The sequence below is a fragment of the Bos indicus x Bos taurus genome, unplaced genomic scaffold (assembly GCF_003369695.1).
Source record: "Bos indicus x Bos taurus breed Angus x Brahman F1 hybrid unplaced genomic scaffold, Bos_hybrid_MaternalHap_v2.0 tig00000424_arrow_arrow_42359540_42516313, whole genome shotgun sequence".
Classification (NCBI taxonomy): Eukaryota; Metazoa; Chordata; class Mammalia; order Artiodactyla; family Bovidae; genus Bos; species Bos indicus x Bos taurus.
In genome coordinates this window covers 94-71,834 of record NW_020867215.1, presented here as the reverse complement: position 1 = coordinate 71,834, position 71,741 = coordinate 94, and the positions used below count along the sequence as shown (strand labels likewise).

The 71,741-nt window shown below is 47.2% G+C and overlaps 1 protein-coding gene across 3 annotated transcripts; it reads left to right on the top strand.

The window, feature by feature from the left end:
* Positions 1-32,958: 32,958 nt before the first annotated feature.
* LOC113888640 lies at positions 32,959-40,352 on the top strand. 3 transcript variants are annotated; one of them, XM_027535681.1, is made up of 3 exons: positions 32,959-36,887; positions 37,497-37,700; positions 40,312-40,352. In XM_027535681.1, the coding sequence occupies exon 1, from the start codon at positions 34,307-34,309 to the stop codon at positions 35,423-35,425; it is 1,119 nt and encodes a 372-aa protein (XP_027391482.1). In that variant the 5' UTR covers positions 32,959-34,306; the 3' UTR covers positions 35,426-36,887; positions 37,497-37,700; positions 40,312-40,352. The 3 variants fall into 3 exon arrangements, with proteins under 3 accessions (XP_027391482.1, XP_027391481.1, XP_027391483.1); XM_027535680.1 differs by having other exon boundaries at positions 32,959-37,400; XM_027535682.1 differs by lacking the exon at positions 40,312-40,352 and adding an exon at positions 37,874-38,837 and having other exon boundaries at positions 32,959-37,400.
* The last annotated feature ends 31,389 nt before the right edge of the window (positions 40,353-71,741 follow it).

The window sequence follows — 71,741 nt, the reverse complement described above, 5'->3', positions numbered from 1 at the left end:
GTATCCTTTACGTCACTGAGAGAAGCGAAGACTGCAGACCCTGAGGCAAAGCTCAGTGCTTCATCTTTCTCAGCAATTGTGAGAGCGCATATCGTCCTTCCACCATTTCTTTTTTTTAACTGATGCATAGTTGACATATCCCTTCATATTCATTTTGGATGAGCAACATTAAGACTCAATATCTGTATGTACTGTGAAATCATCACCATGATGAGTCCATCTCACGTCCATTGTCTCACATTGTTACATCTTGTGTGTGTGGTGAGGACTTTTTAGACCCACTCTTTTAGCAACTTTCAAATATACAAAATAATTTATAAAATAGTATCATTAGCTGTAGCTGCCATGCTGCACATGATGATCCCATGAGTGACTTTTCTGTAATTGGGAATTTGTGCCTGTTGACCACCTTCACCTACTTCCCACCCCCACAGCCCACCTTCTGCAAACACCAAGCTGTGCCCTGGATTGAGGACCTTCGTGCTTTGCTTTTTATTTTATATATTTATTTTTTTAAGATGCCACATGTAAGTGAGCTCACCCTTTTTCTGTGCACCTGTAGGACTAGTGCAGATCTTAGTAGGTCCTGGATCTGTTACCCTCTCAACATTCCATGTGGAATCTTGGGCTGCTGTGTAAGAATGATCATTCAGTGGATGGTAAACTCGGTAAGATGAGAATGTGATCTCCTCCCACCGCCTGTCATGAGGCAGATTCTCCCAGCCCTGGTGTGTGGCTCTGGGGCACTTCCACTCCACATCAGTAAAGTGTGTGGTCATTCAATAATCACTCTGTTTCCAACAATCGTGATAATGGACATCATGTTTGATAAACTCTTCATTAATTACAGCAACTGCTGTTTGGAAACACAAGTCCAGACTTGAATGTCTCCCTTTGAAATATCAAACATCTGGCAAGAAAACAACTCCCTAGGAGACTTTCCCCCAGATTTTAGTCACAGAGTCAGCAAACTATGAAAACTTCACATGTTCTATAGGCCTTTACAGAAGGTTGCTTTTACATTAATTAAACCACAGGAGTGGGTTTGAACCTGCCCTAATCCTAGATGATGCAGAGCTGACTTCTGTAACTCAGGAAACATTAATTATGCTCTTGGAATCTATGGACAGATAGGAATGAGAATTCACTCTTATAAAAAGCCGCAAACAAAGATCTTAACCCTTTCTCAAATTTTAATTGCAGGTATGGCTGGCAGAGTCTTGCCCCGTATATTTCCCATTTCAGAGATTGTTAAAAGCTTTTAATAAAGTGAAATTCCCATGGGGAGGACCCCTTGTGTTTCTAGAGTACAAGTTTCAACCTGATTGATTAGTCCCCCCAGAGGGACCTGGGGTGAGGGAATTAAATCCAGTTGATCATCAATCACTTTCCAGTGTCAGTATTTACTGGAAGATAAAGACTGCCATAAGTTACCTTCTCCGTTGTCCAAGCATGGCTAGTTCCTAGACCTTCAGAGATAACACTTGGTTCTTTGGCTACAGTGCTTTAGTACCCAGGAAACTGTGGCCAAGTGCATGACTATGTGATTTTGGTGGCTGTTCTCTGACCTGTGTAACTGGAGAAAGATCACAGAAATTATGCAGATTATTGTATGTGTGTACCAAGCAGCTGTCACTTTTAACTCTTTCATCCACAGCCTAATCTTGAATCTCAAGTTCAGTACAACGAATGTTCAACCAAATATCTAGAAGCAAATGGAACAGGCTGGGGGTAAGCCTAAAGATTAATACACGTCAGAGCTGATGTATGTTAGCGATTACCTCGTCCAGTCTCCAAATCCTCGGAAGATATGTGGCATCTCCAGATCATTGCAGAGCCAGGCCCCTTCCAGCACACCTCCGTCACTCATCCTTCAACCATCCATTCAACAGTGACCGAGAATCAACTCGTGTCAGGAGCCAAGAAAGAACCGTGAGCAAGACACAGCCCTGCCCTCACAGATGAGCAAACCACAGCCCTGCTGTCGCAGAGTTTTCAGCCCAGGAGGAGATTACATGAGAACTGACAATCTGATGAATGTTACAGAGGGTGAATGCAGGTGCTCTGGGAGCTGATGCAAGGGTTAGGGAAGACTCCTCTGAACAAGGAGTATTGGACATCAAGATGAAATGATGGGGAGCTGGTGGAACAGGGGTAGGGAGAAGAGCTCCCCAGGCAGGAGGAACAGCACATATAAAGCAATGACTCGGGGGAAACGTATGGTGCCAGGCACTAAAAGAAGTCCAGGGTGGTGGGGAGATTAGAGTGAGGAGGAACACTGGGGTCATTCATGGAAGGTCCTGGAATCTTGGTTCTGGTGATCTTTCAATAGAAACTCTTCAAGCCAGGAGGGAATGGAAAGACATACTTAAAGTGATGAAAGAAAATAACCTACAGCCCAGATTACTGTATCCAGCAAGGATCTCATTCAAATATGAAGGAGAAATCAAAAGCTTTACAGACAAGCAAAAGCTGAGAGAATTCAGCACCACCAAACCAGCTCTCCTACAAATACTAAAGGATATTCTCTAGACAGGAAACACAAAAAGGGTGTATAAACTCGAACCCAAAACAATAAAGTAAATGGCAACGGTATCATACTTATCAATAATTACCTTAAACGTAAATGGGTTGAATGCCCCAACCAAAAGACAAAGACTGGCTGAATGGATACAAAAACAAGACCCCTATATATGTTGTCTACAAGAGACCCACCTCAAAACAGGGGACACATACAGACTGAAAGTGAAGGGCTGGAAAAAGATATTCCATGCAAATAGAGACCAAAAGAAAGCAGGAGTAGCAATACTCATATCAGATAAAACAGACTTTAAAAGAAAGGCTGTGAAAAGAGACAAAGAAGGTCACTACATAATGATCAAAGGATCAATCCAAGAAGAAGATATAACAATTATAAATATATATGCACCCAATATAGGAGCACTGCAATATGTAAGACAAATGCTAACAAGTATGAAAGGGGAAATTAACAATAACACAATAATAGTGAGAGACTTTAATACCCCACTCACACCTATGGATAGATCAACTAAACAGAAAATTAACAAGGAAACACAAACTTTAAATGATACAATCGACCAGTTAGACCCAATTGACATCTATAGGACATCTCACCCCAAAACAATTAATTTCACCTTTTTCTCAAGTGCACACGGAACATTCTCCAGGATAGATCACATCCTGGGCCATAAATCTAGCCTTGGTAAATTCAAAAAAAAATTGAAATCATTCCAAGCATCTTTCCTGAGCACAATGCAGTAAGATTGGATCTCAATTACAGGAGAAAAACTATTAAAAATTCCAACATACGGAGGCTGAACAACACGCTGCTGAATAACCAACAAATCACAGAAGAAATCAAAAAAGAAATCAAAATTTGCATAGAAATGAATGAAAATGAAAACACAACAACCCAAAACCTGTGGGACACTGTAAAAGCAGTCCTAAGGGGAAAGTTCATAGCAATACAGGCATACCTCAAGAAACAAGAAAAAAGTCAAATAAATAACCTAACTCTACACCTAAGGAGAAGGCAATGGCACCCCACTCCAGTACTCTTGCCTGGCAAATCCCATGGATGGAGGAGCCTGGTAGGCTGCAGTCCATGGGGTTCCTAAGAGTCAGACACGACTGAGTGATGAGTGACTTCACTTTCACTTTCCACTTTCATGCATTGGAGAAGGAAATGGCAACCCACTCCAGTGTTCTTGCCTGGAGAATCCCATGGACAGAGAAGCCTGGTAGGCTGCAGTCCGTGGGGTCGCACAGAGTCAGACACGACTGAAGCGACTTGGCGGCGGCTACACCTAAAGCAACTAGAAAAGGAAGAAATGAAGAACCCCCGGGTTAGTAGAAGGAAAGAAATCTTTAAAATTAGGGCAGAAATAAATGCAAAAGAAACAAAAGAGACCATAGCAAAAATCAACAAAGCCAAAAGCTAGTTCTTTGAAAGGATAAATAAAATTGACAAACCATTAGCCAGACTCATCAAGAAACAAAGGGAGAAAAATCAAATCAATAAAATTAGAAATGAAAATGGAGCGAGCACAACAGACAACACAGAAATACAAAGGATCATAAGAGACGACTATCAGCAATTATAGGCTAATAAAATGGACAACGTGGAAGAAATGGACAAATTCTTAGAAAAGTACAACTTTCCAAAACTGGACCAGGAAGAAATAGAAAATCTTAACACAAGCACAGAAATTGAAACTGTAATCAGAAATCTTCCAGCAAACAAAAGCCCAGGTCCAGATGGCTTCACAGCTGAGTTCCACCAAAAATTTAGAGAAGAGCTAATACCTATCCTACTCAAACTCTTCCAGAAAATTGCAGAGGAAGGTAAACTTCCAAACTCATTCTATGAGGCCACCATCACCCTAATACCAAAACCTGACAAAGATGCCACAAAAAAAGAAAACTACAGGCCAATATCACTGATGAACATACAGGCAAAAATCCTTAACAAAATTCTAGCAATCAGAATCCAACAACACATTAAAAAGATCATACACCATGACCAAGTGGGCTTTATCCCAGGGATGCAAGGATTCTTCAATATCTGCAAATCAATCAATGTAATACACCACATTAACAAATTGAAAAATAAAAACCATATTATTATCTCAATAGATGCAGAGAAAGCCTTTGACAAAATTCAACATCCATTTATGATAAAAAAAAAAAAAAAAAAAACCTCTCCAGAAAGCAGGAATAGAAGGAACATACCTCAACATAATAAAAGCTATATATGACAAACCCACAGCAAACATTATCCTCAATGGTGAAAAACTGAAAGCATTTCCCCTAAAGTCAGGAACAAGACAAGGGTGCCCACTTTCACCATTACTATTCAACATAGTTTTAGAAGTTTTGTCCACAGCAATCAGAGCAGAAAAAATAAATAAATAAAAGGAATCCAAATTGGAAAAGAAGAAGTAAAACTCTCACTGTTTGCAGATGACATGATCCTCTACATAGAAAACCCTAAAGACTCCACCAGAAAATTACTAGAACTAATCAATGAATATAGTAAAGTTGCAGGATATAAAATCAACACACAGAAATCCCTTGCATTCCTATACACTAATAATGAGAAAATAGAAAGAGAAATTAAGGAAACAATTCCATTCACCATTGCAACGAAAAGAATAAAATACTTAGGAATATATCTACCTAAAGAAACTAAAGACCTATACATAGAAAACTAAAAAACACTGGTGAAAGAAATCAAAGAGGACACTAATAGATGGAGAAATATACCATGTTCATGGATTGGAAGAATCAATATAATGAAAATGAGTATACTACCCAAAGCAATTTATAGATTCAATGCAATCCCTATCAAGCTACCAACAGTATTCTTCACAGAGCTAGAACAAATAATTTCACAATTTGTGTGGAAATAAAAAAAACCTCGAATAGCCAAAGCAATCTTGAGAAAGAAGAATGGAACTGGAGGAATCATCCTGCCTGACTTCAGGCTGTACTACAAAGCCATGGTCATCAAGACAGTATGGTACTGGCACAAAGACAGAAATGTCGATCAATGGAACAAAATAGAAAGCCCAGAGATAAATCCACGCACCTATGGACACCTTATCTTTGACAAAGGAGGCAAGAATATACAAAGGATTAAAGACAATCTCTTTAACAAGTGGTGCTGGGAAAACTGGTCAACGACTTGTAAAAGAATGAAACTAGAACACTTTCTAACACCATACACAAAAATAAACTCAAAATGGATTAAAGATCTAAACGTAAGACCAGAAACTATTGGAGAAGGAAATGGAAACCCACTCCAGTGTTCTTGCCTGGAGAATCCCATGGACGGGGGAGCCTGGTGGGCTGCCATCTATGGGGTCACACAGAGTCGGACATGACTGAAGCGACTTAGCAGCAAAGGAGAACATAGGCAAAACACTCTCCGACATACATCACAGCAGGATCCTCTATGACCCACCTCCCAGAATATTGGAAATAAAAGCAAAAATAAACAAATGGGACCTAATTAAACGTAAAAGCTTCTGCACAACAAAGGAAACTATTAGCAAGGTGAAAAGACAGCCTTCAGAATGGGAGAAAATAATAGCAAGTGAAGCAACTGACAAACGACTAATCTCAAAAATATACAAGCAACTCCTACAGCTCAATTCCAAAAAAATAAATGACCCAATCAAAAAATGGGCCAAAGAACTAAATAGACATTTCTCCAAAGAAGACATACAGATGGCTAACAAACACATGAAAAGATGCTCAACATCATTCATTATCAGAGAAATGCAAATCAAAAACCACTATGAGGTACCATTTCATGCCAGTCAGAATGGCTGCGATCCAAAAGTCTACAAGCAATAAATGCTGGAGAGGGTGTGGAGAAAAGGGAACCCTCTTACACTGTTGGTGAGAATGCAAACTAGTACAGCCACTGTGGAGAACAGTGTGGAGATTCCTTAAAAAACTGGAAATAGAACTGCCTTATGACCCAGCAATCCCACTGCTGGGCATACACACTGAGGAAACCAGAATGGAAAGAGACACGTGTACCCCAATGTTCATCGCAGCACTGTTTAAAATAGCCAGGACATTGAAGCAACCTAGATGTCCATCAGCAGATGAATGGTAAAGAAAGCTGTGGTACATATACACAATGGAGTATTATTCAGCCATTAAAAAGAATACATTTGAATCAGTTCTAATGAGGTGGATGAAACTGGAGCTTATTATACAGAGTGAAGTAAGCCAGAAAGAAAAACACCAATACAGTATACTAACACATATATATGGAATTTAGAAAGATGGTAACAATAACCCTGTATAGGAGATAGCAAAAGAGACACTGATGTATAGAACAGTCTTTTGGACTCTGTGGGAGAGGGAGAGGGAGGTGGGATGATTTGGGAGAATGGCATTGAAACATGTATAATATCATATATGAAACGAGTCGTCAGTCCAGGTTCGATGCATGATACTGGATGTTTGGGGCTGGTGTACTGCATGACCCAGAGGGATGGTACGGGGAGGGAGTAGGGAGGAGGGCTCAGGATGGGGAACATGTTTATAACTGTGGCGGATTCATATTGATATATGGCAAAATCAGTACAATATTGTAAAATTAAAAAATAAAATTAAAAAAAAGGAAAGAAAAGAAATTTGTATAAATGTAGAAATCCCCTGTAATTTCCATAACATAGCGTTTACTTCTGGATTATTTTTATTAAAGAAAACAACTGGGTATAGTAGGAACACTGGGCTTCTGTTTAAAAGAATCTAGTAATGGTCAGGTCAGTCTTTAACCTTGTAGGTAGGTCTTAGGAATGAGACTCAGGCAAAAGCTTCCTGCCGCCTCCCCTCACTGAGAGTTGGTGACCGGTCAGCACTTCTGTCTGTGTTCTGCCCAGTGGGTGTCAAGGTCTGCAGGCTCCATGGGCCGATCTTCCACCTGGCTTGGCTCTCCTTGGCCATCCCAGATTCACAAGTGCCCATCTGGTACAGGGATCAAGAAGCTGATGTCATTACCTGCTGTGAGTCACAGCCCTGGGACCCTGGCTGATTTGCATTTGCTTCTGGTGACAAGGGCACCCGCCTGTCCCTGAACAGAGGAGCTGGCCATGCTGCCCTGGTCAGCTTCCTGCACAGACAGCCTCCTGTCACTTCACCTTGACTCTGCCTGTCCCTTTGCCTTATTGGGACGTCCTGCCTGTGACAGCCCCTGCTGCTCCTCACCCTGAATGAGGAAGTAGGTAAGTTCTTATGACCCTGAGAATCCCTGGGTGGTCAGTTATGTGGCCAGCCCTGGCCTTAGCACCCCAGGATGGTCCGCGACCTAGCCCACACTGCATTTGTTCTGCCTGAGAGACAGGACGAGAGGGCGGACTTGGAGTGGGTCCTGAAGGTATTTACTGAGTCAGAGATGCTAAGATCAGGCCTGGTTTTCCTGATGGGGAGTCTGAATCATCATTGAAAGTTGGCAACCTTCCCCAGCAGTCTGGGGGCTCAGGAAGCCCGGCCAGCCTGAGGGCCCTCTGCTGCCATGAGTGAGCCCACAGACAGCCGCTCTGGGGTCCATGGGCTGCTCTCCTCTTGGGGTTTTCTGGTGGTTTTGGTTCACTGCTCCCCTCACATCTCCTTGGACTATTCAGCACAAGTGATGTGTGCCTGTTCCCTGAGACACTAAACACACTGGGAATTCCTCAGTGACCTGAAGTTTTGTAAGCATCCTAAATATCTAACAGAATCAGGTACAGAATGTCAGAAGAAGAATGAAAATAAAGAGAAATGAAATGTCATTCTTTTTGGGTGTTTTTGCTGGACTCAGTCTTTTAAAAATTTAACTGATTGGTTGATTTCTTTTGGCTGCACCGGGCCGTCACTGCCGCACACCCGCTGTCTGCAGTGTGACCTGCAGAGGCTCCTCTACTGCAGCGCCTGGCTTCTCACTGTGGCGGCTTCCCTTGCTGTGGAGCACCCGCTCCAGGGTGCGCACACTTCAGTGGTCAGGGGGCACAGGCTTCGTTGCTCTGTGGCTTGTGAGATCTCCCCGACCAGAGATCAAACCTGTGTCCCCTGCATTGGCAAGTGGATTCTTAACCACTGCACGTCCAGGGAAGTCCCCGGACTCAATCTTTCGAAAGAACTGAATTTAGTTTCAGGAGGGAAGTATAGCAGTGCACACAAGGTCAATGGTGGTTGGGGGATCTTTAAGAACTACTCTAAAGGAAGTCCTAGGATGGCTGGAAAGAGCACTCATGGTGAAATAAATGAAACAAGAAGCCAGACCCAGAATTAGAGCTGCTGGGGACAGAATGGGGCGGTGCTGGGCCTCTGGGCACACTCTTCTCTTTCACATCAGCTGCTGCCCACAGACCTCATTTAGGAAAATAGCTCTCAGCAGGGGAGACTTGGCAGATGAGTTGGGGAGGGAACCCGAGGTTTCTCACCACACTGGGGACAGCTTCTCATTCTCCTGGGGCCACTAGGTCATCTGAGGTATTTATTTCAAAGACTGAACTTATGGCTGAGGCCTAAGCTCTCTTATGAAGACAAGAGAGTAGCTGGGACTTGTACTCAGAGGAAGCACACCCTTATGGGAAAATGGGAAATCTGGAGATGAGCAGGGTGAAATGAAACAAATGATCATATTTCTTATCTTTTTAGAAGATGGAGAGTGTCAACTAAATGTCAGAATATGTTTTGAGTGAGCACACAAATTTGTTCAATGAAGAAAGTAATTATTTTAATTTTCCTTCCTTAGAGATAAATACCTTCCTATACAAAAATTAAAAATAAAGAATGTTTCTGCCAATAATATTTAGTAGGACAGAAATCCATGTAGTATTTCACCATGACTCTGAAGGTGTCAACTAGATTTCACCCCAAAGTAAACTTCCTCTGCATTTGATGAGTGTGTCTGCCCTGTGGGACTGTGACACCCAACAGGGGACTCATGATGTATGTGCTCCTGCTTCTTTCCTGTGCAAGGGGGTTTAAGAGCTTATCTGTGTGACCAGAGTGCCTGACCTTCCACCAAGACATAACCCTTAAGGTTGTTTCACCTACCACTGAAAAGGTTCACAGTGGCTTGGCCACATATCTGAGGCCATGACAGAAGTAAGGTTAGGGCTCCAAAGCTGCCTGATTCCCACATGGGGAGGACTCAAGATGACTGAAGGCACTTGCATCCAGAGGGTCAGGGAAGGGCACAGCAGGAAGGGTGGGTACGACTTCAGTGGGTATCAGAGAACAAAGCCTGATGCATTTGATCAAGAATTAGTTATGGAAAAGATTGAGAGAGGCATTTGTTCTGTGGAGTCAAGATTCCCCAAATGATCACTGTGAGGGTTTCCTGGGATTTGATGTAAATCATAGGAATTGAATATTCATTAAATAACTCTGAATAAATAGGTCTAATCAGAGTATAACAGCTCATGACTTTTATTTTTTTTCTGTGTAAAATGGAAATATTACTATGTTATTTATGTGGGGAGTAGCCCATAGTGCTTTGATACCAGAGAGGAGGGTTCCCCATATCTCTGCATGCCCGTGGTTTGGTAGGAGGAGTCACGCTCAAGTGACTGGTTGGGGACTCATGCCTGGAGTATCTAGCAGGGCTTTAGAGGCTTGGATCTCATGACGGCTTTCTGTCTCCTCAGTTTTATCTGGTCAGTTTCAACCATCTTGCCTGAGGATGCAGAGGAGGACAGTGGTGGCTGAGTTCTTGACCTTGAAACAATGAGAGAGACTTGCTCTGGCTCCTGGTTTGATCTGTGTCTTGCCAAACCTTCCGGTTTCTCCTTTTGGCCTGGACCTTCTAACACCACCCAGGAAATACATCCACCACTCTGTTAGGCATATGGCAGCTCAGGGACTGATATGGAAACAACCTCTTTCTATCATTCACACCCACTTGTTACAGCATCTGTAAAGGTTGTGACTTTAGAGGACAGATGGGAGAGGTTTCTATTAAAAGAAAGAAAAATACAACCCTCAGGCTCACTAGCGAAAAATCCCCTGATTTACCATGTGAATGGCTACCATGGCCTCAGGTGTGTGGTGAGCATAGAGGATAGTGATGAGTGTGAAAGAAGTCTCCAAACCAGGAGAACAGGCATGTTGTCAGGTGAGCCCAGTATGACAGAAGCTGGGGCAGAGGTGGTGATGGGCAAGCAGGAGTAATGAGGGATTATTTACTTTTCCTAATTTTAAAAAGTATTAAGCTTTTATAGACTATATTTGAACATTTTGGTAGCTACAAAAAAGATAAATAAAATTTTTCACTACCTTCTTGACAATAACTCAGTTTCTCTCTGTTCTTAAACTTTGTTCAAGTTTGAAAATTGAATGCAATGTGTGTCGATTCTTATTTCTTAACGGTGACTGTGTATTGAGGAGAGAGGGTAGAGTGGACTGAATAAAGCACAGGGTGCTGGACAGCAAACTGCAGACTAGGGCGCCCCAAGCCCGCACTCCCCACGGTGAAGTCAGCAAAGCAACCAGGGTCTGCCAGCGCAGAGGGCCCGAGAAGCAGCAACAATGATCTCTTTTCTGCTCCCACCATTGCCAGCCCTAGCAGGAGTCCAGATTAGCTACTGGGGTGTGTGTGTGCCTCTATATTTGTGTGTGTGTGTGTGTGTGTGTGTGTAGTATTTCTTCCTGCCACATAAGTGAGCCTGGATGCTTCAAGTAAGCAATGGCTATGCCATGCAAACAGCACAGTGAAAAGGGTAGTGTCTTTGGGAGTTGAGTGTGCACACAGAGTTTGTATAATGGGTCCAGGTGCAAATTTCCAGTTGTTCCCGTGGTTCATACCTGTTTTGTGAGGGGGATCGTCTTCCCTTGGGATATCAGCTCAAAGCTTATGGAGAGAAGGACTGCACAGGTGTATGTTAGAGCCAGCAGCTCTGGGCATGGATGATTGGGCAAAACAAGTGAATTGCTAGAGGCTCCTGATGTGAAGGAAGAGACTGTGGACATAGGGATCCCAGGCCTGCAGAGTCAGAGTTCTGATTGCCTGCAGGGGCTGTGGGTGTTAGTGGAGCAGAGAGGTGCAGGGGCTGAGATGCCAGCTGCCTTCCCAAGACTATAGTAGGAGGGAGCAGAGAAGCACGTAGTGTGGCCCATCTTTGTTTCTGGCACATCTTTCTGTCCAGACACCAGGCTACAGGGAAGACTTGATTCTTGCTCTTTAAAAGTGCTTTAGCTATTCTAACTATTTTTCCACTCCATTTTTTAAAAAGATACATATATATATATATACCACTGGAAGTGCTAAAACTTTCTGTTTTCACTCGACAGTTTGCCATCGACATCTTTCCAAGTCAATACCTATGGATCTAACTCATTTAAACAACAGCAATAAACCAAAAAACAAATTGATAATCTTGTGTTATGTGAATGCACTGAAAATTTACTTAACTGGTCCCTTGCCGTGTTTTCTAAATATTCTGTTATTATGTAATGCTGATATCAACGTTCTTAATATACATGTAGTCGCTCAAATGTCACACACCCATTTCTTGTCCTCTGGCTTTGCTTGGTAAAGACTAAAAGACCAATTACATAGTCAAGTTTTCAGTCGTTTCCTTTACGGCTTCTGAGACTTGTATTTTTATACTTTAGTAACATCTCAACTCTGAAATTTGGAGAAGGAAATGGCAACCCACTCCAGTATTCTTGCCTGGAGAATCCCATGGACGGAGAAGCCTGGTAGGCTGCAGTCCATGGGGTCGCACAGAGTCGGACACGACAGAAGCGACTTAGCAGCAGCAGCAACTCTAAAATTACAGAATAAGATGTATTCCGTGCTTGCTTGCTTTCTGCTTTACTTTCGCTGTTTCAGCTCACAGTTCACACAGCCCAGCCCCCTGCAGAATCTCCCTTGCTCAGGTTGGCCTGCGGCCCTGCAGTCTCGCGGGGAGGGCCTCTCCGCCGCGGCCTCCCGCTCTCCGCCCGCCCTCGTCTGCCGCCTTGGCCGCTCCGCGACGCCGCGTCGCGCTGTCCCGAGCGGGGAGTCCCCTCCGAGGCAGAGGCCCCGGGCGAGCTCGGGCGTTAGGGCGGTCGGCGCCGCTGCGGCCTGCCGGCGACTCGTCCCGGGACACTCGAACCTGTTTTCGGGCGCCCCTGGCGGCCGATTTCAGAGCGTTCCTTTCCTTCGCCGACCTTCATAAGGGCTGCGACTCAGCCGGCGAAAACGGCGCAGAGCTCCAGAGGCCGGCAGCACTGGCGGCAATAACCCGGAGCTGCGGAGACCTGGGCACGCCTGCTCCTGTTGAAGATTGGATCTGCAGGTACTCGTGGCGTATCCTGGCGCCGCAACTGTAGTGGGTGGTTTGCTGCTTGCTCGGGTCGACCAGCATCTCCCCGCGTTCTTCCATCCGCGGGGTCTCGGAGCGAGCAGGGAAAACGTTTTCTGCGCTGGAGTGCCTGTGGCTCGGCGGCCAGGCTCATGGATCATCGTTGGGGGCGTTCGTCTACCATCCGCGGTCCTCTTGCTCCATGCTCTGGGGCTTAGCCAGCCCGACCGAGTCAGTGCGCGGAGAGCTCGTTGGCGGGCGCGCCTGGGCTCTGTCTCCGGGCCTGGACGCGTTCTGCTCCCGCTGGACTTGAACCGTCAGGCTTGCGTGGCGAGAACGGGCCGTATCTCTAGAACCTTGACGGCGATCCGAACGTTTCCTCCGACCGTGGGGCCGCCTGGGGTACCGATTGCGGCCTGAAAGTGATGGTGCCCTGAACGTTGTCCTGGGGCCACATTTTCCGGTTTTCCCGCCTCGGCTGGGAGTGGCCGTGTGTCTCCGACGGCGGACGTCTCAGGGTTCGGGCCGGCCATCCCTGGATCCCGGGCGTCCAACCCCGGAGTGGGGCCTGGCCCGACGCGCGGAACAAGGCGTCGCTGGGCTGCGCGCCCGGCCCTCCCCGCGGCACCGCTATTCCCGGGCTCGGATCTCCCGGCACCACGTCCTCGCCGCCTGGAGGCCCAGGTCCGCACCAGGGCCCGGGCGGCCGCTGTCGTGTCACCATGGTCTGCGATCGTCCGAGGCTGGGCTGCGTCTTCGCGGGGTTGCCTGTAGTCTCTTTTCACCTTGCGGACTCGGCATTTGTGTGGACCACACGCGGGTCCCTCGCCGCGGTGACAACAGGGAACGCGGCAGGCGAGCAAGGAGGTCGCCCGATGCGCGGTTCTAGTCCTGCCCGGGCTCGGTGGTCAGAGGCGCCCAACAAATTGAGACAAAGTGGCCGGGGCCGTGCGGTGAGGGTAGCAAGGAGACGCGAGCCTGGGGCGGTTTGTAGTCCTAAAAGAGCCACTGAACACGCGCTGAGGGGAGAGAAATGCAACCTGCGGCGAACTCGGAGGAAGCGACTGCGGAGTGGTGGTGCTCTGCTTTCTCCGCCCTGCGATCCGATTTTCTCCGCTGGTGTTCACGCTGTTTGGCTGGGGCTGGGCGGTCACCGCCGACAGGTCGACCAGATGGCCAGACAACTTTGGTGCTTTAAAATTTGTCATAGTGTGAATTTTGGTGGATGACAGATACTGAAATCCACATTGATGGAAATTACTATTATCCTTGTCACTCGACGTTACCATCATCCCACAAAATAGCTAACTGTTCAATTGAAGATGACCAAAGAGGAGTTTCAGTATGACCACTAAAAGCAGAGGAAACTCTCTACAACCCCTGAGGCCCTGTCCCATGCCCCGCAGCAACCATTCTGGAAATCCAGACCCCACCCAAACTTGGCAGCAATAGGCCTCAAGGTGCGGTCTTGGCCAGTGACTGATTAGAAACAAATCGGCGGGAATATGTTCCTCTAAGCAAGCCCCGTGGGCGCCCCTGTTCCTGTCACCCTGCCTCCAGCTTCCCTACATCACAAGCTCTGAGCAGGACGTGCCTTCCTGTTTTGCTACACTCTTAAGCGTACCCCTAGCCTCAGCCTAACGCAAGTGGTGCTGGCTGACCCCTTACAATGCAAATAGTAGCTGCTCAATGCACTTACTAATTTGTATTTTTAAATATTCATAAACCTGATAATGGAAGGATAATATTGAGTTAGGAACATGTGTGACATTGTTAACAATTTCCTTAGTATTCAGACATTAAATGTAGGGCTCCTTATAACGTTTCCATCCTAAAACTAAAGCTATTGAAGGAGGGGAGAGAAGCTCAAGAAGCAAGTGATATACAAATATATACATATATATAATTATTGGCTAATTTGCATGGTTGTATGGCAGAAACCAACACAAAATGGTAAAACAATTTCCACCAATTAAAAAAAATTTAAAAGAGTACGAAAGCTATTCGAATGCTTTTTGTATGCAAACATATTGCCACATTAATTTTTTCACTTTAGTAGGATTGTAAAATTGGAATGACAAGAGGTTTATTGACATCTTTAAAAAATTGCTTTCTAGAAACATCCATTTATGTATGTGTGTACTGCACACTGGCCTTCATTTAATTGCCATATTTTAAAAAAAAAGTTAATGTAGAACGAATTGGTTTTTTGCTGTGAGACCAATGTTTTATGTTTTTGTGTTTTTATTCGTTATGGAATCTCACCTGTGTGTCCTCAGATTGATATTCGATAAAGACTCAAAGGGATCATGAAGCAGTTGTGGAACTTCTTCTCTGAGTAGCTCCCTCCTCTTTGAAGCCCTGCCACAGAGATTATAGCCTCCGTGGCCTCCCAGCTCACCAGTGTTCTCAATTCATTTTTTGCTGGAATGTTTATGGTTCCTCTACCCTCAGCTGCAGCGTGAAAACCGCCTGAAGGCAGAGAGCTGCGGAGTCATCAGGTTGATGTGTGTGCTCACCTTCACTCGAGGAACCTAGCCCTGGAGCCTAACACCACCTGCTGTTCAGGGTCTGACAACAGTTGTTTCATATTTTGTTCAGCTTTCTAATTCCCTATAGTAGGTGAGGAAGTCTAGACACTGTTCCTCTTATCGTTGCAGGAAGGGGAACCCTTCCCAGGGCCCTAGAGTGGGCTCACACGTGCTGACAAAGCAAGAGACTTGATTGGGAAGGGCAGGCAGGAGGACAGCAGCAGGTCGAGGAAGCCCAGGGGACTTCTCGCCACATGACCTGCAGTCTCAGGTTTTATGGTGATGGGGTTGGTTTCCAGGTTGCCTCTGGCCAAGCATTCTGACTCAAGGTTCATTTCATGGATTTTGTTCAGCTTTCTAATTACCAGTAGTAGGTGAGGAAGTCCAGACACTCCTCCTTGTATTTAGAAGCAGAAATCACATTTCAAGAGAAAATTATACTTTTGAATCAACAGTTTAAAATCTAACCACACATTCCTTTGGAAGGAATGATGCTAAAGCTGAAACTCCAGTACTTTGGCCACCTTATGCGAAGAGTTGACTCATTGGAAAAGACTCTGATGCTGGGAGGGATTGGGTACAGGAGGAGAAGGGGATGACAGAGGATGAGATGGCTGGATAGCATCACCGACTCGATGGATGTGAGTTTGAGTGAACTCCAGGAGTTGGTGATGGACAGGGAGGCCTGGCATGCTACAATTCATGGGGTCGCAAAGAGTCAGACACAACTGAGCAACTGAACTGAACTTGAACTGATGAGATCAATGAATGCAATAATAACTGTAGATATGGAAAGAAGCAACAAGACGGAATATTCTCCTGGGCCAAAAGGCTAGTAAGACAGGTGTGGTCCTGAGACTTTTGCTACTTGCAAGGTCTGGTCTAGTAACAGCACACAATGGCCTGTCAATGGGCTCCTCATTAGACCTGGGACACGAGGGCCCTGAAATGCCCCCAAAGCATGGTCACATATGTGGTTATGAAGGGACCCTGCTGACTGGAAGTTGGCACTTGCCAGCTGTCTCTACAAAGATTACATCGTGACCACTGCAAGCTGCTGACCTTGAAAGGAGTTCACGGTGGAGATCAGAAATAAGGCACTCTGTGCTCTGGGAGAAACCCAGAAGAACCGGCCTTCAGAGAGTCAGATGTTTTCAGGTAAAGGTTTTTATGAGCCCAGCTTCTCACCTCTTCTTGCACCCAGAGAAACACTAATGTCACGACCCAATGTCTAGTCCTGGTTCTCCTGGCTAGCTCCTCGGGAGCTTTTCTGCTTCTCTCAATCTTTGGGCCATGTGTCTTTAACTTTCTTGTTAAGTTTGTTTCTTCTAGAATACAGCAAATCTCCAAGAGATAGTTTGACAAGAATTGCCGGGGTCCAGCCCCGGTGGATCCAGGGAATTCGAAGCAGAGATGGCGTCGGTGAGATCAGGAAACAACTGCTTAATTGAATGTTAATTAAGGATATAAAGAGTGGTGAAATAAGGATAGCTCAGAGAAGAAATTCAGTGAAGAAAAGAGGCTGAAATAAGGATAGCTCAGTGAGGAAATTCAGTGGAGAAAAGAGGCTGAATAATTCAGCCAGAAGGTGAGAGAAAGAACGACATGGGGTGACCAAGTTTCGGTGAACAAGGCCCGCACTTTATTTTCCAAAGTAGTTTTTATACCTTAAATTATGCATAGAGGATAATGGGGGAATGGGTAGAGTCATGCAGTAAGCCAGGCTTTCTTCCTGCAAACTTATCATATGCAAAAGTTTAGGTGATTTGCATCATCTTCTGGCCCGGAGGCCTGTTAACATTTTAAGGCCCTTTCTTCAGAAAACTTATTTTTCTCTAAAGGTGATTAATCAGGCGCCACCCTCCAAAAGCATTAAAGTTGCATTCCTATAGGGCAAAGGTGTGGTGGGCTACAACAAGAAAAAGAATTAACTCAAGGGTCCAAGGTTACAAACATTAAAGTTACTACTTACGCCAATTATATTAATCAATACACTGCCAAGGACACAGTAGGTAAGGGATATGGAGACTTAGCAGCAAACATTGGCCCAACAAGTGAAAAACCCTTCACCAACACAATTTCTAATCAATCTTTTAACTACTCAAAAGAATCTGTGTTTAGACAGTTTAGAACATCTCCTGCCTCTCACAGTTGGGAGGCTCTGAACAATCACATGTGGCCGGAAAAACCTATTCAGGCAGGCTAGAGGACTTCCAAAGGAGTTTGTAGGTTGAAACACTGTCACACCCAGGAATTATTAACTGGAGCTGTAAGCTAACTCTTTTTTCAGAGAGAGGTAGTGGGGGACAGCCCCCCGTAAAGTCAGAGGTGTAGGTGAAAGCACAAAGCAGAAAGTAGGCAGACTCTGGTTTTGGGGGTAGATGCTCGAGAATTTCCAGGGGGGCTCCTGAGGCTCGATCCCGCCTTTGTGTATGCCAAGCCTCCTTCCTCATGACCTTTGCCATGGGCGGAGCTCGCTCCCAGCAAAGAATATTCCCTGGCCAACACCCAGACGACGCAGAAACAAGCTGCCTTATCGTTCCATGGACTCTCATCTCCTTCCATAAATGCATCCTGGCAGAGAGCAGGCAAAGGGAACCTAGAGCCCCACGACGCCCCTGCAGCCTGAAGAAGCCAGAGTGGTCACCGCCCCTTTTCCCCTGAGACCGGGTTCCCAAATGCCTGAGAAGGGAAATAGGTAGATGGTTAGAAGTGAGCAGGGTATCAAAGAGGGCCAAAGAATTGGCCCTAAAAATAGAGGGAGGAAGGTGGAGACCCAAGGACGGAAGAGCAGAGAAAACCGAGGGGGAACGGAATACAGGAACGAGAACCAGACCCTGATCGTCCTTCCCTCCCCCATGGTGTAACTACTAACGGATTTCAGGTCCTCCTGAGCAGTATAACCTGTCTCCCCTCCTAGCCCATAGGGAGAAGGTCTTTGCTTTACTCTCCGCCCCACCCGCCCCCCTTCTCATCCAATCAGCAATGACCTGCAAGACCCCTATCCTGCTCCCTGTACCCTGGGTATAAAATTGGACTAAGGGCCCCTGTTCAAAGACGGTTCTCTCTTGAGCTGGCCCGCTGTTCTAATAGCGTCTCCCACGCTAATAAACTTTATTTCCCTCTCACTCTGTCTCATGTCAGGAAATTCTTTTCCAACCAGAGCCCAGACCACGACAATTTTCCTTACTGTTGTTACAAAACACTGATTAAATTTTCCTATCTAAAATAGGGATGTCTGATTTACTTACAGGGATGACTATAACTGACACAGGAAACCCCATGAGGCTATCAGGGGATTTCTCAGAAGAAAACTACAGACCAGGAGAGAGTAAAATGAATATTCAGAGGGTAGAGCAATAAAAATTGCCAACCAGGAAAACTCTATTCACCAAAGTTATCCTTCAAATATGAAGGGAAAATAAAGGCTTTCCTAAAGAAAAGCTGAGGGCGTTCATCACCACCAGACCTGCCTTGCAAAGAATGCTGAAGAAGTTCAAGCAGAATAAAAAAGACGCAAAGTAACACATGAACACAGACAAAAGTATATAACACACTAGGTAAGGTAAAAATGTATAGTCAAATTTAGTTAATTCCAATTACTTAGAGAATGGTATATTAACAACCTCAAGTATAAAGGCTCAAGGAAAGGATGACTGAAAGTAACTACAGCTAATACACCTTATCACCAAACACACAGCATCAGAGAGAACCGGAACCTCAGAACATTGCAGAGGAATAGTTAAATGGCGGAGCCACTTTATTGGCTAAAAAACTCAGGTTGCAATCAACACAAGACAAAGTGTTTTAGGTATAAAATTTTAATGTAAGCTCCATGGTAACCACAGTAAAAATCTAGAGTAGATGCAAGAAATATAGAAAGGGGAAACAATACCCCGATGAAAAGCCACCAATTTACAAAAGTAGGCAGAAACAAAGGGGAAAGGAATCAATGGAGACAAAAAAAAAAAAAAAAAACAGAAAGCAATCACTCAGATGCCAGGAGTCAGTTCTTACATATCAATACCCAGTCTAAATGCAAATAGAGTGGGTTCACCAATAAAAAGACACAGATGCTTAAAAAAAAAAAGACCCAACTCTATGCTGTCTACAAGAAACTCACTTCAGTTTAAGGATACACAAAAGCTCAAAGTGAGGGGATAGATGAAGGTATTTCACAGGAATGAAAACAGAAAGAAAGGGGGCATAGTAATTCTTATATCAGACAAAATAGACTTTAAGAAAAATGATAACAAACATCAAAGGAGGCCATTGTATGACAAAGGGTTTTGTATGACACACACACACACACACATACACACATACATATGCAAATATATAAAACCACATTGGATCACCTAAGTTATTTAAAGCAAATAATAACAGACCTATAGGAAAAAATAGACAACATTACAACAATGTAGAGGGTTTCAACATCTCACTCTTAGCAATGGATAGATCATCCAAACAGAAAATCAAGAATGACGTGTTGGAATTAAACCAAACTTGAGAACAAATTAAATTAAGAGACATATATAGAACATTCCACCCAGTGGAACCAGAATACACGTCTTCCCAGGTCTACACAAAACCTTCTCCCTGGACAGATAAGGTGATGGGCAGGACACTAGCACGTTTAGGCAGAGGCCGCTGTTGTTGCAGATGCTGTTGTCACTCAGTTGCGTCTGACTCTCTGAGACTCTGTCCATGGGATTTCCCAGGCAAGAGTCCTGGAGTGGGTTGCCATTTCCTTCTGGGGATCCTCCTGACCCAGGGATCAAACCCAAATCTCTTGCATTGGCAGGTGGATTTTTTACCATCTGAGCCACTACAGAAGCCCCTAAGAAGTATATATTACATATGGTACAAATAATTTTATTCCTTTAAAGACAGTGAAGTGCTGGCTTAAAAATTATGCACAACCTAAAAGTTGAGAGTTAGGTTTTCTTCAGCAGGAATTTTTAGGGTTTAAAACAGGGAGACAGCACCTCAAGAAAACCCGAGGGAACTGCTCTGAGGTGAGGGGGGAGCGAGGTTAGATAGAAGTTTTGCATAAAGGGCAAGTAGTCAGAACATCAAAGATTATTGTTAATTAAAAGAAAGCCAGATATCTCAAGTGAATGGATTCAACACTTTTCTGTGTGTGGGAAGATGCAAGAGGCTGGGCTCACTGAACTCATCCCTTTGATACGCATCTCAGCTGTTTGGGGACAGGATCCTGTGGTTTTGTTCTGGAAGGAATAGCAGTCTTTACTGATTTATTTATTTGGCTGTGCCAAGACTGGGCTGTGGCACGTGGGACATTTTAGTTGTGGCATGTGGGACCTAATTCCCTGACCCCCTGCGTTGGGGGCACAGTCTTAGTCTTGAAGTAGGATCTTATTTGCCCATCTAGGAAATGAACCCAGCTGCCAGTCCACCAGTGGCTAGAGGCTACAAGCGAAGTTCCTTGATTCTTACTCCATTTGAAAGCAAAAATGTTTCAAGGAGGCAAAAACTGCAGAACAAGTACAAAGATTTTTATATAGAGAAACAGCGCAACATATAGGAGAGCACTCAGAGAAATTATTTATTTATGTCAGAAGCATGACAGTAACACACACTGGGAGAGGAGCACGGGTGTCCTGAACGGGGAGTGCAGTAAGATCAGATCAGATCAGAACAGATCAGTCGCTCAGTCGTGTCCAACTCTGCGACCCCATGAATCGCAGCACGCCAGGCCTCCCTGTCCATCACCAGACCCATGTCCATCGAGTCAGTGATGCCATCCAGCCATCTCATCCTCTGTCGTCCCCTTCTCCTCTTGCCCCCAATCCCTCCCAGCATCAGAGTCTTTTCCAATGAGTCAACTCTTCGCATGAGGTGGCCAAAGTACTGGAGTTTCAGCTTTAGCATCATTCCTTCCAAAGAAATCCCAGGGCTGATCTCCTTCAGAATGGACTGGTTGGATCTCATTGCAGTAAGAAGCTGATTTAACACTTATATAGGAGTGTCCTTATATAAGGTCTTTGTTTACATTTGGCCAATTATTTTGTTTCTTTTCTCACACCAGTCTGGTCCTTCGCCCCTAAGATGCTTGTGCAAATTTCTGCTAATATGGATTCCACCACACAAGCCTGTAGGTGTATGTCCAAACTTATGGGATGGGACTCCCTTCCCTTTCTGACCCTCAACAAGCCTTCCTGCACATGTGTGCACAGAGAAGTCCTCCTTGACCTAAGGAGTGGGCACTGTATCTCTACTTCAGCAGAGCTCAGTGTTTGCCACTAGCTTTGTTCTTGGAGTGTCTGGGTGAGAGCAAAGCTTCAACTTTACTCCCCTTGGCAATCACCAGGTTTCCAGCCTGGGACCCATCTACATCCTACCGCATTTTCACATCTTGAGTTCCCTCGGGGCTCGCCATGGGACATAGCTGCAGTCTGAAGGCTGCCAGAGGGCAGATAGTCTTTCCCTCCTGAGTCCCCTCAGGGCTTCACCAGCTCACCTTTGGCTGGTGGCTGCAATCACTGATGACTGTGAGATCATTTGTTACTGATATGGCAGGAAATATTCCATTTCTCAATGGGAAAGCAAAAGTATATTAAGTTCTGATTCCTTAAAATATAAAACCTGTCGACTTAGCCACCATGAAGGATTTTAGCCCTTTTCTAGATATCAGGAGATACAAAAACTGGCCTTATAAACTTGACTCCTGAAAATATCTATCTGAAGACTGGTTCTACCACTTTTTCCCAGAGCACAGGGGGCTTCATTTCTGCTCTCCAGCCTGAACTCCTTTCAGGGGACGTTGAAAATCAGCAGCTGCAGCAGCACATTATTTGATCCTTGTAGAGGTGGAAGGCAAGTGACCATTGCAAGTGCCAGTTTGCGGTTGACAAACCTAACATAGCGCGCTTTAATACATCTCTGCTTTACCTTTTCAGTATTTTCTCGACTACGTCCATGTGATATCTATGTCAGCTACAAATTGGCACTTGTGACGAGCATTGGCCAGAGACTCACCTGCAACAGGGGATTTGCCAGCTGCCTCAGCGGAGATTGACCCCTGTGCTGCTGAAGCTGCCGACAGTCAACCTCCGCTGAGGGGAATTCAGGGTGGAGAGCCAGGCACTCTGCTCCAGGGAAACTGCTGGAACAGGTCTTTTAGATAGTCAGATATTTTCAGGAACTGATTTCTTGATCCCAACTCTTACATTTCTTCATATCTAGAAAATCACTAATTCCCTTCATGGTGACATCAGCTCCTCGTGACCAGCAGAAAACCTTTTGTAAAATAAGTGCTTGATTGCATTGAACTCCCCATTCACCAAAATCCTATATATTGACCTCCCCCCACTGCCTCTTTGGAGCAGTCTCTCAGAGTTATCTGAAGTGCCGTCTCCTGGGCTCAGTCCTCATTTTCCCCAAATAAAATGTAGCTTGGCAACTATCACATCGTGTGTATCTCCAGCTTTCTCAATGAGCTCTCTAGTCTTTCCCATTCCGTTGCTTTCCTCTATTTCTTTGCATTGTTCAGTTAAGAAGCTTTTCATATATCTCCTTTCTATTCTTTGGAACTCTGCATTCAGATGGGTAAATCTTTCCTTTTCTCTTTTGCTTTCACTTCTCTTCTTTTCTCAGCTCTTTGTACGGCCTCCTCTGACAACCATTTCTTTCTTTTGGGGATGATTTTGGTCACTGCCTCCTGTAAAATTTTATGAACTTCCATCCATAGTTCTTTAGACACTCTATCAGACCTAAATCCCTTGAATTTATTTGTCACCTCCACTGTATAACCATAGTGATTTGATTACATCATACTTGAATGTCCTAATGATTTTCCCTACTTTCTTCAATTTAAGTTTGCATTTTGCAATAATGAGCTCATTATCTGAGCCATAGTTAACTCCTGGTCTTGTTTTTGCTGACTGTATAGAGCTTTTCCATCTTTGGATGCAAAGAATATAACCAATCTGATTTTGGTATTGACCATCTGATGATGTCCATATGTAGTCATCTCTTGAGTTGTTGGAAGAGGGTGTTTGCTATGACCAGCATGTTCTCTTGGCAAAACTCTGTTAGCTTTTGCCCTGCTTCATTTTGTATTCCAAGACCAAACCTGCCTGTTACTCCAGGTATCTCTTGACTTCCTACTTTTGCATTCCAGTCACTACAAACAAATCTAGTGGAGGTGATTGAACTCCAACTGAGCTATTGCAAATCCTAAAAGATGATGCTGTGAAAGTGCTGCACTTAATATGCTCCACAAATTTGGAAAACTCAACAGTGGCCACAGGACTAGAAAAAGTCAGTTTTCATTCCAATCCCAAAGTAGGGCAATGCCAAAGAATGTTCAAACTACTGCACAATGGCACTTATTTCACATACTAGCAAAGTAATGCTCAAAATTCTCCAAGCCAGGCTCAACAGTATGTGAATCAAGAACTTCCAGATATTCAAGCTGGATTTAGAAAAGGCAGAGAAACCAGAGATCAAATTCCCAACATCCGTTGGATCATAGAAAAAGCAAGAGAGTTCCAGAAAGACATCTACTTCTGCTTTCTTGACTATGCTAAAGGTTTAGACTGTGTGGATCACAACAAACTGTGGAAAATTCTTCAAGATATGGGAATACCAGATCACATTACCTGCCTCCTGAGAAACCTGTATGCAGGTCAAGAAGCAATAGTTAGAACATGAAATGGAACCAACTGACTGGTTCAAAATTGGGAAAGGAGTATGTCAAGGCTGTATATTGTCACTCTGCTTATTTAACTTATATGCAGAATACATCATGCAAAATGCTGGGCTGGACGAATCACAAGCTGGAATCAAGATTGCCGGGAGAAATATCAACAACCTCAGATGTGCAGATGACACCACCCTTATGGCAGAAAGCAAAGAGGAACAAAAGAGTCTCTTGATGAAGGTAAAAGAGGAGAGTGGAAAATCTGGCTTAAAGCTCAACATTAAAAAAAAAAAAAAATGAAGATCATGGCATCTTCACTTCATGGCAAATAGAATGGAAAACAAACACAGTAACAGACTTTATTTTCTTGGTTTCCAAAATCACTGTAGTTTGTTGACTGCAGCCATGAAATTACCAGATGCTTGCTCCTTAGAAGAAAAGCTAGGATGAACCTAGACAGCATATTAAAAAGCAGAGAAATTTTGCTTACAAAGGTCCATATAGTCAAAACTGTGGTTTTCCCAGTAGTCGTGTATGGATGTGAGAGTTGGACAATAAAAAAGACTGAGCAAAAAGAATTGATGCCTTCGAACTGTTGTGCTGGAGGAGACTCTTGAGAGTCTCCTGGACAGCAAGGACATAAAACCAGTCAATCTGACAGGAAATCAACCCGGAATATTTACTGGAAGGACTGATGCTAAAATTGAACCTCCAATGCTTTGGCCACCTGATGCAAAGAGCTGACTCATTAGAAAAGACCTTGATGCTGGGAAAGACTGAGGGCAGGAGGAGAAGGGGATGACGGAGGATGAGACAGTTGGATGGCATCACCAACTCAATGGACATAAGTTTGAGCAAACTTTGGAAGATGTCGAAGGACAGAGAGTCTGTACTTCAGTCCATAGGGTCACAAAAGAGTCAGACACGACTGAGCGACTGAACAACAACCCCTATGATGAAAAGAACGTTGTGTGTGTGTGTGTGTGTGTGTGTGTGTGTTAATTCTAGAAGGTCTTGTTCTCTGGCATTAGTGGTTGGAGCATAGACTTGAATTATTTTGATGCTGAATGGTTTGCCTTGGAAATGAACCGAGATCTTTCTGTCATTTTTGAGATTGCACCCAAGTACTGCATTTCAGACTCTTTTGTTGACTTTGAGGACTACTCCATCTCTTCTAAGGGATTCTTGCCCATGGTAATAAATATAATGGTCATCTGGATTAAATTCATCCATTCCCATCCATTTTAGTTCACTGATTAAAATGTCGATGTTCACTCTTGCCATCTCCTGTTTGATCACTTCCAATGTACCTTGATTCATGGACCTAACATTACAGGTTCCTAAGCAATATCGTTCTTTACAGCATCCGACTTTACTTTCACCACGAGACACCTCCACAACTGGGCACCGGTTCCACTTTGGCGCAGCCTCTTCATTCTTTCTGGAGCTATTTCTCCACTCTTCTCCAGTAGCACACTGGACTCCCACCTACCTGAGGGGGTTTTCAGTGTCATATTTTTTTCCTATGAATGCTAAGTCATGGAAAATCTCAGTGTTCGGCCTATCTGTAGATGGCACTTGTGATGCTCTGATCCAGCCATGCCTGCTCTCATGCCTAGGGTGTGCCCGACTCCTTGGAGCCATACTAGAAGAATAAGAGTGTCATCTGGCTTTTGGGTCTTCTGGGGCGGGGGATGGGGGGAGGGAATGCCTCTATTCTGTGCCACAGTGACCACATCCATTTCAATTCCTAAAAAGAGCCCCCAATATCCACCATCAGATTCTCCACTGGATGTTTAACCCATTAGACACAGAGGACAGCTGCTCTGCTTGGGATAAAATTTTCTAAACTACTATCCAGCCTTGATCACAATCACAAATAACTGAAACAGAAGATGGAAATGGAAAATCTATGGACTTCTCGCCATTTCAGAATAGGAGTCCAGAGTTAATTCCAAGGAATCAATAGCTATCTGAAGCAATGGGATACAGCCGGCATAGCTTGGAGCTTATCAGGTAGGGAATCAAACTGTGCTTTTCCCTCATTTAGCAAATCTGTTGTAGCCATGCGTTCTGGGAAACAAACTCACTCAGAAGGACAATGCAGATACTCAGTTCAGTTCAGTCGCTCAGTCGTGTCTGACTCTTTGTGACCCCATGAACCACAGCACATCAGGCCTCCCTGTCCATAACCAACTCCCGAGTCTACCCAAACCCATGTCCATTGAGTCAGTGATGCCATCCAACCATCTCATCCTCTGTCGTCCCCTTTTCGTCCTGCCCTCAATCTTTCCCAGCATCAGGGTCTTTTCAAATGACTCACCTCTTCGCATCAGGTGGCCGAAGTACTGGAGTTTCAGCGTCAATATCAGTCCTTCCAATGAGCACCCAGGACTGATCTCCTTTAGGATGGACTGGTTGGATCTCCTTGCAGTCCAAGGGACTCTCAAGAGCCTTCTCCAACACCACAGTTCAAAAGCATCAATTCTTCAGCTCTCAGCTTTCTTTATAGTCCAACTCTCACCTCCATACATGAATACTGGAAAAACCATAGCCTTGACTAGATGGATCTTTGTTGATTAAGTAATGTTTCTGCTTTTTAATAATGCTGTCTAGGTTAGTCATAACTTTCCTTCCAAGGAGTAAGCATCTTTTAATTTCATGGCTGTAATCACCATCTGTAGTGATTTTGGAGCCCAAAAAATAAAGTCTGACACTGTTTTCACTATTTCCCCATCTATTTCCCATGAAGTGATGGGACAGGATGCCATGATCTTAGTTTTCTGAATGTTGAGCTTTAAGCCACCTTTTCTACTCTCCTCTTGCAGTTTCATCAAGAGGCTCTTTAGTTCTTCATCACTTTCTGCCATAAGGGTGGTGTCATCTGCATATCTGAGGTTATTGATATTTCTCCCGGCAATCTTGATTCCAGCTTGTGTTTCTTCCAGTCCAGCGTTTCTCATGATGTAGTCTGCATATAAGTTAAATAAGCAGGGTGAGTGACAATATACAGCCTTGACATACTCCTTTCCCAATTTGGAACCAGTCTGTTGCTCCATGTCCAGTTCTAACTGTTGATTCCTGACCTGCATACAAGTTTCTCAAGGGCAGGGCAGGTGGTCTGGAATTCCCATCTCCTTCAGAATTTTCCACAGTTTATTGTGATTCACACAGTCCAAGGCTTTGGCATGCAGATAGTGGAGTGCAATTTATTATACCGGCAGGCCCAAGGCAGAGTCTCCTCTTAGCCAAGGACCCCAACTGACTTTTGTGAAAACCTTATATACCTTAAGTGTACTCATCCCCAAATTCCTTAAACCTAGCCTGGAAAGTGTTAAAGGGAGATACAGTCAGGTTACAGCCATGATTCATAATCAGAAGAGTCAGCTGGTTAGACATTGTAGCCTACACCAATGGGTGCCATAAAGCTTACAAAGGTGACTGACTATATAGGGGATTATTACAAGCCTTTTGGCAATGGGAAATCTTGGTATGGAATCTCATGTTTGTCAGTCTGGGAGGCCAGTTCAGCCAAAGGCATCTTATCCCCATGGCTACCAGGCACATAGTCCTGAGAGAGAAGACTCTTGAGAGTCCCTTGGACTGCAAGGAGATCCAACCAGTCCATCCTAAAGGAAATCATTCCTGAATATCCATTGGAAGGACTGATGCTGAAGCTGAAACTCCAATACTTTGGCCACCTGATGAGAAGAGCTGAGTCATTTGCAAAGACCCTGATGCTGGGAAAGATTGAGGGCAGGAGAGGATGACAGAGGATGAGATGGTTGGATGGTATCTCTAATTTTCTTGAAGAGATCTTTAGTCTTTCCCATTCTGTTGTTTTCCTCTATTTCTTTGCATTGATCGCTGAAGAAGGCTTTCTTATCTCTTCTTGCTATTCTTTGGAACTCTGCATTCAGATGCTTATATCTTTCCTTTTCTCCTTTGCTTTTCACTTCTCTTCTTTTCACAGCTATTTGTAAGGCCTCCCCAGACAGCCATTTTGCTTTTTTGCATTTCTTTTCCATGGGGATGGTCTTGATCCCTGTCTCCTGTACAATGTCATGAACCTCATTCCATATTTCATCAGGCACTCTATCTATCAGATCTAGGCCCTTAAATCTATTTCTCACTTCCACTGTATAATCATAAGGGATTTGATTTAGGTCATGCCTGAATGGTCTAGTGGTTTTCCCTACTTTCTTCAATTTAAGTCTGAACTTGGCAAAAAGGAGTTCATGATCTGAGCCACAGTCAGCTCCCGGTCTTGTTTTTGCTGACTGTATAGAGCTTCTCCATCTTTGGCTGCAAAGAATATAATCAATCTGATTTCGGTGTTGACCATCTGGTGATGTCCATGTGTAGAGTCTTCTCTTGTGTTGTTGGAAGAGGGTGTTTGTTATGACCAGTGCATTTTCTTGGCAAAACTCTATTAGTCTTTGCCCTGCTTCATTCCGTATTCCAAGGCCAAATTTGCCTGTTACTCCAGGTGTTTCTTGACTTCCTACTTTTGCATTCCAGTCCCCTATAATGAAAGGACATCTTTTTTGGGTGTTAGTTCTAAAAGGTCTTGTAGGTCTTCATAAAACCGTTCAACTTCAGCTTCTTCAGCATTACTGGTTGGGGCATAGACTTGGATTACTGTGATACTGAATGGTTTGTCTTGGAAATGAACAGAGATCATTCTGTCATTTTTGAGATTGCATCCAAGTACTGCATTTCGGACTCTTTTGTTGACCATGATGGCTACTCCATTTCTTCTGAGGGATTCCTGCCCTCAGTAGTAAATATAATGGTCATCTGAGTTAAATTCACCCATTCCAGTCCATTTCAGTTCGCTGATTCCTAGAATGTTGACATTCACTCTTGCCATCTCCTGTTTGACCACTTCCAATTTGCCTTGATTCATGGACCTGACATTCCAGGTTCCTATGCAATATTGCTCTTTACAGCATCGGACCTTGCTTCTATCACCAGTCACATCCACAGCTGGGTATTCTTTTTGCTTTGGCTCCATCCCTTCATTCTTTCTGGAGTTATTTCTCCACTCATCTCCAGTAGCATATTGGGCACCTACTGACCTGGGGAGTTCCTCTTTCAGTATCCTATCATTTTGCCTTTTCATACTGTTCATGGGGTTCTCAAGGCAAGAATACTAAAGTGGTTTGCCATTCCCTTCTCCAGTGGACCACATTCTGTCAGACCTCTCCACCATGAGCCGCCCATCTTGGGTTGCCCCACGGGCATGGCTTAGTTTCATTGAGTTAGACAAGGCTGTGGTCCTAGTGTGATTAGATTGACTAGTTTTCTGTGAGTATGGTTTCAGTGTGTCTGCCTTCTGATGCCCTCTTGCAACACCTACCGTCTTACTTGGGTTTCTCTTACCTTGGGCGTGGGGTATCTCTTCACCGCTGCTCCAGTCAAGCGCAGCCGCTGCTCCTTACCTTGGACGAGGGGTATCTCCTCACCGCCGCCCTTCCTGACCTTCAACGTGGGATAGCTCCTCTAGGCCCTCCTGCGCCCGCGCAGCCACGGCTCCTTGGACGTGGGGTTGCTCCTCCCGGCCGCTGCCCCTGGCCTCGGACATGGGGTAATTCCTCTTGGCCGCCGCCCTTCGGGCATGGGATCCTCCCGGCTTCTGCCCCTGACCTCGGATGCGGGGTAGCTCCTCACGGCCGCACTTAGTGCGCCGGTCGCAGCCGCCAAACATTTCCATAAGAAAAACGCATTGGTTAGCTCAAGGTTTGAGAAAAGTCAAGTTCAGAGGGAACCAGGTGTCCTCAACAGAGAAGGGAAAGGAGTCTGCCACTTGCAGTTCGTTTCTTCCTGCTGCTTTGGGACCTCTGGCCTTCCTACCGAGGCTGCTAACACGCTCAGTTGTTACCATTAGCGCCACCTGGCAAGCTCTCTTCATTAACAGCCCAATACAAATAAAATAAAAATGACTTTCCAATAGCAAGCGATTCTTCTTGTTGATTTTCCTCCAGTCAGAGATTCTGGGACTCAGCAACCTTTAATTTGTGGATTTTCCATCCTCAACATGTGCTTTCAAATGCAGGCGTGTTCCTTGGGCTTATTTCACTCCATTGTAAAGGGGAAATGTATGGCACATTACAGGGTGTCTTTTCATAGCCTGAGTGTATTCACGAAAAATATCCCTTCCACACTGCATTTACTTGCTGGGAACCGCTTCCATGTGAATTATCTGTCCTTAGGGCTCCAGACAATTCGGGCCTTTTAGAGGCTGCAGGTGGGGCATCAGAAAGAACTCCCCTTCGGAGCGGAGCCCTTGGTCCAGTGTCGGTGACTGTGCAGGGAGGCGGGGACAGGTGCGCCCACTGTCCCTTCCCTGCACATGCCCTCTGGCTGGTGCTGGGACAGGACAGGTGTCCTGGCCACTCCCGCTACAAGCTCGCCTGGCTCTGCCCACATCAGGAGCACAGGCCTCCTGAGACCACCCATGCTAACAACCCATCTATTGTTGCTGGAGTCAGAGAACACGTTTGCCTGTGCATGCACTTATGCCGCTTTTTATCCAAGCCCTCCTGGTATAATTTGAAACTAAAGCCTAGGAAGAGGCAGACTTGTCTGGAACACAGTATGTGAGCAGAAGCCAGTAGGGAAATGAGGACCCCAGCTCCCTAAGACAGTTCGCAGTCCTATCCATCATGCTTGGTTTGGAAGTGAGACCCTAAGTTCCTGGTGAACTCTACCAACCTGGCCCCACTCGGGCCATTATTCTCTCTGCATTTTCATGCTCACACAAGCAGGCACAAACAGAAATAGGGTCCACAGTGGGGACGATGTGAGATGGTAAAGGAGGAGAACACAGTGTCAGGGCTGGGAGAGCAGGAAGGGCTGGAGGCAGCTCCGCCATGGAGCAGGGGCCTCCACACCCCGCTCCTGGCAACGGGCACTGCGTTCAGAAGTCCAAAGCGTGAGGGGGATTCTCCACGTTCCCTGAGTCCTGCCTGGGTGTGGGCCCTCTCCTCAGTGTTCTCCAGTGAACACGGTCTCAGCCCCACAGTCCACTTTTCTGGGCTGTTAAAACCAGGCTGAGCACACACCCCATTCCCCAGTGTAGACGGTGCTACAGGACGGAAGGACTTGCTTTCCTTTCCTAAACATTGTGTGCTTGCTGTTGGGCCCCCCAAGCGTTCACTCAGTATGCTTGGGAAATCTGTCGACCTTGGTTCTCCACCATTGACCCCTGTGTCTGAGAGCTTGGAAAAATGCTTTCCACTCACAGAGGTCCCTCAGAGGAGAGAGGAGCTGAAGGAACAAGGGCTTGTGGTGAGCAGGAGAGGGCACAGTTGTGGACCCAGAGTCAGTGTTCCAGAAAGAAGACCAGCCCTAACCGGATTCCAGAGGTTCTAATTTGAAAGTAGGAGGAAATTATTGCCCTGTCTGAGCCGAGGATGCAACATGAACGAACTAAATCCCAAAGAGAGGAGAGGAAATTAAAAATGAGGAGATTCCTGGGTCTTTCCACAGCCCTGGAAGCCTGCCTGAAGTACACTTTCACCTCTGGAACTCTGGAGAGCCTCCGCCTTGAAGACCTGAAAGAAGGTTCGGGTTAGTCCTGCAATGCTAGCGCAGGCCACCAGGAGGCACCGGGTCGGGGCTGCTGGCTGAGCTTTGCTGGAGCAACTGGAGAGAGGTTGAGGAGGTCATTCTGGCCATGCTCCCACCTCAGAAACAGTGTGAGCTTCCTAGTAAGAGTGATCATCTCAAGAGACTGACCTGGACAGAAGAGGAAGGGGAGCCCCAGGATCTTCCCGTTTATTTACTCAGCACCCAGGCTGTGAGTACTTGCTCTATGCCAGGTGACTCAGTGGTACCCAGGACAGTGCTAAAATGACCAGCGGCCCCTACCTTTCAAGGAGCTCTCGGTCTGGAGTGAAGAAAGAGAAAAGTATGGAAGCCAGACAAGGGAAGGAAAAGAACAAGTGCTCTACTGAAAATAAAAAAGGGCGTTGTGAGGGAGGGCTTGGAGTCACTGGTCAAGAGGGTCTAAAAGGCCTTGCTGCGGTGACCAGGATGAAGGAAGGAGCCAGGCCTGCACAATTCTAGGAGAAGCACGTCTGAGAGCAGGCAGCCCTTACACAGAAACATGAAGGCAGAAGTGAGCTTCCCAGGTGAGACCAGGAATGTGAGCGTTGTCTCTGGAGGGAGGCTGGTAGGAGATGGTAGTGGGTGGGGGGTCAGTTCCTGGTTCCTGGTAGACGGTGCTTTCTGTTCCTCTCTGGCAGCATTACCCCAAGACTGCACTAATAAACTTTGCCTATTAAACTCTTCACAGTCTGTGAGCTAGAAATGGCTTATCTGGGTGTTTCTGCCTCAAAGTCTCTCTGCTGCTGTGGCGGAGAACTCAGCTGATATTATTTTGGGGCTTCAAAATCATTGCAGATGGTGACTGTAGCCATGAAATTAAAAGATGCTTGCTCCTTGGAAAAAGAGGTATGGCATATGAAAAAGCAAAGACAATACTTTGCCAACAAAGGTACTTTTAGTTAAGGCTATGGTTTCCCAATAGGCATGTATGAAAGAGAGAAATGGACTATAAAGAAAGCTGAGCGCAGAAGATCTGATGCTTGTGAACTGTGGTGTTGGAGAAGACTATTGAGAGAACCTTGGCTGCAAAGAGATCAAACGAGTCCTTCATAAAGGAGATCAGTCCTGAATGTTCACTGAAAGCACTGATACTGAATGTGAAACTCCAATAAGTTGGACATCTGATGAAAACAACTGACTCATTTGAAAAGACCCTGATGTTGAGAAAAATTGAAGGCAGGAAAAGAAGGAGACAACACAGGATGAGATGGCGGATGGTACCACCAACACAAAGGATATGAGACACACTAAATTTGGAGACTACGCAATGGATATGGAAGCCTGGCAAGTTGCAGTACATGGGGTTGCAAAGAGAGGAATACGAGTTACTGACTGAACTGAAATGAAATGAATGAATTTCCCTCCTGGAGGAGGGTGACTGTTGCTTTCCTTCTCGGTGTGTGACGTGTGTTTGTTTGCTCGCCCGTCCTAGACGTTATGCTCGCCTTCCAGGACTATGGGGGTTTGACCGTCCACAGGTTTACCATAGCTGGAGTGTTGATTCCGTTGGTCCTTACTAGGAAAGAAGGGCCCTGACCCCGTTTTCTTCCTTAGCCTATTGCACCCCTCCCACCTCCCGCTCCCCTCATCCCATCCTAGGAGCCTACCGCTTTGTGCTTTATGATCCAAGTGCTCACACTCTTGCTGTCCTCTTACCTCCTTCCCATGGCACAGAGAAGCGAGATCAGCCAGGATTTTTCTCTCTTTTGCACGGATTTCGCCCAGCATAAGGCCACCTTCCCATATCCTCTGTCACGCCACCCCAATCGACATTCTTCTCCTCCTCCTCCTCCTCCTCCTCCTCCTCCTCCTCCTCCTCCTCCTTCAGAGGGTGTGGATGGGGCAAGCAGTAAGTCCATTTGAGACGATGGGGCGGAGGAAGATGCGTGGTGATGATGAGGGCGGACTGTGGGTGGCTCCGCTTCCTCGTGCAGGGCACGCTTGTTCGTGTTCTCGGGGGAAGATACTGCTCATCATTCTTTGTCCTCTCTACGTGCGGAGGGCATGGTGCGGCGTAGGCAGCCATGCGGGGGAAACAAGCCATCGGAACGTTCTCTGTTCCTTGCCACGCCGACTAGCGCAGTCAGGAGCCAGAGTTGGCCCTCGAGGTCGGACATGTTACATCGCAAATTCCCGGTCTGCCAAAGTTTGATGGAGGGTTTGGGGTTTGAAGCCATCAGCCAAGCCAAAGAAAGAAAAACGCAAGAGGTGGTCGATAAGGGGCCTCAGGTGCCCCTCCAGCGGGTCGCGGGCCCATGAGGCAGTCGCGAAAGCAGCTAGGGGAGGACAGCTTCCCCACCGCCCCAGGCACTTTGGAGGCCGGCCGCATCTCCTCGCGTCCAGAGGCGTTTGCCCGGGGCCCAGCTGGATGAGACTGCCAGACAGGACGGGCAGAGTCGGAAGTCCAGTTGTCTTGCTATCACAATCTAGGGTAGGCTCGGGTCTTTCCTCAGTGCGGGGAGGACCTTTGCTTTCAGAAATGAACGTGGCGCGACATATCTCCACTCAGGCACCGGTGCGATGCTGGTGGAGAAGTTTCTTTGGGACTGGTTGGGTTGCCTTTCTCCCCTTGGCCTTCGTGTGGGTGCTGGTGGTGCTGGTGGCGGTGCTCATGGCCTTGTGGATCGCTTCTCCTGTTTGGCACTTGGAGCTTCTCCAGCGTACTCCTTGCACCGGACATGGAGCCCCAGGGATCTTTGCGGACGAGCGTCGTGCCGGGGACGCGCGCATCCCCGCCTCATTCCTGCCGGACCCTCCGCCAAGTAGCACGAGGCCTCCCGAGGACAGACACCCATAAAGGCTGCTTGCCCGTCCTCTCCCCGGACGCCTCTCGACGTCTGGGGCATTTTCGAGAGCCTGACCGGCCGGAAGGAGACGGTTCATGGACCTGCACCCGCTCTTCCCTGCCCCCCGAAGGGCTCCCGAGATCTTCTCCTTGCTCGGCTGGCCGTGAGCGCTCTGTGAGGCGTCTCCAGGCCGCGTCACTCACCCGAGGCCAGCGGTGCGGCCAGGGAACGGAGACGGGGAACGAAAGGCAAACCCACACCCAAAGTCCCATCCCGAGAGGACTCTCCCACCCTCGCAGAAGTGGGAGGCCCTCGGACCGTGCCCAGGCCCGCTCATGCACCCCATCACCCCATCCTCTCCAGCGACTTCCCAGCAGAGCCAGCCCTCGAGAGCTCAGCCGCTCAGGCACGAGCCCGTCCCAAGTGAACACCGAGACCCCGGGCACACTCCCAGGAGTGTGCCCCGCTCTTTCCCAGGAGGCTGCATCACGCCCACGGCCGAGAGGAACTCGCTCCTCGTCGGAACTCTCGGTGCGTCACACAGGGCGTGCCGCACACAGCGTGTGCCTGGGCGTCTGCACGCATGTGCGTCAGAGCCGACCTACCGCCACAGCCCCAGAGACGGCCGCGGCTTCTTGTTCTTCCCCTTGGTGGCTCTGGCCCTCCCGCTGGCACAAGGGCCGTTGCCGACGTTCTTCGGCCCCCGAGGCGGGGTGTCCGTGCTGGGACGGTCGAGCCGCTCGTGCTCCTGTTGGGGCGGCGTGCGGTTTCTCCCTCCTCCGTGTTTGGACTGGTGAATCACGACTGCGCCGGCAGGCAGGGCAGACTGGACCTTCCGCAGCTCCAAGGCCGGCTTCGGTCGGCTGTGTTCTTGCAGGCGTCGCCACTGCTCTAAGCTCATCCCTTCGACCTCTGTGTCCCCCGGGGACTCCTCCGACCCAGGAGCTCTGCCGCTGGCGTCTCCTGAGGCTGCCCGGGGTCTGTGGAGTCACCCCTCAAGAGGGCCTCTGACCTTCCCCCAGCACCTCCTTCCCACCCACCCTCCTAGGCATAGAACAGGACATAGGCGCTCTGGCTCAGGGCATCAGTCTCGTCACAGGCTGTCACCTTGCCATCGTCCATCTTATAACATTGGTCGTTGCCCTCTCAGACCTAACAAAAGTAGTGTCCTCGCTCACAGGTCCTCACAGGAACATAGTATTTTCAATACTCTCTGTCTGAATTTTTCTTGAAGAAATGTAAAATTTTAGTAAATTTTTCCCAATGAAATTAATCTTTTTTAAGTAATGTAAATCTGGCCATATTAGTCTCAATAATCTCAGAATAAACACAAGGACATCAAATATTTATTCATAATTAAAATTTTTTAAAGAATCAGGTCATTTACATGATATTACATCTGCATGACACATTGACATGTTTGATTCCAGAGCTGCATTTTCCCTTAGGATCAGGTAGTTGCTTTAGCCCCTCCTTTGTGTGTGTGTGTGTATGTGTGGCTTGAATGATTTCATGCTTCCCTATTCTTGCCACCCTGGTGTTGCTTAGAGACCCTGGATATTTTATGAGAGCAATGGCCACACCACACTAAGAGGCCTAACCCTGTCTCTGTCTTGTGTCTTCAGGAGCTCAATGCATACAAACCGCGTATGAAAGGTCCAGATGTGAAAGCTCAGGCTTCCAATTGATTCACACCTCCTATGTAAAGGGAATGGCCTTCTTCTACCCTCATGGGCATAATTGGGGCCAGATGTGAGGACAAAGTGTGAGATGGGTTCAGGTGCAAAAAGTCAGTTATCCCCTTGCTTCATACCTGCGGTGCAAAGGGAAAATCCTTCCTTTGGGAAAACAGCTCAGAGCTCATAGAGACAAGGGCTGCCCCCTGCAGAGTGGGGCCAGTAGCCTCTGGTGGGGAAGACTGGGGTGATGACTGACTGGCTGGGGGCTCCCAGGATGAGGCAAGAGGCTGAGGAACCCAAGTCTGCAGAGCCAAGGTCTTACCAACCCCTCCTTGGATCTGCGTCTGTCTGAGTGGAGCAGTGACTTTAAGGGGCTAGGATGCCAGCTGCCTGCCTGGAGGCCACAGGAGGAGGAGGCAGAAAAGCAGGCGGTGTGGCTCCTTTTGATTTCTGAAGACACTTCTTTCTGGCACCAGGTGCCAACCTATGGGAAAGATTGTATTCTTTTTATAAAACTGCTTTAGCTGTTCTAATTCATTTGCCTTTCCATCTTAGTTCGTCATGAGACCCGGGAAGAGCCTGCTGTTGCTGGAGATTCGGGCTGCAGGTCGGCGGACAGGGCGGGCGGCGTCGGTCGGCGTCGGTCGGTGTCGCTGCCCGGCCCGGTGGACCAGTGCGCCGCGGGGCCCCTTCTGCCCGCGGGCACCGCCGGGGCAGCTGAGAGCGAGCAGGAAAGGGCATGGCGCCGGCGTCCACGGGGTTACAGCCTCTCGATGTTTCCCACTCGCCCGGAGGTGCGGACCACACGGATGCACGCAGACATGTCCAGTCTTCCCAGCCTCCCCCATGGACCCCGATAGTCCCGATTCACAAACGTGTGTCCTCTCCCCGGAGGCGGCCGGCCCTGGTGTCCAGAACACGAGGCACCGCAAGGGACCACGGGCCGCCCGTCCTCCTCCCCAAAGGGCGCCCGGAAGCGCTTCCTTGCCACCTTGGGGGAACGGTCGTCCCGCTGCCTTCGCGGCGCTGAGGCTGCTCCCAGGCGGCCTCGGTTCCCGGTGACGTGCTCAGGACTCCGCAGATGGGTTTCCTGCGGGTCGGGCTGCATCTATTTGAGGGGCGCCCAGCGTCCCTTCTATTCTCCTCGGGCTCAGGAGTGGAAAGGATGGTGTCTGTGTGGAGGCGCTGTGTTTCCCGGGTATGAGATGCGGATACATCTGTGTGAGGATCACAAAGCTGACAGATTGGTGGCTACTGTGGCGAGGTCGACCAGATGGCCTGATTCTTGTTAATATATGTACTGTAATGTAGGTATTCAATGAAAAATCTCGAAATTAATTATAGTGAAAATCACCATTATCATTGTAACTCAACAATAATGTAATTATTACCTTTGTTTGCAGTTAATTTAAGAAACAGTTTCAAGTTTATCCACAGAGTATCCAATTGAAGACGACCAGAGAAGGATATTGAAATGAAGAACTTTCTTCATACACTGTGAAGTTGGGGAACCTCTCCTTCCAGCCATGATGCCCTGCCCTGCAACAGCCGACCTGGAAAGCCAGACCCCAGCCCTTGCAGCAATGGGCTCCAGGATTCAGTGCATGGTCAGTGACTGCCACCTTTCTTATTTTCCTTCCTTTCAATTTAGTACCAAATGGGGGAAACCAAATCTGTCATCTAAGCAGTCACCTGGGACGGCCCTCTTCCTCCCAGCCTGTCTCCGGCTTCCCCACATTACATGCTCTGAGTAGGACATGCTTTCCCTCTTTCCCACCAGAGCGCGTCCCACTCCTCTGTGTGCCCTGAGTCTCAGCCTAGGCGAGTGGTGGTGGCTGACTCCTTGCTCTGGAGACAAATTCTGAAGAAACAGTGAAGGATCAGGAAAATATCCTGGAGTAGGAAACAGCCACCGCTCCAGTATTCTTGCCTGGAAAATTCCATGAAAAGAGGAGCCTGGCCATCTGCAGGCCGTGGGGTCACAACGAGTCAAACACGACTGAGCATGCACACACAGACATAGGCACCTTTGTTTATGTCTACAGAGCTTAGAGTGAGAACCAAATAAAGCACTGAGGATAATACGTGGGTTTTGTTATTTTTGAAAAAAATCAAATTAATCATTTTAAGTTGAGATATATATCATATACCAAAAAATTCTCCTTTGAGCACTATATTTTAGTGATTGCCTATCTCTATAGTTGTGTAGCCATCATCACTATCTAATCCAGAATATTTTATATTTTATCTCCCTACAAAGACACCTAGTGTTCCTTAATCAGTCACTTTTAATTCTACATTCCTCACTCTTTCATCCTCATGGAATTGCCTATTCTGTGTATTTCAAGCACATGGGTTTGTACAACTGTGGCCATTTAGGTCCGGTTTCTTACACAGTGTCATGTTTTTGAAGCTTATTCATATTTTATCATGTGATCCAATTTTTTGTTTGGCTTCAGAATTTTCCTAAGTCTTTAACACATGCACACACACACACAGACATGCTACAGTTCTTTTAATGTGGAAAATACACAGAGGTCCAATGTCGCCATGAGAACCATTTTATGCAGACAGTTCCATGGCATAAAGTACTGCCTTCCTGTAGGCACTCAACCTGCCCACCAACCCACAGCGGCCAGCAAGCACAGAGGATGCCAGCCCAACTGTGCTGCCCATTGTCATAACCCCCCACAGCACCCACCCAGGCCAAGACTCAACAATAGGTGCACCTCCCTGTGGCCAAAGGAGAGCCCAACTGTGCTGGGGGGGGGGGGGGGGGCGGTGGTGGCAAAGGGAGAGAGAGATGAAAGGAGAGACAAGTGGGAAAGTCCACAGCACCTGGTCTTTCCAGGTGGTCTTGCAACCAAGTACTAGTCAGGCTCAACCTTGCTTTAGCTTCTGAGCTCAGAAATTAACAGGTGCCTTCATGGTGGCATGGCCCTAGATGATGGCAGCCCCGACCAGGCACCCCAATACCCTGTGCTGAGGGGCCCTGCCATGCCAGCCTCACCAGCCCCTGTCAGAGCCCTGGGGTGCCCAGCATCTGTGGACAAACCGCTCCTGGCACATCTTTCAGCCCTGTGGAGGCCCAGCCATCAGGCTGTGACTTGGGGTTCCCAAGAGATGGTTATCACTCAGGGTATGTGGCCAGTGGCAATAGGGCCTGACCCTCTGGAAGTGAGTGGAGAAAAGCCCAGTGCTCTAATTCAATGCTGTTCTGGCACCAACTGAGTGTCTCTCACTGACATCTTGACTGCTTCATCCAGATATTCCACGTACCACTCGTGTTCCAGGTGGGCTTCTAGGGGCAGCCTTCACAGGGCTGCAGCCTTTCCCAGTGACCAATCCCAAGTGCCTAAGCCTCTGCCTCTGGGCCCTCACATAGGTAGTGCCGCTGTCAATGCTTAGGGTTAAAAACAGCAGATCTAAGACGCTGAAGACTTGTCCTAGGTCTTGCAAACAGCTCAGAACTGAGGTCTGGTGGCCTTAATGCTGTGACCTAAGACCACACCATCTGCCAGCAGACATGTCAATCTCCAGATAATCAGGATCGGATTGATTAAGTACAAAGAGGGACAAGTGTGTCATGTTGGGAGGAGGGAGGAGGAAACAACACCCCTCTGCCTTTGTCTCCCTACTTCCAGCTGCCCAGGGGCCCAGCCACCTCCTCAATATCCTGTGTTCATGTAGTGTTCTGTTTTGACTCAGACAACGTGAAGTGTTCCTGCCCCTCAAGTAGTAATTTTCTCAGTTTTGAGGGGTACAGTCATGAAATGTCTTCCAGTGTAAAAATAAAGAAAAGATAAAACTCACCCAGACCACTGGAGTTCCTTATGAGGTGAGGGTGATATAAATCCCTTGAACTTCTGTTATGGAAAGAGGGAGGGAGGAGGAAGAAAAAGCTAATCGTCAGTGAATGTAACCTTCTCATGGACTCTGTGTAGTCATTTTATCTGTACAGCTATTCAGTCATCCTAACATTTACTCAAGGTCTTTTCTCTTTCTGAACTGATGTTCTCATGGAGCTCACAGGCTGAAGAGGTGCTCAAAGTGAGAGAGTCAATTCCTAAGCAGGTTGATAAGAAGTCCGGGGGAAGCCAAGGAGAGAGGGTCTGGAGTTCTCAAGGAGGAGGAAAGGACAAACATCTTTTTTCTCTACATTCCTTAGTCTTAGTCACTTAAAACATTTTTTTTGTTTTGTTTTCTTTCTTTCTTTAGGCCCAGAACTGATGATTACACAACTCAGTTTAAACTTTGTGAAAGAAAGTGAAGTTGCTCGGTCATGCCTGACTCTTTGCAACCCCATGGACTGTAGCCTACCAGGCTCCTCTATCCATGGGATTTTCCAGGCAAGAGTACTGGAGAGCGTTGCCATTTCCTTCTCCAGGGGATCTTCCCAACCCAGGGATCCAGCCCAGGTCTCCCACATTGTAGGCAGATGCTTTATCATCTGAGCCACTTAAACTCTGTACTAAGGATCATATAAGAACAATGTATCCTGCTTGAGGACAGTTTCTCCTTTCTGAAAACCTTCTGATTAATCCTGATATCTTAGAATGTATATTATGGGAATGGGTCTCGTAGGATCTTTCTGTTAAAATCTAATCCTGTTATCCTAAAATGCTAATTGTGGGAGTGGGTCTGGTAAAACTTTCACAAACTTGAGACATTCTTTTGATTTACTGTAGTAACTAATTTAAAAAGTATATACCTCCCTTGCTAACACTAGCAAGGGGGGCACTCCCCACCCCCTTCTGCTGTCCATGTCACAAGCTTTCTTTGCCTTTTTTCCACTGTCATAACACTCTGCTACACAAACGCTCTTGAGTGATCAATCCTGGTCCTTGGTCCTGAAGCTAAATCATCTTCGGAGATCCTGAATCTGACATCGTTCACAGTAAGCTCGATTGAAACTATAACAATCTTTTAAAAGCCAAATATAATCCTAAAATAAGCTATGCTGTTGCTAAGTCACTTCAGTCGTGTCCAACTCTGTGCGACGCCATAGAAGGCAGCACACCAGGCTCCCCCGTCCTTGGGATTCTCCAGGCAATAGCACTGGAGTGGGGTGCCATTGCCATCTCCAAAATAAGCTATATGCCCTATTAAAATAAAATTCAACTGAGTAAAATTTTAAAATCTTAGTGCCTTTATTTAAAGATTTATGAATCAGGCAGCATCCAATTTAACAGTTAGAGACTCTGAGGAGTTGCACAAAATAAAAGACTTTTATAGGCATAAGGAATCAGGAACAAGGAAGTTGTACTGGGCAAAGAATCCAAGTGGTTACTGTGAGGTTACTTTCCATTAAAGGCTGGAAAGCTTTCTCAGGCAGATGACTTAACTAGTGATAATCAGAAGATTCCTGGCTGACTGGTTCAAGATTTCATTTCTGGAAGAGCCAAAACTGCATTTACGTCGTCTATTTTGCTAGCATGGTTCCTAACTAGGCAACTCCTCTGGGGCTGTTGTCTTGTTTTTAACAGTCCCCCGGGGGCAGCAACAAGGCTTACCACTGCTGGTTCTTCCCCAAATGCTGAGAGCGCATGTGCTCTGTGCCAGGCCTGTGCTGGGGGCAGGGGCCCAGCCACGACACCTCACAGTCCTTGACATTCAAGAGGAGAGTAAGACAGAAAACCACCACACTTTAAAAAGAAAGGATTCTGCTGCTCCCACAGAGCTGACACTGTGGAGCGAGACAAGGAATAAACAGAACAGCTTGTAGAAGAGTCAGCTCCATGGAGTGAAGGGCGGGACACGGCACAGCAGGAAGAGAGGAGCTGGGGCGGTGGGAGGGTGGGGAGGAAAGGAGTCCCGGGACAGAGGACAGATGGGTGACGAGCCCCAGCGGGTGCAGACAGGGCCAGCCCTGGTGCCGTGAAGGACCGAGGTGGTAAGGGCAGGAGACATGGGGGAGCTGTCACCACAGATGCACATGGGGATGTGTCTCTGAGGAGGGACAATTAAAATGTGCTCCGAGCCACTGTCCCCTTCCCTTGTCACCCAGAGGCAGACACCGAGGATGGCCGCTAACATCACGTGCACCAGCCAGTCCTGAGCCTGCACACCCAGCTCACTGTTCCTCCTGAGGAGTCACAGTAAAGGTCCCTGTACCTAATTCCCCTCCCTCAATCTGCGGACAAGTCCGGTCCTTTCCCGTGTGGCCCAATGGTGTGGCCTGTCCCTCCTCTTGGGAACTGTAAGTCATCAACTCTCTTTTCGAGGACAGTTATCTCCTGATCTGTTTGCCTTATTATGCCTGCAATTTCCTACTAATACACTATATTTTAAATTAGCCAAGAATGACAGCACACTCTAGACACAGAGTGTCTTAACTGAGCACACTCAATTAAGTGTGGACAAATGGAGCATGAATTATGACACTTCCTGCAATGTCCTCAATCAGTTTAATGTTTATTGTGTGTTAAGCGGTGTTTTGTGTTTTCCTGCCTGGTTAGTTTCCTCTGGGTCAGCTGTGCTTTCTTTCACCAACTCTTTCTCCTGACAAAATTACTTGCAAGCACAACTGAAGTTCAGAATATGCTCAAATTGTTCCCTACAGGGCAGGCATCTTAGAGAAAACTTTACTGCAGCGCTGATAAGGCGTCCTGTCTTTCTCCAAGTTGGCTGAGAACGAGCAGAGTAGGACTTGTGTGGTTAGTCCCTCTGCTGTGTCCAGCTCCTTGTGGCCCGTCCTTTGAGAGGAGCCTGGCAGGTACAGGCCCTGGAGTCCCAAAGAGTTGGACACGACTGAGCGACTATATATTCTTCCGGATTCTTTCCCGTTACAGGTCGTCCCAAGATACTGAGTACAGCTCCTTCACTACACAGCAGCTCCTTATGTCACCTGGTGTACATACAGCAGTGTGTGTGTGCTGACCCCAAACTCCTGACTCACCTCTCCCACACCCCCGTGTCATCTTAGGTAACCATAAGCGTGTTTTCTATGTCTGTGACTCTACCTCTGCTTTGTAAATAAGTTCATCTGTATCATTCTTCAATATTCCACATATGTGATGTCATACGATGCTTGTCTCTTTCTGTCTGACTTCACTTAAAGTGAAATCACCATGTTCATCCATGTTGCTGCAAATGGCATTATTTCGTTTGATTTTATGACTGAGTAATTTTCCATTATATATATATTCCACATCTTCTGGAGCAAGCACTTCTTAGACTGTACAGCTTGACTTCCTTTAAAGGAACAAAAATTGTGAGGAAACCTAAGTTTTTTTAGAGATGGAGAATTTCTCTGCAATGATTCATATATCATTAATTAGCATTTAATGGATTAGGAGACCAAGAATAGTAGGTAAAATTGGTGTGTCGTTTTGTTTTATGTCACTTATGTCAAGTTCTCATGCTGCTGCTGCTGCTAAGTTGCTTCGACTCTGTGCGACCCCATAGACGGCAGCCCACCAGGCTTCTCTGTCCCTGGGATTCTCCAGGCAGGAACACTGGAGGGGGTTGCCATTTCCTTCTCCAATGCACGCAAGTGAAAAGTGAAAGTGAAGTCACTCAGTTGTGTCCGACTCCTATCAGGGTTAAATTATGTTTACAAAATACAGATTTCTTCTGTTCCTCTATTCTTGATTCTCTAAAATTATGTGGTGCTTTTGTAGTCAGTTGTTCTTTGCTTGCATAGCCTTCACATGATTTTCAGAAGTAATTCTTGAAAAAAAATTTATTTTATAGCCTTCCTTGCTTATTTTTCTTTTGTTACAGCTGCTTTAAATATTGGTCTTGAGAATTCATATTTTTCCAGAAAGTAGTCAATTTCTTGAATATTCTCGTATATTTGCAGTGTATATAAAGGGGTTTATATTCATTTTTGTGGGTGGGTATGAGGTAATATGAAATATACTTTGGACCTCTTGTCTGACACAGGACCCCTAAGTGTCTTGAAGTTTCCTGGGTGATAGAAATGTCTTTTGGCTTGTTTTCTTTGTATGATTCCTGAAAGTGTTAATTTTGCTTTTTCCTGGTAGGAAATAATTACCTTCATAACAGACATGTTTGAGGATTATTGCTAAGGTTTGTTAGTAGAATTCTATGTGCCCTTTATTTTAAGGCTTGTGATTAGTTTCATCTCTCTCTCTCTCTTTTTTTTTTTTTAGTTTCAGCTCTAATATATGCATTTTCCGTCTCAGTTGAATGCCCCATATATTCAAGGAGGTTTCTTCACTCTGGCTGGTGAGGATTCTCAGCCCCACATGAATGTTGCACATTATTCAATGCATTCAGTTCAGTTCATTTCAGCTGCTCAGTCGTGTCCAACTCTTTGCAACCCCATGAACCGCAGTGCACCAGGCTCCCTGAGTTCACCCAAACTCATGTTCATTGAATCGGTGATGCCATCCAACCATCTCATCCTCTATCGTCCCCTTGTCTTCCTGCCCCCAATCCCTCCCAGCATCAGAGGCTTTTCCAATGAGTCAGCTCTTCACATCAGGTGGCCAAAGTATTGGAGTTTCAGCTTCAGCATCAGTCCTTCCAGTGAACACCAAGGACTGATCTCCTTTAGGATGGACTGGTGGGATCTCCTTGCTGTCCAAGGGACTCTCAAGAGTCTTCTCCAACACCACAGTCCAAAAGCATCAATTCTTCTCTGCTAAGTTTTCTTTATAGTCCAACTCTCACATCCATACATGACTACTGAAAAAACCATAGCTTTGACTAGACAGACTTTTGTTGGCAAAGTACTGTCTCTGCTTTTTAATATGCTATCTAGTTTGGTCATAACTTTCCTTTCAAGGAGTAAGCATCTTTTAATTTCATGGATGCAATCACCATCTGCGGTGATTTGTGAGCCCCCCAAAATAAAGTCAGCCACTGTTTCCACTGTTTCCCCATCTATTTGTTGAGCTATTTCAAATCCTAAAAGATGATTCTGTGAAAGTGCTGCACTCAATATGTCAGAAAATTTGGAAAATTCAGCAGTGGCCACAGGAATGGAAAAGGTCAGTGTTCATTCCAATCCCAAAGAAAGGCAATGCCAAAGAATGCTCAAACGACCGCACAATTGCACTCATCTCACACGCTAGTAAAGTAATGCTCAAAATTATCCAAGCCAGGCTTCTCCAATATGTGAACTGTGAACTTCCTGATGTCCAAGGTGATTTTAGAAAAGGCAGAGGAACCAGAGACCAAATTGCCAACATCCACTGGATCATCAAAAAAGCAAGAGAGTTCCAGAAAAGTATCTATTTCTGCTTTATTGACTATGCCAAAGCCTTTGACTGTGTGGATCACAACAAGCTGTGGAAAATTCTGGAAGAGATGGGAATACCAGACCACCTGACCTGCCGCTTGAGAAACCTGTAGGAAGCAACAGTTAGAACTGGACATGGAACAACAGACTGGTTCCAAATAGGAAAAGGAGTATGTCAAGGCTGTATATTGTCACCCTGCTTATTTAACTTATATTCGGAGTACATCATGAGAAACGCTGGGCTGGAAGAAGCACAAGCTGGGATCAAGATTGCCAGGAGAAATATCGATAACCTCAGATATGCAGATGACACCACTCTTATGGCAGAAAGTAAAGAGGAACTGAAGAGCCTCTTGATGAAAGTGGAAGAGGAGAGTGAAAAAGTTGGCTTAAAGCTCAACATTCAGAAAACTAAGATCATGGCATCTGGTCCCACTCAATGCATAGCTCTCCAGTAATAATTCTTTCCTCAAAAGTTGTTCCTGCCCAGCCTTGGGGAATTTCACCTGCGTGTGATCAGATGACACAGACTCAATGGGCTCATTAGGCACTTGTAATCATTCTTTCTGTCTGAATAGCTCTCTCTTTTAGATGCCCTGCCCCACACATATCATCTTCTGCACCTCCCTGGCTCACTTGTGTTCTCAGATCAGGGCTTTGCTGGGCTGCATCTGGGTTCCCCTCCCTGTACCTGCAACATGGAAATTGCCTGAAGGCAGACAGCCAGGAGTCTTCAGATGGATTTGTGCATCCATCTTCACTCTAGGAACTTAGTCTTGCATGGCCTGCTGTCCAGGATCTGAAAAGAGTTGTTCCCAGTATTTTGTTCAGCTTTCTAATTACCAGTGCCAGGTGAGGAAGTTCAGATACTGTTCCTCTTAAAGCTGGGAGTGGAAGTCACATTTTATTTTTACAGACACTCTTTGAATCAGTAATTCTAAATCAGTTAACCATATATGTTTAAAAGTATCCTTTGCTTCATTTTCTCTGTTTTGCTCTTGCAAATGTAAAAACAAAACCAAATATCAAGAGACACATTAAAACAGGTTTTGTTTTATGCTTTTCCTGGTTGAACTTTATGCCAACAAATCCTAGGTAAGAACTTGGGAAGCTGCAGTAAGTCAAGGCACCAGCAAGATCACAGGATCTGCAATCAACAGGGATATTAATGGTACCAGAGAGCCTTTTTTTTTTTGCCATGCCATAGGAGGTGGATGCAGTAGTTGAGGGGCTAGAGGGATCCCAGGACCTTAATGACACCAGTGAGCCAACTAAAATACAGGAGGCTGAGGCCAGGTATAGCACGTTTGGCCAATGTGAGCTGAAACATATTTAATTCTGAATTTCCAGAACCATAACCTCAAACAAAATGTTCACCTTCTTCTGATATTCACATAGAAAGATTGCATAGAATTTTTTGCGTAGAAATTCTACTTCCTTGTCCATCAGCAGATGAATGGATAAGAAAGCTGTGGTACATATACACAATGGAGTATTACTCAGCCATTAAAAAGAATACATTTGAATCAGTTCTAATGAGGTGGATGAAACTGGAGCCTATTATACAGAGTGAAGTAAGCCAGAAGGAAATACATAAATACAGTATACTAACGCATATATATGGAATTTAGAAAGATGGTAACAATAACCCGGTGTATGAGACAGCAAAAGAGACACTGATGTATAGAACAGTCTTATGGACTCTGTGGGAGAGGGAGAGGGTGGGAAGATTTGGGAGAATGACATTGAAACAGGTAAAATATCATGTAAGAAACGAGTCGCCAGTCCAGGTTCGATGCACGATACTGGATGCTTGGGGCTAGTGCACTGGGACGACCCAGAGGGATGGTATGGGGAGGGAGGAGGGAGGAGGGTTTAGGATGGGGAACGCATGTATACCTGTGGCGGATTCATTTTTATATTTGGCAAAACTAATACAATTATGTAAAGTTTAAAAATAAAATTAAAAAAAAAAAAGAAAAAAAAAGAAACTGAAGAAACAAAAAGTTATGGCTTGGGAATACATGCTGCAAAAAATAAATGCAAATAAAAGTAAAAAAAGAAGAAAAAAAAAGAAATTCTACTTCCATGGAAGAAAGCCACTAGAAGATTGCTTGGAGAATTTAAGAGATGTGTGGTTTTTAGGTGGAGAAAGAGGCAAGTGTGGTTCAGAAACGGAAAGGGGTCTGTGCAAACCCAGCAGGCTCTCTTTGGTGGAAGGCAGGCCGTGCACTCACTGCTCCTTCCCCCTTTTGCTGAGATCACTTTTTATCATGTTTTAGGTAGCTCCAATGAAAACTTCAAGTACAGGGGCTTCCCTGGTGGTCCAGTGGTTAAGAATCTACCTTGCAGGTCAGGGAACACCGGTTCAATCTCTGGTCCCCAGATGACCTCACATGGCACAGAGAAATTAAGTCTGTACACCGCAAAGACTGAGCCCAGGCATCCTAGAGCCCAGCGCTCCACAGCAAGAGAAGCCACCAAAGCGGGAAGCCCAGCCACCCAACTAGAGCACAGGCCCTGCTCGCTGCAAGTGGAGAGAGCCTGCAGGCAGCAAAGAAGACCCAGCGCAGCCAAAAAGAAATAAAATTATATTTAAACAAAACCCCTTCAAGTACAGTGACTCTCAATGGCTCCAGTAACTCCTGCTCAATGTTCTCAGCACACAGGGAGTCTACAGGACTCCCCTGGGGTCTACAGGAACCCCCTCCACCCGTGAAGGCCCAGCGTCTCCATCGACCACGTGTCTCCACCACTGTGCTGTGCCGTCTCCCCGCTCTCCTCTGCACAGAATTGCTTCTGATGGTGTCACTCTTTAGGCAGGGGAGTCATTCTTGTGAATCATCTAAGAATTAATATCTCACCTGCAATTTTATTTCTATATTCCTTAAAAGCAGTTCCTTAAAATCCCAATTGTATTCCTTAAAAGAGTGTTTTCACAGAATCTTGATTTGAACACCTATGTTTTTATTTATCAACTTTGATGTCTCCTTCATTGTGTCCTGTGCTCTGGCTCAGCCTCTCTCTCGGCTTCTGCTCTTGGCCTCTCAGGAAACAGTGTACAGGATGTATTAGTTGCATCCGCCCTCCCTCTCACTGGCTCTTTTCCATCCTCCCTCATCTCTGTGACATGTGTAACTGTGTGCACATCACTATCACCTGACACCCTCCCTCCCTTGGGAAGCCTGTTATCACCTTCCTGCTCCTTTCTCTGCTGCCCCGTGTGTGTCCCTGCCCGACACTCACAGCAGCCTCACAGCAGGCACTCTGCCTCACTCTTCTCTCCAGAGCTCCTGCTGGAATTTCTGGACACCACCTCCCAAGTATTTGCCTCTGACTCGGACTTCTCCTTCCCTGGTGGGCCCTGTAGCATCTTCCCCTGAATGAAGACCACAGATAAAACCTAAATTCTCCTTCTTCCCCAGCTACCTTAGACTCTCCTGTGGATGTCTCCTTCTCATCCAGGCTCAGTGATTCAGTATCATCCATGAACCATTTTTCTATACTCAACCATCTATCTGGTCATATTGATACCATCTCCAGGGGAGTGGGTGGAGCAATGATGGGCAATGTTGAGATGGCAGGTAGAGACCAGGCCAGGCAATGAGGGTGTGAGAATGAAGGACAGTGCTAAGAAGAGGAGCAGATTATAGAGAAGTCACAAGGGCAGAAGAGGTTGGAGAATGTTTTTGAAAACAGAACAGGGAGAAATCTGGGAGAGGAGAGGTTGAGTCTTAAGGAAAGAGAAATGATCATTGCATAGCTTCTCGGGAGCGGGGCGGGGAATCCAGCAACGTGCTAGTTTACCAGCAGAATCCTATCAGTTGCTACATTTCAGTTAGAAATACTTCAGGCTACAAATCCATTAGATTTGTAGAAATTCCATATGCATTAGAAATTGATACATTTTCCTGCAATGGAATAAATTAGGCTAAGGTTATGCATTACATAGTTTTTTGTGATGTCAAGATGTCATTTTATATTAGTGTTTATTCCAATGTGGACCAGTAAAGCGTATTATAGTACATCATCTATTCAGTGGACTGATTTGTGGAAAATAGCGTTCCAAGAGAGAATATTCCCCAAGATATTGTCAGCTGAATATAAGCAAGATACCATAAAACATTGTGCACAGTATGTGACCATTTATGGTTTTAAATGTGGTTGTGCTCAGTCACTCAGTCATGTCCCACACTTTTGACACTATGGACTGTAGCCCACCGGGCTCCTCTGCCCATGGCGATTCTCCAGGCAGGGATACTAGAGTGGGTTGCCATTTCCTGCTCCAGAGGATCTTCCAGACCAAGGGATTGAATCTGAGTCCCTTATGTCTCCTGCATAGGGAGGTGGGTTCTTTACCATTAGCACCACATGTGGAGTGAAGAAGAAATAGATATTCATAGTTGCTTGTGTATCCATAAAATGACATTCTGGGCCTTCTCTCTTGATCCAGGGGCTAAGACTCTGCACTCTCATTGTAGGGGCCTGAGTTCAATCCCTTGTCAGGAAACTAGAACCCACAGGCCATAGCTAAGAGTTCCCATGGCAAAGGTCCCGCTGGCACAGCCAAATAAATACTTAGAAAAAATAAATAAATCTCCGGAAGCTGTTTCTGAGAAACAAAACACGTGGCTGACTGTGGAAGCAGCAGGGCCTTGACAAGAAGGGAGGTGGTAGGAAGAACAATGTAATATGAAGTATTTAATATTTCTAGGTTCTTGAACCTTGTACATGTATTATAAGTTTCTCAGAAATGCCAAGACATTACAAAAAAATTTAAACCTCTAAAGAATAAAACTCACAGCGTTATTTCTACAAACTGAATGAAAGTCAAGTTTGTTTTATCAGAAAGATTATCTGGCTTCTCTAAAACATCTTCTCGGGCTTTTCCCACGCTACCCAGACAGTGGTCCATAGGGCACTGTCTGGATTCTTGTCATAACGGGAAGTGAATCTTTTACACTATCCTGGGTCCTTGCTGTCCGGCAAATGAAGGATGACGTCATCACGTTCCTTGCAGCAGGGGCCCACTTAGGTAGCACGGACCTTTACTTCCCAAAGGAGCAGTACATCTACAGAAGGAAAAGTGGCGGCGCCTACACTAGGAATCCGAAGAGAACCTGGGAGAAGCTTCTGTAGGCAGCTCATGCCATCATTGCCACTGAAAACTCAGCTGCTGTCCCTGCTGCGTCCTCCAGGAACCTTAACCAGCGAGCTGAGCTGCAGTTTGCTGCCGCCGCTCCTCTGGTCAGCCGCTTAGCTCCTGGAGCCGCCACTAACCAGACCCAGGCAGCTTCCAGGAGCCAAGACTCCTGGTAGTTACGATCCCTGGGCTGACCGCCAGCCTCTCCCAGGGGCATGTATATGAACTTCTTACCATCGGTCTGTGTGACACGGACTCTCCTCTGCACTCTGGAGACGACCCATTCCTGGCAACCAGGGAGCTGTCGGTGGGTCTGACTTGGCGGATGCTCACCGGGGAAGTTCTGCCCGTGCGCGGCACCGTTTCCTGTGAACACTCTTGGGAGGTCATGCCTAATCTCTACATCTGCAGATTCTGAAGAGATTAAAAGGGAAGAGCAGGTGCCAGCTGAGCAAGCTCTGACCAAGGAGGACTTCACCGTGAATGGGTCACTTCAGCAGCTGAGTGCAACGCTACTGGATCTGAGGTGCTGGCCTAGTCCACAGGCAGGCAGCGAGCTCGCTGCCTACTCCTCAGTTCCCCCTGAAGGCTGGCCTGCAGCGCCCACTGCTCAGGCCACTGGATGGGTAGGCACAGCACTGCGTGGGCTTCAGCTGTTCTTTCACAGGCTCTTTTCTTGGGTGGGGGCTGTGCTGGGTCCTTGCTGCTGCACAGGTTTGCTCTGGTTGCGGTGAGCGGGGAGCACTCTGGTTGTGGTGCCTGGCCTTCTTGTTGCAGCGGCTTCTCTTGTTATGGAGCGTGGGCCCCAGGGCCCCCAGGCTTCAGTGGTGGCAGAGCGTGGGCTCAGGAGCTGTGGCCCCCAGGCTGTGGAGCCACAGGCTTGATGGTTGTGGTTCACAGGCTTAGTTCCTCTGAAGGCACATGGGATCTTCCTGGACCAGGGATTGAACTCATGTCTCCTGCATTGGCAGGATTCTTTACCATGAGCCATTATGGAAACCCCACAAACTCTTAAAATGGAAATTGGTTGACAGAAAATAAGCAGTTTCTAAATAAATAAATATATCTACTCATGAGGATGTTCTGTGACTTTTGCTGTTTTCCTTTCACATAAGAGGAAAATTTCCTAATTCATAATTCGTTATGTTCTTCCCTCAAACAACATTTGCAACTGCTAATTTTATTAGCTAAGCTTGATCCAAGTTTTAAAATACTTTTCTCCCACTTTCCCCTATGCACTGTACATTCATTATCAATTGAGATAATACTTTATCATTGTTCAGTCACTCAGTCATGTCCAACTCTTTGCGACCCCATGGACTGCAGCACACCAGGCTTCCCTGTCCTTCACCAACTCCCAGAGATTATATTTACACTTCATATGGATAGGAGGATAATCAATTGACTTCATACTTGAATTATTTCTCTGAATCTGACATATTAATATGCTAGTAAGATATAAAACACTTGATTGACTTCAGCATAATAAAAAATAATAGAATCAGGTGACCATATCTGAAGACTGATTATAAAAGCAGCAGCCATGTTGATGAGGAGCAGTGACACACGGGGGGACATTTTATGTGGTGAGAGAGGGGTGCTGGCCTCAGGGATTTAAAGGGCTGCTTGGAAACAGATGAACTCGGCTCAGTGGATGGACCTCCTAGGAGTCACTTCCCAGAGACACATAAGACAGAGTCCTGAGCATCCTGAGTGCCCACAAGGTGGTCTGAAGCGGTGGCCAGGGCACCCCTCTGCGTATCAGTGGAGATGGTAGCTGTATTGTGTGTCTGTACGAGTCTGTATAAGGTGACCCTGCATGCAGAAAAGCAAATTTGACTAAATGGCAGAAGGCCTCAGCTCTAATATTAAGATCTTGTCTTAAATCAATTTCTTTCTCCTCTCAGCTTCTCCGTCTGAAAGGAGTTACTCTTCATGAGACCCATTCTCTTTTAATTCCCTTCTTCAAAGCCTCAGATTTTGTAGCTTTTTTTCAGTAAGTATCTTTCCATGTTTATTCCTCAGACAAGACAAGCAAGAGTAAATGTTTATTATTGGACTTTAAAGATAAACAAATACTTTTAAAATCAGACTTTCCAAAAGTTCTAAATTTATTCATGTTCTCACTTTAGTATCTTCAATCCTAAGCCTGTAATGAGCATTTTTACTTGATTCAGACACAGCTCTGGGGAGTGAATTGGTGGCGGGACTCCACAGACCCGTGGAATTCTGAACTCTTGACAGTTAGATCTCTTTTTACAGAAGTGTTAGCAGCCAATGGAGCAAGGCGCGTATAGTGCCAGATTATAGGGCTGACAGCGGGGAAAAGACAGTTTATTGATGGTAGAAAAGATCTGCCTTCTGACAAGCAGGCGCCTCTCATGGTGAGGCAAACTGGAAGTGCCTGCAGACTCAGAGCCCCATGTGCTTGGAGAGTGATGCTTCAGCCACACCCGTTATCAGCGCAGCCTTCAGAAAGGGGTCCTTCCTTGACCTGACTCCTGCTTCCTGTTTCTTCAACTCCCTGTACTTCGGGGCTGCTCTGCTGAGTTGGACTCGCTTTGCTTTTCCTAGATCTCCTTGGGGCCTTCTCACAAGGCCCAGCAGCAGGCAGCAAGCAGCGGCACCATTGGGCAAGTCTGCTCCTGTAACTCCTCTGGCAGCCATGTGGCTGGGACAGCGCGCTGAGCATCCACTGTCCCTCTCATGGGACCAGAGGTCAGAATGTGATGAGACTAGAGGTTGGAATGGGGAAGAGGGAAGGGCTGCCTTTGCTTTCTTTCACTCCCTGGCCAGGAGCTCTTAACCTGAGGGATTTGGAGAGCCCAGGGAGCCTGTGCCCTCCCTGGTGATGCATAAAATGCATCTGTGCACAAGCTTTTGTTCAGATAAGAGTAAATGCCCTGGATTCACCCCTTCAGAATATTTTATCCTTGTTCCTAGTCTGTACAGACCCTGTGCTTTGAAGCGCAACACCGCTGCAGTGATTTCATCACACTTCCACTGCTGCCGGTCCCTAGTAAACCCAGCTTTCAGAATCAAGAGAAGCTGGTGGCTGACAAGGCTTAAAAACATCGTTTGAAGTTCCTAGAATCAAGTGCACTTGACTGTGCTCTACTGGAACATTTTAAGGTATAGTAGTTTGCTTTTCGCTTGTGAGCAAGCTAGGTTAAATTGTTTCCAAACAAGAAAACTGAACTAAAGTCTATGTGGACCAGGGTTACAGGACACAAACTACTTTAGGGCAGGTCCCGGGTCAACCTGAGATTCTGTCATTACCAGGAATCAAAGTAGTGAAGAGCATTTGTGACACAAACCCTAAAAGCATTTTATTACTGGATAATTTGAGTTGGGATGGTTCTCTAGAGAAGAGAATGGCAACTCACTCCAGTATTCTTGCCTGGAGAATTCCATGGGCAGAGGAGCCTGGCGGGCTACAGTCTAAGGGATCCCAAAGAGTCGGACAGGACTGAGTGACTTTCACTTTCTGTTTTCAGTTTGGATCTACGGAGAGGTAAAGTCTTTTCTGTGGATATTTGTAAATGCTTCCTACAGATCAGTTATATGGCTTTGTGTTCTTCTGGAATTGCTCCCATGACATTGATCTGGACTTCATACACTTATGTACCAAATTATTCGGTTTTCTGTGCCATGGTGGTAAAACAGTTAAAAAGCAAGTAAACAAGCCAAAGCCCGTGAACTGTTCCAAACAGGCTGAAAGCGCCACCTACTGTCCAATGTGTAGAGGTGCCCGAGGAATGTAGTCTGAGCCTTAGGGACTGAGAGCCACAGGAACTAGGATATTAAGCTAAGTTAGACTCACATCTAACTATACTTTCTACTTATATGCTATTTATAACGAGTATGTAGTTATATTTATGCTCTCTCCTGAGCATTCTCAATCTTTGGTTACAAAAAGTAAGATATTGAAAATCATTGAACTGTGGCAGATGTGAGAAACAGTATCAGGCTATCATATGCTTTCCATGGGTCCCGATTATCCCACACCAAAATGCCTTGAGAGTTCTGGAGCAAAAATGCTCTTTGCCACTTTTATTCCTAGGAACGACTGAGGCCCAGAGCTCCCTGAGTGGCCCCTCCTGAGGGGACTTGACTGTATTTATTTTACATGTTTAAGAGATGACAGAAAAAGAGAAAGCTCTAAAATGGCAAAAGCTTCCAGGTACACCAAAAGGGTGGTTTTTAATGTTGCTGTGAGTGTTTTGTTTTTAATGGAACAATCCATTATAGAACAGGCCAAAATAAGTTTAGAGAATAAAGTGTACTTTTGCTACCTCTGAGAGCTACTAATTGAAATATGTCTTTACTATGGGCCTGGCATCAATTCAGACGTGCCTTGGACAGGTGACTGACTTCCAGGCTGCCTTAAACCCAGCAAGTGTTCAGGGAATGGCCCAGTGACTGGAGGGCACAGCAGTGTGCAGCCCGCGTTTCACTGTTTGTGCTTCTCGTGTGCTCTTTCTGTCTCTAGCCCTTCAGCAGATATTCACTCTCTTCTACACAGCTTATCATTTGTTTGACTCTGAAATACATTGGTTCCGTTTTTATGATAAGCTGGTTCTGTACAATCATATGTAGTGTTTATTTAAATGCAAACAATATACACTCTCGTTCAAGTTCCTCCTGAGTTAAAAGTACACCCAAAAAGAAACTGGATAATTTAGAGTAAAAGTAAAATTTCTCTTTCATCCTTATCAAAGTATCTGTGGTTCACTTGTATATATTCCTCCAGCTTTTTAGAAAACATTTTCAAATATATATTTATTTACACGCAGATAATATATGTTCATTTTTAGTTCAGTTAATCAAATAATGAGTGTTGTTTTACAACTTGCTTTTGTCATGTAACAGTATGACTTTGAGGTGTCACCATTTCCTGTTTGGGGGTTTTCCAGTGGTTTTCAATAGGAATATAAAAATCTTTCTTTAGAACAACACGATTCTGCTATAACAAACTAGGTTCATCTAGCATCCACATTCAGGGAAATTCAGAAATGGCTTTAGTTGCCCTGCGCATCCCACCATCAGGAATGGAGGAAACTATGAGCAAGGAAAGTCTCAGCAATGAACACCAGGCACCCCGTTAACCCAGCGCTAAAGGAGGAGGGCCGGGCGAGGACAGCTCACGGGCTGGGGGGAGGTCTTCTGATGCCTGTGTCTCCAGCCTGGCCGGTAGCAGTCGAGACAATCCAGGAAAGAGAGATGGTAGGAGGAGAACAGTGGAGGGCAGGAAACAGGCCTCCTGGTGGCAAAGCACAAAGGTCTCAGCAGAGCCTGGGGAGGACGAGCAGGTCCTTGGAGAGCCGGCGGAGAGACACCTGGAGGAGGCTCCCTCCCGCTCAGCCCACCCCAGAAGGTGCCCACAGGCCTGGCCCGGTGCAGGGTCGCATCCGCTCCCCTCACTTCAGGCTGGTCTTGGGAACACACTTCTTGTTTCACTTGAGTGATTCAATTATGCCTCCCTGTAATTTCAGGTTGGGTCTTCTCTGCCTGCCTTCCCCTCACTTTTCACTCTGGCCTCAGTCTTCATTTTTTTCTGGCAAACAAAATGTGGTCAGCAGGCAGAGTTGACTGCATAAAAGGCAAAGATCTGCCTCTGAGGAGTAATATATACTCATATTGTCATGCTAGTTTATTTATATTTATTAATTTAATTTATTATAACATAATGCTACATAAATGTATGCACATATAATGTAAATAAACATTAAATGTTATGTACTATTATTATTTTAATATAATATTTATATATCAATGATATATGTTAATATTAATAATATATAGGCTGATTTAGTTAACAACACCCCTGGTGAGAAGACTAATGAAGACGAAAAAAGTCAGAAAAAGACAGAAATTTGAAGATCTTTGAGAAAACTTCATGCTCACGATGTAAATGGTGAGACATGCATGAAGGTTCTTGCCCAGGGCTCCTCACAGGCTTCTCCAGGCCCCTGTTACGGTCAGTGGTGAGAGAGGGAGCGAGGATCCGGGCAAAGCCCTCAGGCCGAGGCCAGGCCGAGCCCCCCGCCAGTCTCCTTCCTTCTGTCACCGTGCGTCACTCTCCTCACTTACACTAGTGTAAACGAGTGTTATCACTTCTCCCACAGAATGAAGGGTGTGTGTTGCAGGAGAGCTGGAGCGAGCTCACTGGTGACACAAATCTTAAAACTATAGAGAGAGGGAGTTGGAGGGAGGGAGACTGATAAATAGACTTATGTGCCCTGGCTTTGGACTGTAGGGTGAAATTAATGATATTAAAACTGCTTAGCCTTTAGCTTGTATTCTTATCAGTGCCTGTATTAAACAATTGATCAGTCACCTAAATACCATAGACTCTAAATCATAAACTAGGATTTTAAAATACTGTAGTTTTCTGTGTTACCAAAATGCACTTTTGAAGCCAACGTTCAAGTCATTCAGTGTCTTCTCTTTGTGTTTGGTCACACGTTCTCTTTTTTAACTTTATTTTGTATTTGGGGTGTAGCCGGTTAACAAACAGTGTTGTGACAGTTTCAAGCAAACACCAAGGGGAACAGTTCAGCCAAACACACACACGCGTCCTTTCTCCCCCACACTCCCCTCCCTTCGAGGCTGCTACATAGCATTGACATCCGTGTGCCAAACAGGGAGTCCTTGTTGATTCCGAACCAAAGTGGACATTTGTTGCTTCATCAGAGACTCTGTCAGAATCTTTCCCAGAGGTTAGTGAAGAGTTTCCTGGAAAACACTCAGCCCACCCCCTGTTGCCAGAGGAAGAGTGTTTATATACGGATGTTAGTTTTGGGAGAATTTGGTGAACTGGACCAGCTCGTACAGAGAAACAGCTTGTCACCATCAACACTGTCACCACTCCCCAGTAGGTTCAGCCTCCCCTGAATGCGCCCCGAGTCCTGACTGCTGAGCAGGCCAAGCCCGCTCTCAGATCCCAGCACCTCCTCCCACAGGGCCCAGCCCACTGGAGTCGGAGGGACTGACCGCTCATCCCCTCCTCCCCCTACCCAATCCTCCCCCTACCCAAGGGCCTGCCCGAGCCAGCTCCCTGCTCTGGTTGAAGGAGGAAGAAGGCCCAGCAGCAGCCCCAGAAGAAGTGCACAGGGGCCCCTCCATTCCCAGGAGTGCGGGCTCATTGTGTAGGGCCTAGGGGACACGGGGGTGGGAGGAGCCTCAGCGCTGGACACTGTGGGAGCTTGTCCACTGAACAGACTCAGGGACTGTCTGTTGGCCATGGGATCTGAGGAACAGGAGAGATTTTCATGGACTGGGGCTAGCTGGGAGGGTTTGCCATGGTCTAAAGCACAGGCTGTGTCTCTCTGGGCTGAAAATGTTAACCACTGAGCACTAGCTCCCACCAAAAGAGGGTATTGGTTAGAGGTGTCCTGAGATGTAAGAGCTTCTTAGGGAGACAAGAGGAGATACTAGGAGGATGTGAAATGCCTTATAGAGCCTGAACCACACGCCCAGCCTTCTGACCCCAGTTTTGGGAGGTAGCAGTTTCTTATGCATGTCCCTGGTTGCTCAGATGGTAAAGAATACACCTGTAATGTAGGAGACTTGGGTTCGATCTCTGAGTCGAGAAGATCCCCTGGAGAAGGAAATGACAACCCACTCCAGTATTCTTACCTGGAAAATCCCATGGACAAAGGAGCCTGGTGGGCTGCAGTCCATGGGGTCTCAGGGACATGATTGAGAGACTAACACCCTTTCAGGTGAGGGCAGCTGGTTTGCTTGGACCTGATCAAGGAGGGGCACAGGTGAGTGTTGCTTCTGACAAGTGAAAGAATCTTTGGGCCTAGAAAAGGAAACAGCAGTCTCAAACGCCCTTGCTGAGTCATCTAACTTTGGGGAAAACAAAACCAAACTTTAGGTCCTGCCCTGATGCTCCAGGCTGGTTGCATCCACCTGGGACTTATCACCCCTTGTCCAGAGGACTTATCACCCCCTGCCCAACTACAAGTGCCATCTCAACTAAAGAATACCCAAAACATCCCACCTGACTAACATTTCCCTTATCACTTCCACAAACCTCCCTTTAAATATGAAGCCTCCCTGATCCCTCTCAGGCTCAGCCTGGTCACTAGGCCAACTGCCGCCCCTCCTTGCCTGAATAAAGGTCACCTACTTCTGTTGAGGTTGTCTCTCCTTTTCTGCCTCAGCCCAATCTATACCTTACAACAAGCACTGTCCGAGAGAAGAGGGCAAACAGGTGCCCCCAGGGAGTCAAGACACAGGCTGCTTAGTCAGCAAGACAGCCGTGAGGGGGTGGAGTGGGCACCCTGCGGAGCCTCTCCCGCTGTCCCCGGGTGCCCTGCAGTTCCAAGCTTGGGCCTGAATGCATCATAGAGAAGGAGCCTTTGCATTCTACCTATTACGAGTTAACTACTAAAGGAATGTTGACTATAAGCTTGTACATAAAGTCCTGCATCCCAGGTAATGAGCACCAAGCTAAAATAATAACTTTGTTTAACTCACAGGAAACTTCATGACCAGACTCACCTGTGAATCATGACAGGGAGGCAGACATTAACACATCTCCTCTGGAGCCTGATGAGAATGAGGAAACATTTGACTTTCCTCCCCCACCACCTTTGAGAATTAATATAAAGGAAGCCTGAATTCTAACTCAGGCAAGATGTGTCCTGGGACAAGGGTCCTGGGCTTCTGAATAAAGTAACTATTCCTTGCCCCAAGAACTCATCTCTCAATTTATTGGCCTGTCATGAGGTGAGCAGGACAAGCTTGGACTCAGTTACAGAAGAGCTGACAGTCTTGCTCTTTTTGGGGAAGATTTCCATTTTCATTCATTTAGTCATTCATCATGTATTTAAGTCCTGCTCAGAGCCAGGCCCTGCCGAACTCACCCTTGGAGCTCAGACTCACCGGTCCACGACACCTTTCTTGATCCCATGCTCTGCCCGCACCATTTTCTGCCTTAAACAGGAGCCCTCAAGTCTTTAAGCACACTGCGGTGAGCTCTCCAGCTTGTGAGCCCTGTGAGGACCTCGAACAGATGCAGAACAGGGCTCAGAAAATGTGATGATGACCAATAATCAAATCAATGAGCTGGTCAAACACAAACCAGGCTTAGGTCACATTCACCAAAGGACATCTTCTTCTCCCTCCTTCCAGAGACAGAGTTTCAGAGGGACCTTTACCAGGAGCCCAAGGATCTTCTCTGACACTAACCTCATCCAAAACATTAATAGTCTGGGTGGATTTTATTTTCAATTTTATTTCTTTTTACACTTGAAGTCACTTCGTGACTATTCCACTGAACACTGAGTAACTTAATGATCACTTCTGTTGTGTCTGGGCCAAGAAAACCCAATACGGGGGTAGGACACTGAGGAGGAGAAAGTCAGGGGAAAGCGGGGGCCGGGGGGTGAAACAGCAGAGGCAGGAGGCCCCCACCCCCGTTCTCACTGCCCTCCCCACCCCCTTTGTACTTAACCAACCTGACTGTGATTACTGGGGTCCAGATGTCTCCTTGCTAGATGTTCTGTCCTTTAGAGCCAGCTGTAGAGGTCACAGTACAAATCTAAGTTCTGGGGCCCCTGAGTGATCCAGGAGCAGTCACCTGTGCCTTCAGAGGGTCAGTTTCTGACCCACAGTGATGCTCTCCCAGAGTCGGGCATGAGTTGGTGGCTGGCCCTGCTCACCGTGAGACGCTGCATCTCTTGCTCTGCCCTGAAACCCCTCCCTGCAGCCTGGCTGTGTTCAGAGAACACCTGGACAAAACAGGCATGAGTGAGTAGGAGAGAGTGGGCACTTCAGGGGCAGAAGAGATGCAGAGAAACTGGATTTCACTCTGGCCACTTCCAACTGGTCCCAGCCTAATGCCACTTGTCATACACCCTGAGTGGACACGACCTCCTGGGAGCTCAGAGGACTCTCCTGAGAGCTGGGATGTGGAGCTCTGGAGGATGGGGCTGGGAAGCCCTCCACATGAGGCTGGGGCTCTGGGGTTCTGAAGCTGGCCCGGGGAGTGGAGCTGGGCCTGGCAGGTTTGCAGTGTAGACTGTCGGGTGTCTGGTTGAAGCTGCTGACATCCGTGGTCACAACTCCCTCAGCCATCTGACCATTTCTGATCCCAGCAGTTGAGACAGGAGCTCAGTGTGGGTGGCTCCTCTGCCCGCCTCTGCTCTCCTCTCTCCTGGTCTCTCTCCTTCTCCACCTCTGCGCCACCCCACCCACCCCCCCCCCATGTAGTTCTCTTCTTAGGCTGCCATGGGGAGGCCCACGTGGAGTCTGGGTCGGGTGGGTGGTCCGGAGGGTCCCGAGAAGGGGTGTCCTGGCTGGGCTGCTTTCTCTATGCTCGCTGGTGGCTCAGGGTCCATGAGGCAAAGAGGCTCCCTGCACAAAGAAGGTTCCTAGTGAAGTAGACTGAGTGACAATGGTAATTTTATATGCTGTGAGTTTTTCACAATTAAAAAGAAAAGAACTCGGGTGTGTGTGTGTGTATTATAATGGCCTAGAAAGGAAAATTCTCAAGTCAAACAGAGGAATGAATCGTGTGCTAAACATAGATGAGTCTCAAAGACAGCACCACGTGTAAGAAACCAGCATACGTGGCCACAGTTGTACAAATCCATGTACTTTAGATACGCAGAATAGGCAAATCATTAGGGTCAAAGAGCACACAGACAATTGCCAAAAGCTGGGGGAAGGCGGAAGGGGAAGTGCCTGTTTGGTGGGTAGTGGCTTTCTCTGTGAGGAGATGAAGTGCTCTGATTTAGATAGCCATGATAGCAGCACAGCTTTGCACACAGATGATGAATCACTGAGCTGCACATGTTACAGAGTAAATTTTATGATATGTGAATTAGATTCCAACTTAAACATTGTGATTGATAGAGGATTGGTTTGTTTTTTTTTTAAGAATTCACACAAGAAACACATCTTATCCTGAGTTTTGTTTGGTTCTTACCCTTCTAACGTCTGTAGGCAAACAAACATCTGGACAGGGATGAGGATTCAGGTTTCCTCCTTCAGGGACTGACTTCTCTGAGCTTCCCTTCATCACCAAACAACGAGGATCCTCAGCCTCCACAGGAGCTGCTTTCCATATTCCTACCATCCCCTCTCCTTCTCCTCCCCCTGCTCTGACAGGCTTCCTCCCTCCAGCTCCGCCTCCTGAGTTCAGTCTGGGCTCCTCTCACCAGGGCTCTTGCTGGGCTCCTGACCCCCCTGTGATTGCAGCCTCTCTGCCCTCCTGTTCACTTTCTCCCTGTGATAACTGATCTGCTTTAACTGCAGTTCTGAACATGTGCGTTCTCTATTCACAGCATCTGAGTGGTTCCCACTTCCCAGGAAGGATAGTGGCATCCCAGGCCAGGTTCTAAATGCCTTTCACTCTCTCTCCCCTGCCCCCTTCCTCTGCCAGCCCTCACCCCCTGTGTCCACCCCGCAGTCCACACCAACTTTGACATCATCCAGGAGTTGAGATGAATGCTCTGCCTTCACATCTGCCTTTCTGGGGGAACTGGCTCTCTGTTGCACCTACCACTGGCCCCGGCTCTGGATTCCTGGCTGCTGAACTGCATTCCTCTGAGTCCTTGGCTTGAAAACCATCTGCTCTGCTGATTTTCCTGACTCCCTTGGGCTGTGTTGTAACTCCTTGTCTTTCTTCTGGTCCTGTGTGCCTTTTCTCGGTGAGCATGTGCCACATGGTGGGGCACTTCCGTCTTGTCTGATGCCCCTCTTAGGCCCAGGGCTTCCTGAGGACAGGAATCCAGGCCCCACGACTCTCCACGACTCTCTCAGGCCTGGAGGTGCTCACTGCTCACCTGCACGGTGACTGAAGGCTGTGGCTCCCCCGTCAGGCTTGCAGGGCCATCTGTGTCTCATCTCAGGCACTGTCCGAGCTGTGGGGGAGCAGCTTTCACTCCAAGAAAGCCCCCCACGCTCTTGTTGCAGAGACAGGCTCTGGGAGGCCCGGGCGTCAGGGGTTGTGGCTCCGGGCTCTACAGGAGCAATAGTCGTGGTGCGCGGACTTAGCTGCTCCACGGCGTGTGGGATTTTTCTCGATCAAACCTATGTCTCTTGCATTGGCAGGCAGATTCTTTACCGCTGAGTCAGCAGGGATGCCTGAGATTACACATTTCTGACTTCTGCCAATTTTGCTGAGGCCCAAGGACCGTTGAAGTATAAAGAAACACCCAAGAGCAGCCGGGCCGCTTGTCGTACACACGTGGAAGCCGACACCAGCGAAGCGCACAGATGGTGTCCCTCGGCGCATGGCGCACCTCGGGCCGGGGTCCTCACTCCATGTCCAGGGTCTCTCCTGAGCCCACCGCTTCCTCCCCCAGGTCAGAGGAGAGCACCGGCACCCACGCCAGGCCTCTCAGGGTCTGTGAGCCCCGGGAGGCATGGCTGAGTGTCTGGGGGTCAGACAGAGCCTTTATCAGAGGGGCTGAGAGGGGCGGGAGCTCGGCAGGCTCCTCTCTTGTGGCCCAGCTGTGCCTTCTGCAGGCCCACTTTCTACTCCTCATGGTGACCAAGAATGTATAGCTGCCCAAGGAGGGCCCTTCCATATTTTAACAAGTGTAGTGAAGGGTCCTTCCTGTCATTGTATATTTTATTTGCCACCAGAGCTTTGAACAAGCAGTGACACACTCCGTCAAGCCCTCATGTAATTGTAGACACTTCCAAGGAGGGTTCAAGATAAAACTTAAAAAAAAAAAAAAAGCTCCTAGGCAATTGAACCACTTGAGCTGTGACATAAAATCATTTCCTTTAATCTAGTTTATTCATTGTGGATAGCACTCCAAAATAATACTTTAAAAGTCACCATGGTCTTTTTGCCTTTATTTCTGAAGGTCTTTGCTGGTGGGCCCCATTTGTCTGAGGAGATCAGTATATGAACATGAAACAGCATCATTTCCAGTCTGATGAAGGTTGCCATTTTCCTCTTCTCTGCAAAGGAAACACCACCTCGGATCACCCCGCAGCTATTTCACACCATCAGGAATGGAGGCCAAAAAAGCCCCTGTGCTGTGCTCATAAATGTAACTGGATCCCTTAGAAACCAGCCAGCTAATCTCCACCCTCAGGAGCATTAATACCTTGCTACTCAAAGTGCAGCCAGGGGTCTGCAGGAATTGGCATTTCCTGGGAGCTTGTGAGAAATGCAGAGCCCCAGGCCTATCCCATCACTGCGTCCAAGGCCATAAGTATCCTTTACATCCCTGAGAGGAAGGGAGACTGCAGACCCTGAGGCAAGCTCAGTGCTTCACCTTTCTCAGCAAATGTGAGAGCGCATATCGTCCTTCCACCATTTTCTTTTTTTTAACTGATGCATAGTTGACATATCCCTTCATATTCATTTTGGATGTGCAACATAATGACTCAATATTTGTATGTACTGTGAAATCATCACCATGATGAGTCCATCTCATGCCCATCATCTCACATTGTTACATCTTGTGTGTGTGTGATGAGGACTTTGTAGATCCCCTCTTTTAGCAACTTTCAAATATACAAAATAATTTTTTAAAATAGTATTATTAGCTATAGTTTCCATGCTACACATTATGATCCCATGAGTTATTTTTCTGTAATTGGAAGTTTGTACCTTTTGACAACCTTCACCTACTTCACACACCCCCACAGCCCACCTTCTGCAAACACCAAGCTGACCCTGTATTGAGGACCTTGGTGCTTTGCTTTTTATTTTATCTATTTATTTTTTTAAGATGCCACATGTAAGTGAGCTCACCCTTTTTCTGTGCACCTGTAGGACTAGTGCAGGTCTTAGTAGGTCCTGGATCTGTTACCCTCTCAACATTCCATGTGCAATCTTGGGCTGCTGTGTGAGAATGATCATTCAGTGGATGGTAAACTCGGTAAGATGGGAATGTGATCTCCTCCCACCGCCTGTCATGGGGCAGATTCTCCCAGCCCTGGTGTGTGGCTCTGGGGCACTTCCACTCCACATCAGTAAAGTGTGTGGTCATTCAGTAATGACTCTGTTTCCAACAATCGTGATAATGGACATCACCTTTGATAAACGCTTCATTAATTAGAACAACTGCTGTTTGGAAACACAAGTCCAGGCTTGAATCTCTCCCTTTGAAATATCAAACATCCAGCAGCAAAACTCTAAGGGGTGACTTGCTACAAGAGGGTGCAGCGAGAGCAAAAATGTGGTACAGGATGAAGATTACGTAGAATGAGGGGACTTCTGGTTACAGACACTACAGGTTAGTAACACTTCAAGTAAAACTAGGAGCGAATAACTCTGACCACCGGTCATGTTTCTTCTCTAGGCTTCGCTTGTTCTCAGGAGAGGAAACACTTCATTTCTATTTTTGCTACAACAACCTCATCTGTGCGTACCCAGCCTCGAGCAGGGAGTGAAGCTGTCCTGTCCCGTACCCCTTTCCTGCTGCGCGCTGGCGCCCATCGAGTTTTGAGTAGCAGTTACTTGCTGGGCACAGTTCCTCGCCCATCAAGTCGTCAGTACCTACTGAGGCTCCCAGAGGGACAGAAGCCGCCTTTCCAGCCCCAGCCCTGGAGCTGGAGTCCAGTCCTGAGTGTCTGCCTCTCTGGCGGCTGATGACCAGCCGAGGCGGGCAGTCTTCTGTGCTCCGCGCGCCCACAGAGGGTCGGGCTCAGACCTGCCCTTCAGGCTCACCGCCAACAGTGCGGGTGACGGTGGCGTTTCAAATCATCAATCGGCTTATTTTGGCCGGGGAAAGAACGCCTTCTGCAAAATATTTATAAAGAACATTTCTTCCGCCCAGGGCGGGAGATCTGGGTTCTTCCACACCAGAGACATGGATCAAAGAAGCGGCGCGCATGCAGTTGACCCCAAGTCGTAGTTTCGGGGCCGCCCCTCTGCTCCGCGGGCAGACGGCGAAGCCGCCTCGCTTGGTGTCCCCCGGCCCTCGGGCTGCAGACGGGGCGGCCGGCGGAGCCAGAAGCCCAGGCGGCCCCGTGTCCCCGTCCGACGGCGCCTCCAGCGGCTTCATCTCCCCAGCTGGGGCTGCCGCTCGGCCGGCCACTCCGGGAAGCCGCGCCCGCGGAGCAGGCGACGCGCACGGAGGGCCCGGGGCCGGGCGGGGTCTGGGGTCCCGTTCCCGCAGGAGCTCCGGGCCCCTGGCCGCCGCTGGAACCCGGGAGCCGGGTGCGCCCCGAGAAGCCGGGAGGCGGCGAGGAGAGAGCGGGGCGGTCTCCGGGCCCCGGAGACGGTTCCGATACCCCGTAGGCCGGAGATGTGGAGGAACCGGTGACCCCGCCGGCGGCGCAGCGGCCCCTCCGCCGGGCTAAGGGCTTCCGACCGACCGGGCTCGGCCCCGCGGGGAGAAACTGCGCCCGCTCCCCGCACGCGGCCACCGGCGGGGCCGCGCATCCCTGCCCGCTCGCCGCCCCGGGCCCGACCCTGGCCCTCCGGCCGCTGCGGGAACCCGGAGCGGAGGACCGGGAGAAGGGGCGCGCGCGGCACATCGGAGATCGGTCGCGGGGCCCAAGGCTCAGACTTGCGGTCGCCCGGGCCCCTCTCCAGAAGAGGACCCGAGCGGGAAGCTCCGGGGCTGGGGATCACCGACAGGGCGGGGCGGAAGGAGTCTCCCGGGGCTCCGGGCTCAGCAGCGCTGCTCTTTCTCAAGTGCTTCTTGATCTCAGCGGTCCGAACCGCCCTCTGCAGTCCTGCCACGCTGCTGTTACCACGTTGTGCTTTTCTGTTGAATGGACGCTGTAGATCAGGACATCACGGGGGAACTAGGAGTTAGAGAGGGTAGGCACTTGCACAATAGGTGGTGAGAAGACCCGGCGTCTCAGGGACCCCCACACCCGCAGCCACATCCTGCCCACCCAGCTCCCACCCTAATGTCTGGGGCTGCTCCTGCCTGAACCCTGCAGAGGCCTAGCTGTCCCTTGGATTCTGTGCCTGTGTTCACCGGGACCTCTCCAAGCTCAGCCCTGTCTGTGCAGACCCCACCCACCCTCCCCGACCTCATGCTTCAGGAAACGACCCTGACAGGTGTCACCCAAATACAATCTGATCGTTGTTTATCGCTGGTGAAAAATTAGGAAAGCATTCTTCTAGGCCTGTTTATTGTGATCCACATTATGACCCAATTGTTGTATTATCTATATATCATATTTTCGTAGGTGATTATACTCTGAGCTGTTGTGAAGGTACTTTGCAACTGTTTAAAGTAATTTTCTCTCAAGTTGTGCAGAAAGAGTAGTGTGACCAATAGTTTCCCTCCCCCAAAAGACATCCGGGTCCTAATCCCCAGGACCTGTGACTGTTAACTCAAATGGCAAAAGGGACTTGTGTGGGTGTGGTTAAAGAAAGGATCTACACCCGGAGGCCCTCTGGGTTACAGGTGAGGGTGCAATGTAGACCCAAGTGTCCTCAGAAGTCAGAGAGGGAGTCAGGAGGGTCCCTCAGCTGGTGGGAGACGTGAGGACATGAGCCACAGCGGGGCTGAAGTGGCTGCTGGGCCCACAAGCAAGCCGTGCAGCGACCCCTAGAAAGAACACCCCCAGATCCTCCAGAAGGAACACAGCCCCGCCGACACCTCCATGTCCGCACAGCGAGATCCACATTGGACTTCTCCAGATGGATAGAAAGTGAACTTGTGCTCATTTGTTATACCAGCAGTAAGAAATGGATACAGGTAGGGAAATGTATCTTTTTTAAAGACACATGGGTCCCTACTGGTAGGAAGAATTTCTTTAACATTTAAAAGTGTTTTCTTTAAAAAAATGTATCTTTTTAAAAGATACATGGCCCCCCTACTGGTAGGAAGAATTTCTTTGTATCAGGGAGTTAGAATGAGGAAAGGTAATTTGATAATATGTATCCTCTGAAAAGCAATTCAGAAGCCACTCTCCTGAGAAAGAGGGAAGGGAAGATGTGGGTAGATATGAAAGGCCCTCCCTGGGGGCAGAAAGGGACTGTGGGCAGAGGAGCCTCAGGGAAACAGCTGGGAGGGCTGGACTCAAGATCTTACTTAGATCTGGAGATGCTCTGGAGACAGCTGAGCTGAGAGAGGGTCATGCACAAGGGGCTCCTGGGGCCTTGCACCTGCATCTTGACCACCAGGTGAGCGCCGTCCCTCAAAGATGAGCATCCAGAACCGGGGGGGTCCCACTGGAGGGAAAGAGTAACCAGGGGAAAAAATGACCTTATATCACAACGTGCCCCATGGAAACTTAGCTTTGCATCTTTCTCTTCTGACACCTAGCTGAAAGTGACAGCGATATGTTATCAAATGCTGAGGTAAGAAGCCAGGCATTCTCAGTGCACAAGCCTGAAGTAAATTGTGCTTGTGTGAGTCGGGGTGAATACGAGCTGGCTGTGAGTCACAAAAACATCCACATCCTATCGCTACCCCTGTCTACTTGTGTGATTTTGGACAGGACACCTAATGTCTTTAATCACCTGTTTCTTTACTTCTAGAGTAGAAATGACAATCCTATTGCATCATAGAGCTGTGTGGAAAGTTACATGAGATAAGACATGTACTGACACTTATATGAGGGTAGCTCAGTTCAGTTCAGTCACGCAGTCGTGTCCAACTCTCTGTGACCCTGTGGACACCAGGCCTCCCTGTCCATCACCAACTCCCGGAGCTTACTCATGTCCATCAAGAAGGTGATGCCATCTAGCCACCCCATCCTCTGTCGTCCCCTTCTCCTGCTTTCAATCTTTCCCAGCATCAGAGTCTTTTCCAGTGAGTCAGTTCTTCACATCTGTGAGGGTAGCTAGAGATCCCCCCAGATCCCAGGGAATGACTCGTGATACTGAGCACAGGGGAATCATGCTTAGCAGCCTCTGGATTCTGGTCCTGCTTTGGATTATTTCCATCCATCTGGCCTGTTTCTGCATTCCCCTTGGTTCAAAAGACCTTATTACTCTCAACTTTAAAAATCTACTTTTCACTGTACAAGTTTGGAGAAGTTGGTGAGAAGCAGCCCTTCTCTGTGCCCACTCTGAGCCCTTTGAGTTCAGGAAACAAGGTTCTGAGGCAGCTGAGAAAACTCAGACTTTGGTACCTTTAGAAAACCAGCCAAGATTAGAGCAAGTGAGAGTGACCATGATTCAAATGCAGAGGCGTCCTGTCCCTAGGTCTCAGACCCACAGGAGGTCCGCTTCCCATTCTACTCAGATCGCCTCAGCAATTGCTTTCATGTTTCTAACTTTATAGATTTCCTGAGCTTCCCTGGAGGCTCAGCTGTAATAAATCTGCCTGCAGTGCAGGAGATATGGGTTCCATCCCTGAGTCAGGAAGATCCCCTGGAGAAGGAAATGGCAACCCACTCCAGTATTCTTGCCTGGGAAATCCTCGGACAGAGGAGCCTAGCAGGCTACAGTCCATGGGTTCACAAAGAGTCAGACACAACTTAGTGACGAAACCACCACCACATTATTATCAAAGTAATCTATCACAAATTTAATTTAATTTATCACAACTGAAATTGATCACATTTTAAATGTTCATTGGACTTCCATGTTTCACCTTCCATGCAATGCCTGTTAACGTGTTTTTGACATCTACTTTAAAAAAATATTTATTGGTGAAAGATCTTTACACTTGTTGCACATGTCACTTCCCACTCCCTGGCTTTTGCTTTCCTCATTTTGTGATGTCTTCTGATGAGCAGCAGTTGTTACTTGTAACATGATCATATTTATCCATCTTTTGCTTACCTGTTTGTTTGGCTTTTTAAAGAAGTTCTTCATCCCCCAGACATCATAATAGCATTCTGTTAGGTATGCTCCAAAAGGTTTCATGTTTTTTGTCTTTCACACTTAATGTTTAATTTATTAATACCTTCAATTTAAGTTTCAATTTACCTGCAGTTTATATTCATGTCTTGTCTCTGAAGAAAAACAGCTTCTTCTCCAGCAAAGCCTGTGGAGAGAAGATACCACCCTACCCTCTCCCCACATCTCCCTTCACCCACAGCCCCATCCCTAGAGTCTGTCAGAGATGCAAGAAATAGAGAGAGAGAGAGAGAGCAGGACAAGTGGAAGAGAAGGATGGCGCTGATGCCCTCCATGTGAGGTGTGGGATCTCTCCCCCTGGAGGGAGCATTTAAGTAAAGGCCTGAAGCCAGTGAAGGAATGAGATGTCTGTCGCTGGAAGAGAAGTGTGTTTCAGGGGAATCAGAGAGAAGGGAAATGCTCTATGACTGAGGGGGTGTGGGGATTTCAAAGAACAGCCCGGGGTGCTGTGTGGTCCAGCACCTGAGAGGAGAAGGGGGGAATGAGGTTCATTTTCACAAACGTTCCCGTTCTTCACATGAGCTGCCTCCACCTCCAGGTAAAAAAAGTCTCACTTTTAAAGACTCACCTGAACCTCCTCTGCCCTGTTGGACTGTCAGGGCTTCCAGACTCCTGTGCGGAGCGAGTGGACTCTCCACTGCCCTGTGATGGGGGTTACTTTCTGTATTACCAGCAGAGAATGAGCTTCTCAAAGGGAGATTTTATTCTTTATCACTAGTGATAAAAATGTACAGTAAATATTGGATGAATTTACAAATGAATGATGAAGGAATGACGCTAACATTTTCTTCCATCTGCACCTTGGCCCATTAGAAACTGGGTATAGTAGGAACCCTGGGCTTCTGTTAAAAAGAATCTAGTAATGGTCAGGTCAGTCTTTAACCTTGTAGGTAGGTCCTAGGAATGAGACTCAGGCCAAAGCTTCCCGCCCTCCCCTTACTGAGAGTTGGTGACCAGTCAGCATTTCTCTCTGTGTTCCGCCCAGTGGGTATCAAGGTCTGCAGGCTCCATGGGCCGATCTTCCACCTGGCTTGGCTCTCCTTGGCCATCCCAGATTCACAAGTGCCCATCTAGTACAGGGACCAAGAAGCGGATGTCATTACCTGCTGTGAGTCACAGCCCTGGGACTCTGGCTGATTCGCATTTGCTTCTGGTGACAAGGGCTCCCGCCTGTCCCTGAATAGAGGGGCTGGCCATGCTGCCCTGGTCAGCTTCCTGCACAGACAGCCTCCTCTCATTTCACCTTGACTCTGCCTGTCCCTTTGTCTTATTGGGATGTCCTGCCTGTCACAGCCCCTGCTGTTCCTCACCCTGAATGAGGAATTAGGTAAGTTCTTATGACCCCGAGAATCCCCGGGTGGTGAGTTATGTGGCCAGCCCTGGCCTTAGCACCCCAGGATGATCAGCGACCTGGCCTGCACTGAATGCAGTTGATTCATTCTCCCTGAGAGAGAGGAGGAGAGGGTGGACTTGGGGTGGATCCTGAAGGTATTTACTGAGTCAGAGATGCTGAGATCAGGCCTGGTTTTCCTGATGGGGAGTCTGAATCATCATTGAAAGATGGCAGCCTTCTCCAGCACTCTGGGGGCTCAGGAAGCCCAGCCAGCCTGTGGGTCCTCTGCTACCCCAGAGTGAGCCCACAGACAGCTGCTCCGGGGTCCATGGGCTGCTCTCCTTTTGGGGTTTTCTGGTGGGTTTGGTTCATTGCTCCCCTCACATCTCCTTGGACTATTCAGCACAAGTGATGTGTGCCTGTTCCCTGAGACGCTGAACACTGGAAATTCCTCCTTTTCTGTGACCTGGAGTTTTGTAAGCATCCAAAATATCTAAGAGAATCAGGTACAAAATGTGAGAAGAATGAACATAAAGAGAAGTGAAATGTCATTCTCTCTCTCTCTCTCTCTCTCTCTTTTTTTTTTTTTTGCTGGACTCTGTCTTTTAAAATTTTAACTGATTGATTTCTTTGGGCTGCACGGGCCGTCACTGCCGCACACCCGCTGTCTGCAGTGTGACCTGCAGAGGCTCCTGTACTGTGGCGCCTGGCTTCTCACTGTGGCGGCTTCCCTTGCTGTGGAGCAGCCGCTCCAGGGTGCGCACACTTCAGTGGTCGGGGTGCACAGGCTTCGTGCTCTGTGGCTTGTGGGATCTTCCCAGACCAGAGATCAAACCTGTGTCCCCTGCATTGGCAGGCAGATTCTTAACCACTGACATTCCATGGAACGTCCCCGGACTCAATGCTTTCTGAAAGAACTGAATTTAGTTTCAGGAGGGAAGTATTAGCAGTGGTCAATGGCTGGTTGGCGGAATCTTCGTAAAGAACTACTCTAAGAAGTCCTAGGATGGGCTGGAAAGAGCACTCCTGGTATTAAAAAAAAAAAAAAAAAAAAAAAATGAAGCCAGACCCAGAATTAGAGTGCTGGGGACAGAATGAGCTGCAGTGACTGGGCCTCTGGACACACTCCTTCTCTCTTCACATCCAAGCTGCTGGCCCACAGATGTCATTTAGGACAATAGCCCTGAGCGGTGGAGACTTG

Excerpts from the sequence above, each read along its gene's own strand:
- LOC113888640 (XM_027535681.1), top strand. The coding sequence starts at position 34,307 with ATGGAGCCCCAGGGATCTTTGCGGACGAGCGTCGTGCCGGGGACGCGC.